This window comes from Schistocerca cancellata, chromosome 6 (assembly GCF_023864275.1).
Source record: "Schistocerca cancellata isolate TAMUIC-IGC-003103 chromosome 6, iqSchCanc2.1, whole genome shotgun sequence".
NCBI lineage: Eukaryota > Metazoa > Arthropoda > Insecta > Orthoptera > Acrididae > Schistocerca > Schistocerca cancellata.
The window spans coordinates 648,521,710-648,593,798 of record NC_064631.1 but is presented as its reverse complement, the minus strand read 5'-3'; positions in this window follow the sequence as shown (position 1 = coordinate 648,593,798).

Genomic DNA, 72,089 nt, shown 5'->3' with positions numbered 1-72,089 from the left:
GGTTGCTGGCAATTTATTAAAAATGTGTTCAAAAATGGTTCTGAGCACTATGGAACTTACCTTCTGAGGTCATCAGTCCCCTAGAACTTAGAACTACTTATACCTAACTAACCAAAGGACATCACACACATCCATGCCCGAGGCAGGATTCGAACCTGCGAGCGCGGTTCTAGACTGTAGCGCCTAGAACCACTCGGCCACCCCGGCCGGCATTAAAAATGTGTGTTCCTCAATATTGGACCCCTTTTTGGAACAAGATAAGTGATTTTAGGCCTTTATGTAGACTCTTTTTATTCCTAGTATTGATACTGTGTACTGAGCTGTTGGCTGGAAATAGAGATGTATTACTTGCAACAAATTTCATTACGGAATAAATATACTGAGAAGCAGTGGTTAGAATACAAAGTTCCTTGAACAGGTTTCTAAAAGATTTTGTTGAATTTAGACCACAAATGATTCTTCTCACACGCTTTTGCACCCTAAAAACTTTTGCTCGGTTTGATGAATTGACCCAGAATATGATGTATTTGTCTACATAAAACCTAGGTCAGAATTAACAATTTCCAGGTTTGTTTTATTTCCATCTCCAATTTTTGTAGTCCTGTCTTCCTCAGCTGCGTGTAATTTACCGTATACTGATCATTGTTAGTTTATGGACCGTGTGACTAAAACTGAATGAAACACAATTTTCGTACCATACGCGTGTCGCCTTTTTTAATGCAGGGCACCTTCAGTGGCCTGGAATATGTACACAATTTTCCTATTTAGTTTACATTTTGGTCAGTGTGCCTATAGGTTATAAATAGTTCTGGTGGTTTCAAAAAATGGCTCTGAGCACTATGGGACTTAACTGCTGAGGTCATCAGTCTCCTAGAACTTAGAACTACTTAAACCTAACTAACCTAAGGACATCACACACATCCATGCCCGAGGCAGGATTCGAACCTGCGACCGTAGCGATCGCGCGGTTCCAGACCGAAGCGCCTAGAACTGCTCGGCCACATGGCCGGCTCTGGTGGTTTGTTTTTGCTTTTATGTAGTAATATTTTGAACTGTACTTACAGGTTGCGAGGACGATTTTCTACATATTACGCTCCTGTTGCATTTTGGGTGCTGTCCCTCTTCTTATAAATGCCAATTCGCGTTTTTTCCCCTCATTTCACTGCACTAGGAACTGAACACTTGTTTTGATGCAATGTTTATGTTTGTGTTGCCGACTGTCAGCTGTTACTGCAACAGATCGAATGTTATGGCCAACTTTCGAGTGTAATTATTAAAGTATCTGTGATCTGTTAGTGTATGCATTTTTTTGTGGGGTGTGTGAGTGTGTGTGTATTTTTTTTTTTTCAACAATGACTTTCTGAATGTGGAAGTTTTCCTGCATTTGTGTAAGATATTTGTCATGGTTGCTTATTCTCATTATTTTCATTTCTTGTTCCATGTTTGTAGGATGGTGGTTACGGTGATTTAAATGTTCTGCAAATGTGGAATGGTTTGTTTCGTTCTTCCAACTCCTGGTATGTTCCTTGTATCGTGTTTTAAAATTCCTGCATGTCATGGCTATGTATACTGCATCACAACTTTCACATTCAAGTTTATATATTCCTCATTGTTGGAATTTGTCCCTCTTGGTAGCTGGTTGGCTTAGGTGTGATTGGAGGATTTGCAAAGTCTTGTATGCTATTTGGAATCCCTGTCTATTTAGGATGTTTGCAACTCTGTGTGTTAATTTATGTGTGTAAGTCATGGTGTACCATCTGGTTCTTTTCTGTGTGGTGTTGTCATTGTGTGTATGTTTTTTTGCAAGCTTTATTTCATCTAGTTATCCTGGTTGCAGGGTGCATATTCGTAAAAACTGTTTTATGCCCTATCCCTACAGTCAGAGCGAGCTGTTTGGGTAATGTTTCACCGGTGTCGCGGACTTTTCAGGCAAATACCAGAGGTGGTGCCACTTGAGGGCATCTTTCAGTTTCACTATATGCCTGACAACCAAGGGAAACTTCCTGGAAAGCTTGGTCAGCGCTGGGAAATGATGACTACTCACATTTAATCCTGGAGGAAACGTGAAAGGGTATTTGTTTGGAGTGAAGTCTCTCACTTGATAGACACGTTCGATTTACCTAAGCCAGGCCGGCTGCGCAAGATGTACTCATGGTATAATACTCGAGTAGAAAATGCTCGACTGCGGGCTATTAATTTAGCATCGTTTAGTATCAGTCAAATGGTTCAAATAGCTCTGAGCACTATGGGACTTAACATCTATGGTCATCAGTCCCCTAGAACTTAGAACTACTTAAACCTAACTAACCTAAGGACAACACACAATACCCAGTCATCATGGGGCAGAGAAAATCCCTGACCCCGTAGTATCAGTCGATAAGTACAAGCTGAAAGTGGTTCGTACGTTAACATCCACAGGTGACTGTGACGATAAACGTACCCTGTCTACTTTCGAACAAAATGTGTTTGTGTGTTCTTGCACTGTAGTTGTTATGAACATACAACTGACTATAAGGAAGATAACTGAAGACAAAAAGGGGAATATGTTTAGATTTTTTTTGTTCCTTTATTGAATTTCTATTCCCACCCCCCCCTCCCCCCTTCCCCAAAGGGGAGGGCTGGCTGCAGCCTGCAGAATTTTTTAAAACATAAGAAGATAAGAAACAAAAAAAGCAGGCGATACAACGGTGACTTAAACTGTAAAACGGCGAAAACTGTGGAAAGTTAAAACATAAAACAAAGGGGTTGGCGATGCTAATAAAATACACAGGAAGCAGACAGGTAAAATAGTAGACAGACAGAAAATTACAAAAAAACATGGCGACAGTCTGGTTTCTGTTTGCAAGATATATAAAAATCACACCCAGCGACAGTATGATGTCCGTTCACAACACTTCGGAAAAGACGCACAACACTTAACACTCACTGGAAACACTGCACTAAAAAGTCGGCACAAAGATCACACACCACAGCCAAGGGCAGATGGGGGTGGGGGCTGGATAGATGAGGGCAAAGAAAAGGGGGGGAGGAGAGAAAAAACGAGTGGGGGGGAACCTACTGCGGGAGAGGACTCATAAGGGGGGGGGGCAGGGGGCAGGGCAGACGCGAGAGGGATTGGGGAATGGCAGAAGAGGCGAATACAAAAGGACTTGAGGGATAGAAGAGAGGCAGAGAAAGGGTAGGTGGAAAAAAAACAGGATGGAAGGGGGGGGAGAGGGAGCCCACAAAAAGGACAGAGGAAGGGAGGGGGAGGTAAGGATCAGAGTTGATAAGAGGGATAAATGGGGGGAGATAAGGCATCATCTGGGAGGGGGTATATTTAGCTTTGACTGAGAAAGATACACTCCTGGAAATGGAAAAAAGAACACATTGACACCGGTGTGTCAGACCCACCATACTTGCTCCGGACACTGCGAGAGGGCTGTACAAGCAATGATCACACGCACGGCACAGCGGACACACCAGGAACCGCGGTGTTGGCCGTCGAATGGCGCTAGCTGCGCAGCATTTGTGCACCGCCGCCGTCAGTGTCAGCCAGTTTGCCGTGGCATACGGAGCTCCATCGCAGTCTTTAACACTGATAGCATGCCGCGACAGCGTGGACGTGAACCGTATGTGCAGTTGACGGACTTTGAGCGAGGGCGTATAGTGGGCATGCGGGAGGCCAGGTGGACGTACCGCCGAATTGCTCAACACGTGGGGCGTGAGGTCTCCACAGTACATCGATGTTGTCGCCAGTGGTCGGCGGAAGGTGCACGTGCCCGTCGACCTGGGACCGGACCGCAGCGACGCACGGATGCACGCCAAGACCGTAGGATCCTACGCAGTGCCGTATGGGACCGCACCGCCACTTCCCAGCAAATTAGGGACACTGTTGCTCCTGGGGTATCGGCGAGGACCATTCGCAACCGTCTCCATGAAGCTGGGCTACGGTCCCGCACACCGTTAGGCCGTCTTCCGCTCACGCCCCAACATCGTGCAGCCCGCCTCCAGTGGTGTCGCGACAGGCGTGAATGGAGGGACGAATGGAGACGTGTCGTCTTCAGCGATGAGAGTCGCTTCTGCCTTGGTGCCAATGATGGTCGTATGCGTGTTTGGCGCCGTGCAGGTGCGCGCCACAATCAGGACTGCATACGACCGAGGCACACAGGGCCAACACCCGGCATCATGGTGTGGGGAGCGATCTCCTACACTGGCCGTACACCACTGGTGATCGTCGAGGGGACACTGAATAGTGCACGGTACATCCAAACCGTCATCGAACCCATCGTTCTACCGTTCCTAGACCGGCAAGGGAACTTGCTGTTCCAACAGGGCAATGCACGTCCGCATGTATCCCGTGCCACCCAACGTGCTCTAGAAGGTGTAAGTCAACTACCCTGGCCAGCAAGGTCTCCGGATCTGTCCCCCATTGAGCATGTTTGCGACTGGACGAAGCGTCGTCTCACGCGGTCTGCACGTCCAGCACGAACGCTGGTCCAACTGAGGCGCCAGGTGGAAATGGCATGGCAAGCCGTTCCACAGGACTACATCCAGCATCTCTACGATCGTCTCCATGGGAGAATAGCAGCCTGCATTGCTGCGAAAGGTGGATATACACTGTACTAGTGCCGACATTGTGCATGCTCTGTTGCCTGTGTCTATGTGCCTGTGGTTCTGTCAGTGTGATCATGTGATGTATCTGACCGCAGGAATGTGTCAATAAAGTTTCCCCTTCCTGGGACAATGAATTCACGGTGTTCTTATTTCAATTTCCAGGAGTGTATATATATTTTACAACAAATGGTTCAAATGGCTCTGAGCACTATGGGACTTAACTTCTGAGGTCATCAGTCCCCTAGAACTTAGAACTACTTAAACCTAACTAACCTAACGACATCACACACATCCATGCTCGAGGCAGGATTCGAACTTGCGACCGTAGCGGTCGCTCGGTTCCCGACTGTAGCGCCTAGAACCACTCGGCCACCCTGGCCGGCTATTTCACAACACATTTGAAAATTAATCATTCCGTATTTTAGAGGTCAGTCGCCGGAAGGAACTCTGGCATAATCCTCAAAGCGGACTACTTTGATACAAAAGAAGAAATGTACTAAGTATGCTATGGCCAGAGTGCATTACTAAGCAGAATGCTTCTATCGCCAGCCCCGCAAATAATGGCTATCTGCGAAAATACTCGTTGCTTTTCGGACTGACCGGCTGCGCTGCTTGTCCTTCGAATAACAACAAAAGCTCGACCGGTGCGGCCCCCTTGTTGAAACAGACAATACCAGGCCGTTCGCTGCGACAACAGCGGCCGCACTGGCATAACACGCAGATACCGTCGGTCCACATCGCAGGTCCCCTATTTGTCTTGCTCTGCTTTATCCTCGTAAAATCCACCCAGAATCTCTGTGGATGATGATCTCTCATGCAGTTGGTATCGATGGGAATTTTAAACGTATGTGATTTCTCGTAACAGAAGATACTGTATGCCCATACTGGATCTAGTAAATATTTTTCCCGTATGCACCAATGACTGATAATTTTAAATAAGCAGAACGCCTGTGGTATGACGCAGGAGTACTGCAACTAAGCAGAAAAAACTCCCGACACAAAGTAAGATAGTTAAACATGAAATAAATTAATCAAAATTACTGTAGCTTTCAGTGCTCTGAGCACTATGGGACTTAACTTCTGAGGTCATCAGTCCCCTAGAACTTACAACTACTTAAACCTAACTAACCTAAGGACATCACACACGTCCATGCCCGAGGCAGGATTCGAACCTGCGACCGTAGCGGTCGCGCGGTTCCAGACTGTAGCGCCTAGAACCGCTCGGCCACCCCGGCCGGCCATGACGGAACATTTCACACAAGAGAGATACAGCGCGAACAGAGATCTAGCGCTCCGCTACTAAGGAACCACCGCTGAGAGGGGCGGTTCTGTTTGTTCCAGAAACTAGGTAGTTTACAAACGCCACTTTTCCTTGTGAAAACAGGATTTGGCAATTTCAGAGGCTAGTAACACGATGCCTCGTCACGACGAAATAAATTACTCGTGTCGCGTCGCCGTATAAGGTATAACACTCCCCCCCCCCCCCCCACTCTCTCTCTCTTTCTCTCTCTCTCTCTGTCGTGCTACTATTTTCTAAATTGTGACCGTGATCGTATTATTAGGGGTTTAGTTAGGCCATCGAACTAAAAGCTACTCACGCATTCGTGAAACGCATCACAGTCAATATACAGAGAAATGCGGATGTTAAGCATTTCAGTTATCTCACACAGAGCGGTTGTTACTGGTTGTTTCAAGATAACAGGACAGTCGCAAAACCAAACCAGACATATGTTCCAGTAAACGACTCAGTTTCCATTCTTAAAATTAAAATTTCGTCAAATTAATTAAATTTCTTCACTAGCAGTTGTATGAGAGAACTATTCGAGATATCACCTATGCACTGTAGTGTTAATACGGTTATTTTCGCTGGAATACCAAGTAGCAAGAAAATCACTTCCTCTCACACACTAAGGAATGCGAAAATAATCTGGATGTTTCCAAATAAATCGACATCTAATGGTGTCAGTGTAGTTAACTTAACATGTCCATTACCTAGATATTCTATTAGCAGAAGTATGTATGAATGAATATATTCTTAAAACAACTAAACAGATTTTAAAAATTTATATTAAACAACTCTCTTCAAATACTAAACAGATTTTAAATATTTGTATTAAATAGCTCACATTAAATTGTTTTTGCTTTACTGAATTTTTAAACTATTTCTGAAGCAATGCTATAACTTGACCAACCTCTGGCAGTGTTTTTTAGAATAAATTTTCCTGTTTTTCGTCACTGTTAAAGTAGACTACAGAGTTACGTCCAGCACCCTGTCCCATCCATCAGGTAACGTGACTGAAACAGTGACAGTTAGGATACAAACATACGTTAAATTCTGACAAAATATTAACAGAAAACACGAGCAATTAACGCTGATCTATGTATTTTCACAGCGCTTTACGTGGAGGCGACGAACGCAAACGCCGGGGTCCAGCATCGGCGATTATTACGTGGACATAAATTCGACACTTACGTGGCTCACACATGGCTCTTTTTCTAATTACCAATTGACATGCAACACAATATTAGTTTTTCGCGTCTTTAAATGCAGAACAGCTTCGTATGACACAGTAGATCATAATGAACTCGCAAGGAAGATTTATACAATCACCAAGGACAACCGATTAAAGCAGTTCATCCAAAGCCTAATACAAACGCAGGCGGTTTTTTATCACCATGAACAACAAGAATCCAGCAGAGCGGTCTTCCTCAAGGCAGTGTGTTGGCACCACTGCTGTACAATATTTACACCAGTGACCAACCTATTGGAACAGAATAAGATCCTCCACATACGCCGATGACACAGCAGTTGCAACGCAAGGAAGAACGTTCGAGGAAGTGGAAGCCCTCGAAAATATGGCAGAATACTATGGCAATAATCACCTGAGGACTAATCCATCCAAAATACAGGTCTGTGCGTTTCACTTGAGAATAGACAAGCTAGGAGAAAACTGGAAGTGACTTGAAGGGGAAAGCAGCTGCAACACTGGGACACCCCTATATCTCAGAGTAAAGCTCGACCGCACTCTTATTTTCAAAGACCTTTGCGAGAAAGTGATGCTCAAAGCCTGCAGCAGAAATAATTTATATGCATGATCACTAACAGCACGTGGGGAGGGGGGGGGGCTCAGCCAAATGTCCTACATACGTCTGCTCTACCTCCATGTTTCTCTGCGGCAGAAAATGTTGTTGCAGTCTGACAGAACTCCGCATATAACAAGCACGCTGACATCGCTCTTAACGAGGCATGCCGCTTTATAAATGGTTGCCTACGACCGACTCCAGTTGACAAAATCTGCGCTCTTGTAGGCACATCACACCACCGATATCATATGTATAACAGCGAGAGAGGTTGAGAAAAGAAACAGGGGGATCACTCCAGTGATATCATGTTTGGAGGCGAAACGTCATCTCCTAGGCTGAAGTCGAGAAAGAGCTTTCTCCGAACCGTTGAAGCCATTGCATCGTCACCTTCCGTTCGCCGTTCAGAAGTGTGGCGAAACAAGGCGACTCCAAGTAACAAAAAAACACTACTAAAGGAAGAACCCGCTGCTGGTTTCCAACTAACCTACCAAACGTAGCCGACTTTGAACAGACTGCGAGCTGCAGTGATGTGATACAGGCAAAACTTGAAGGGTTGGGGCTATAGTACTGGACATGCAACATGCGGATGTGGAGAACTTCGAGATAGTGAACACCTCTTGGTCTGCTCGAAGTTTCCTGAAGCCTGCGCGCTGGAGGAAATGGTTTCAGCAAATGTCCCAGCCGTCAGGACTGCTGAATTCTGTGCCACAAAATCAGTCTGACATGTACAAAGTTTAATGTATATACTGTTGTTACTGCATTGCGTTGTATTATTTTGAAATTGAAAATTACTGTATTGTACTGTCTTGGGCACGAAAATAATAATAATAATGCACAGCCAGCAGTAGTGTGAGGCTCTGTGATCCCTCGCAACTGGAGACGCTTCAGCGCCGCACCCACACCGTGCTGGACTCTCCAGCGCACGGTCTGGTCCGGTGGCCGACGGGCCGGCCGGCCCGCTCTTTGATCTATCTGGCTCCAGGCGCCCTCCTCATACCCTCCACCTCCGCCTCTGGGGCGCTTTTGTCTCCGTGACACACAGGGACTTTCCTGCAGCTTCTCCTGTTCCATCGTGCAGTTCTATCGACCCTGCACGTGGACCAGTAAACTATACATCACAATTTACAATTCTCCTATAGAAAATGTCTGTGATCAACACAAAATGACAATTATTTTAAATATTAACATACTCTGCATGGAGTACAAAAAAAACGTGACTTATAAACAAGTGAAAATTACAAATGACATGAAGCGTTTTTGTTACAAGTGAAAAGTAGGGAAAACATCCTCGGTTAAGCCTAATCTGAGACCTGAGACAACATATGACTCGTCGAAGGATTTGACTATAGACTTCTGCAAGGAGCGGTAAGAGATGGTGGAGGGGGGGGGGGAGAGGGCGTACTCTTGCCCCCTCTTGTAATCTAGGTGCAGGATTTTTATTTATTACTCAGTTCTCTAGGATTTCTAGCAGTAATTGCTGCGGCGTTACTATACAGGTTGAGCATGAATAAAACCGGCAAACTGCAGGGAGGGATTCCGGACAGGAAATGGAGAAAAAACGGTCCGATGAACAACCATCCGGAAATTCATCGTTGCCGCGGTAGATAGCGCTGACGAATGAAGGTTGCTCTGACGGCGTACCATGTGTTGTTCGTGTGCTGCAGGCTGTGTGATTAGCGCAGCATACTGTAAGTAGCAGAATGGTCCGGTATTCAGGTCGGAATCAAGCCGATACGGTGTTTGCGTACAGCCAAGCAGATGGAAACGGTCGAGACGCAACTCGCTTGTACCAAAACAGGTACCATCACAGACACCAACCACATCACACGACATTTCAAGCCCTTTTTGGGCATTAGTGTGATCGCGGGTTCTTTCAGACAGACAAACGTTCAGGAAGATTTGTAAGACCGGGTTCTGCAGCATACTGAGACGAACCGTGGTACAGGGCTCCAGGTAAGAGACCGCCAAAATGGAGTAAACCAAAGTACGATGATGTGCGTCCTGCATGTCAACCCATACTATCCATATCACCTGCAATCTCATGGATGACTGGTAACTTGACCCTGTTGGTGGTGGCTATAAAGCATGCCTTGCTATGAAAAATCTTGTGTGTTCCCAAGATACCAGTTTAATCAGTAATAATCCTTAGACAATTCCAATAGCGAGTCTTCTCCCTAGGAGCCGAATCTAGCCATTTTTATATGTTCCTTTTCGAATGGGCGTTGTTTCATATAAAAAATTAGAGAATACGTGCAAGTCCGGCTTGATCAAGAAGTGTTCTGAGTGTCATCGTCTTTGCCGCAGACTTTCACAGCATAATGTTCAACGGTATGGGTACCGGTAGTGTGCTCCTTATTTGGTTGTTTTCGCTATATTTTCCTGCTCCTCTAACATTACAGTAGCAACATGTAACTTTCAACTAACGTTAAATAGGTCGCAGGAGTCGACTTCTTAGTGGCCTTAGGTTTAGGCAGGGAAAGCAATATGCGCAACCATCGAATGTTCAAGGCACGTCTTTAATCTACGGGTGCTGAAAATGAAGGACACAATATTATAGACGTGAAATTGTCGTTGAAGCTCACGAGCCTCGAGTCTGACAGGAAACTGAGGTGACTATTATAGTTAATATTTTTAAAAACAGGATGCTGTAAAGAGATTTATAGCCCTGAAGCACCTTAGCTTTAACACTTAGTCAAATGATTCAAATGGCTCTGAGCACTATGGGACGTAACATCTATGGTCATCAGTCCCCTGGAACTTAGAACTACTTACACCTAACTAACCTAAGGACATCACACAACACCCAGTCATCACGAGGCAGGGAAAATCCCTGACCCCCCCGGGAAATGAACCCGAGAACCCGGGCGCGGGAAGCGAGAACGCTACCGCACGACCACGAGCTGCGGACTAACACATAGTCAATAAACGTAATGTCTTCTATAGTTCTATAAGCACTTCGGTCAGTACCAGTTGTGATATGCATGCCTGCTATATGGGTTGTCATGGATTACACATATGTAAGCGTAGGTAGTATGCACCATGAGGAGATCATGACAATCTACATGACCAACCGTACTTTCAGCTCTTACCTTCAGATGGGCGAAACGTGGTTACTGGATTAGTTAACTTTGTTTATTTTTACTATTGCCATATTAGTTTTCTATTCTTTCTTCTTTCTTTTTGTGTACCATTTCGTGTGATGTAATCAGTTTACTGTGTGCTTTTGTTTGTGCCATCTGATTGTTTCAGGGGATTAGAATGTGTACAAATATGAAGAAGATTAATCTGTAAAAGGAGATGGTATAGTTAGTTTTGTACACAACAGCTTCTGAAATCCAGGGGGTGCCACTGAAGCAAAGTTATAGCTGTATCTAGTTTGGAAGAATCGTAACTGTTGTAAGTTGCTAAAAAAGAAGTAATTTGTAAAGACATGAGGTGAATGTATGAACATTTTGTGTACAATACTTGATAAGTACTCATAGGAATTAAAAATATGAAAAGCCACATGAAATTGGATGTAAATTTTCAGTTAAATATCTCACGACTCTTGAAGATAATATCTGATGATGTACCGATGTTTGCGATTTCTTGAAATAAGTTAGATTACCTGCGAAGGTTCCTTCCACAGTTACTGATCATTAATAATGTTGTCAACAATTCGTTCCTGTTAACATTCAATTCTGAATACGAATTAATTTCTGATTATTAATTTTCTAAATATAGTATGACTTACAGGCAAGATTCGAAAGTTATTCTAATGATCAACATGGCACGAACCAAGGTTGGAAATAGATGACAGAATTTAATACGATCTCTCTGCACGGCAGTTAGCTTCTACAGCCAGCGAGCAGCATAATGCAATGTGGGTTGATGTTGCTGTTAATCAGGCAGTTCCATTTGGTAACAATGTATCACAGAATCACATTCATTTTACATACGATAAATGTTGTAGTTCTATGGTGCTTAACTATGCTTTCACAGTGAGTAGATTTATACAAATATGGGGACACAGCCCCTTGAGCTGCAGATCGCTAAAAGCAAGCAGCTAACGCAAGTGATCAGCACCTGTTGCTTCCATAGAACTGTTCCATTACCCATTCTATTCTATAGTGATGTATGTAAGCTCTTTTTATCAATTGAATTAATTGTATGAAAATTTGTGCTGTGTGACTACGATGGACGAATTGTTATGAGTCATATTTGTGTCAGAAATCTTATCATGGGTACTACATATTTCTTTTTCGTATCACTGTAATATCAGGGCTAGCACATAAGGACCAATCAGTGTGATCGCTGCTTTTCTCAGAATACACAGACTTACCAAGCTTTCTGATTTTCATCTAAAGTATCCTCAATATGCAATTATGAAATGAATTCCCCATTTCCAATACAGAAGAACAAGAACTCTTGGGGACTGCATATATATGTGAATACAAAGAAGTCCTTTACTAATGATGGGACTGCTTGCCAGTAATTGTGAACAGTCATAGTTTATCTTGAGGGTTGTTGTTGTTCTGGTCTTCAGTCCTGAGACTGGTTTGAAGCAGCTCTCCATGCTACTCTATCCTGTGCAAGCTTCTTCATCTCCCAGTACCTACTGCAACCTACATCCTTCTGAATCTGCTTAGTGTAGTCCGCCGCTCGTGGTCTCGCGGTAGCGTTCTCGCTTCCCGAGCACGGGGTCCCGGGTTCGATTCCCGGCGGGGTCAGGGATTTTCCCCTGCCTCGAGATGACTGGGTGTTTGTGTTGTCCTCATCATTTCATCATCATCCAGGAAAGTGGCGAAATTGGACTGAGCAAAGATTGGGTAATTGTACGGGCGCTGATAACCACGCAGTTGAGCGCCCCACAAACCAAACATCATCATCATCATCTGCTTAGTGTATTCATCTCTTGGTCTCCCTCTACGATTTTACCCTCTACGCTGCCCTCCAATACTAAATTGGTGATCCCTTGATGCCTCAGAACATGTCCTACCAACCGATCCCTTCTTCTGGTCAAGTTGTGCCACAAACTTCTCTTCTCCCCAATCCTATTCAATACTTCCTCATTAATTATGTGATCTACGCTTCTAATCTTCAGCATTCTTCTGTAGCACCACATTTCGAAAGCTTCTATTCTCTTCTTGTCCAAACTATTTATCGTCCATGTTTCACTTCCATACAGGGCTACACTCCATACAAATACTGTCAGAAATGACTTCCTGACTCTTAAATCTATACTAGATGTTAACAAATTTCTCTTCTTCAGAAACGCTTTCCTTGTCATTGCCAGTCTACATTTTATATCCTCTCTACTTCGACCATCATCAGATATTTTGTTCCCCAAATAGCAAAACTCTTTTACTAAGTGTCTCATTTCCTAATCTAATTCCCTCAGCATCACCCGACTTAATTCGACTACATTCCATTATCCTCGTTTTGCTTTTGTTGATGGTCAACTTATATCCTCCTTTCAAGACACTATCCATTCCGTTCAACTGCTCTTCCAAGTCCTTTGCTGTCTCTGACAGAATTACAATGTCATCGGTGAACCTTAAAGTTTTTATTTCTTCTCCATGGATTTTAATACCTACTCCGAATTGTTATTTTGTTTCCTTCACTGCTTGCTCAATATACAGATTGAATAACATCGGGGAGAGGCTATAACCCTGTCTCACTCCCTTCCCAATGACTGCTTCCCTTTCATGTCCCTCGACTCTTACAACTGCCATCTGGTTTCTGTACAAATTGTAAATAGCCTTTCGCTCTCTGTATTTCACCCCTGCCACCTTCAGAATTTGAAAGAGAGTATTCCAGTCAACATTGTCAAAAGCTTTCTCTAAGTCTACAAATGCTAGAAACGTAGGTTCGCCTTTCCTTAATCTAGCTTCTAAGATAAGTCGTAGGGTCAGTATTGCCTCACGTGTTCCAATATTTCTACGGAATCCAAACTGATCTTCCCCTAGGTCGGCTTCTACCAGTTGTTCCATTCGTCTGTAAGTAATTCGCGTTAGTATTTTGCAGCCGTGACTTATTAAACTGATAATTCGGTAATTTTCACATCTGTCAACACCTGCTTTACTTGCGATTGGAATTATTATTTTCTTAATAAGACTGAAAACAGCCGACCAGTTGCAATGGATAAAGCAATCTTTACCTAGGTTTCGACAGATTTAAATCTGTCTTCTTCGCTTATGAGCTCTGAAACATCCATGTACTAATTTTTATTTACATGACAAACCCTATTTTCAGGGCTATATTTTAATTTGGACTAATGGATTTATGCAGATATTTGTAAAAACGACGATGATACATCATTCCATATTAATGTAAAATTGCCGCCTTCTGAAGAAGACAGATTTAAATCTGTCGAAACCTAGGTAAAGATTTCTTTATCCATTGCAACTGGTCGGCTGTTTTTAGTCTTATTACGTGGAACCGTTGCAGTTGCGCAGCTATGTTTAAAATACTATTATTTTCTTCTTGAGGTCTGAGGGTATTTCGCTGTCTCATACATCTTGCTCACCAGATGGTAGAATTTTGTCAGGACTGGCTCTCCCAAGGCCGTCAGTAGTTCTAATGGAATGTTGTCTACTCCCGGGGCTTAGTTTCGACTTAGGTCTTTCAGCGCTCTGTCAAAATCTTCACGCAGTATCATATCTCCCATTTCATCTTCATATACATCCTCTTACCTTTCCATAATATTGTCCTCAAGTACATCGCCCTTGTATAGACCCTCTATATACTCCTTCCACCTTTCTGCTTTCCCTTCTTTGCTTAGAACTGGGTTTCCATTTGAGCTCTTGATATTCATACAAGTGGTTCTCTTTTCTGCAAAGGTCTCTTTAATTTTCCCGTAGGCAGTATCTATCTTACCCCTAGTTAGATAAGCCACTACATCCTTACATTTATCCTCTAGCCATCCCTGCTTAGCCATTTTGCACACCCTGTCGATCTCATTTTTGAGACGTTTGTAGTCCTTTTTTCCTGCTTCATTTAGTGCATTTTTATATTTCTCCTTTCATCAATTAAATTCAATATTTCTTCTGATACCCAAGGATTTCTACTAGCCCTCGTCTTTTTACCTACTTGATCCTCTGCTGCCTTCACTACTTCATCCCTCAAAGCTACCCATTCTTCTTCTACTGTATTTCTTTCCCCCATTCCTGCCATTTGTTCCCTTACGCTCTCCCTGAAACTCTGTACAACCTCTCGTTCTTTCAGTTTGTCCAGGTCCCATCTCCTTAAATTTTAATCTACAGGACATAACCAATAGATAGTGGTCAGAGTCCACATCTGCCCCTGGAAATGTCTTACAATTTAAAACCTGGTTCCTAAATCTCTGTCTTACCATTATATAATCTATCTGATACCTTTTAGTATCTCCAGGCTTCTTCCATGTATACAACCTTCTTTTATGAGTCTTGAACCAAGTGTTAGCTATGATTAAGTTGTGCTCTGCGAAAAATTCTACCAGGCGGCATCCTCTTTCATTTCCTAGCCGCAATCCATATTCACCTATTACGTTTCCTTCTCTCCCTTTTCCTACTACTGAATTCCAGCCACCCATGACTATTAAATTTTCGGCTCCCTTCACTATCTGAATAATTTCTTTTATTTCGTGATACATTTCTTCAGTTTCTTCGTCATCTGCTGAGCTAGTTGGCATATAAACTTGTACTACTGTAGTAGGCGTGGGCTTCGTGGTTTGAGGGATGATGTTAATTCATAAAAGGATAGTGCTGTATGTGGATGATACGAAGGGAGGTACATATACAGTCAAGCTTTGTTTCAATTTATGACAGGTCGCTTGACCAGTTGCCTCTAGGTTACAACTGACAAGGGTTTGTACCACTTATTGAAGTACAGATGACATTATTGTTATTAGTCTATAACATGATAATAACTAGCTGCATTGACATTTAGCCGTTACCTAGAATTTGCAGGTCAGATTAATTTGGTATTTGGGGTCAATGGATGAGTGAACATGGACATAAATTAATGCTAGACTTTGAACACCCTCGTCAGACTTCCATATAGTAGGACCGTCCTATCCATCTACGAGCTGAACTGAAACGAACCATACCTGTGTCCAACAATCAGGCACTGTTACATGAAAAAGCATCCTAAGTATACCACTGCATGGCGTTTGGTGCCAAAAATGTTTCGTATTCCAGATTTTATTGTTTATTATGCCTGTGGTATCTGACACCCATAGCTTCCGTTTGAAGTTGCTCGTACGTCCCATCCACCAACAAGCTGAAGTGAAACCAATTGTTTCTGTGTCCGACCAGCTGGCATTACTACATGAAAAAACTAGCTGTACACATCATTTCTAGGAATTTAGTATCAAAAGTGTTCCATATTCTAGTTTTCATTATTTGTCGTACCAGTAGTATCTGCAACTCATAACCACCGTTTGAAGTGCGTCGTAAAAGAAGGCCTTGGGCTGCGACAGACTTGAATCAGATTCCATTTTGTGATCCAGTTTCAATGTGAGCGACGTCGGTGATATTCTGGGAGACCGTAGCCCTCGTGATGATCGCCTCTCACAATGAAACTCGAGGTCATGGCTGCATATCAGCGATACAGTGAGTTCCCAAGTGAATTTTACCAAGCTTTTCCCACCAGGACTCGAGTGATCCTACGCAACCAAGGTGCGTAGGGAAATATTTATTAAACAATTTACATTTACGTAACCTGAAAAAATTTCGATCCTCTCACGAACAGAGTACTACGTCTTCCTCCGTTGCAGAAACTTCGTAGTGCACACGTCTGTAGCCAATATAGGTCGACATCGCTCGTGCTGCTATCATAATGATTTAACCAATACGGTCGCTGGATCACTGTTATGGATTTTGCCTGCTGCTCTTATTAACATATGTGAAAACGGGTTATTTGGGAAGTAGTGTGAGTATATCGAGTTTACGGAGAGAAATTAAGGAGGAAAAAAGAAAGAGCGAAATTGAGAACGAATAAAACGGTGATAGAGAGTAGAGAAACTGTGATTAAGATGTTATGGGCATATGCTGAGGACGTAAGAACAACGTTGGCTAAAGAATATGTTTCAGTGAGGACCACCTGGAAGGAGGAAATATTCAGACCATGCCACTGACAGACAGATAATATCAAGCATGTAACTGACAATCATGTTTCAGGAGAGAAGGATATTCTAAATATAGAGGCTTCGTTGACAGTGACAGGAAAACGACGTGCTTTGAATAGGTAGTTGCTGTATCAATTTTTACAGCTTAATACTAAAGAATACTAACACCATTTACCACAGTAAACAGTCTGTTTACTGTCATATTTCAAGCACTTACGTATGATGTCTACATAGTTACTGTGCCTGGCAGAGGGTTCATCGAACCAACTATTGCCGAACATTGTTTGGATACTGGTCTCTCTATGTTACACAGCAGCACCGATATATAGGAATGCACGTTCATCTATTAGGACAGTGTTATTAAGGAGGCAGTTGAGATTTAATTAGTGAGCATCCTTGTAAACGGGGATGGAGGTTTGTGTTTAAACTCTGTTTGGAACCCTGCTCTCTCTCCCTTGTCAAAAAACAGAGGGACAGGGTCAATGTTACCTCACCTGCTAGTTCGTAGTCTCACTATCGATATCTCTGACTTTGGTCGTCTTTGGTGGCACTAGTGTTCAATGTGTGTGTGTTATCTTTCCTGCATCAGTCCGAGAACCGAGGTCTTAAATTTGCCTGTACATCCCCTGTCCGTTGCAGTTTGCCTAGAAAATGGTGGGGTGTGCTCCCACCGAAATATCGGTGGTCGCTGTTAATACTACCTGGCTGAATTCCCGTAAGTTGTTTGAAAAATGTGCATTTTTCTGTTAATGTGTTCGGGGTCATATTGTCGTGTGTATATATTTAGCTTTAGAGTTTGGAATGGTATTTTTGATATAGAAATGTGCTTGTATTTATTTTGTGGGTGTATCTACTACGTGTTATTAGATTTAGGAATTTCGGATGGTATGGTTAGATTTGTGGCTTAAACTGTGGAACTACAGCAAATATAGAGGTCTTAAGACTGGTGTTCTACCGGCTAAAACACCGTACAGCATCAGAGAATATAATAGAAAAGGATGAAGAAAACTGAGAGTTACATTCTAGTTACTGTTATTTTGAGACATCACAAATACAGTTGTATTCTTGCAAAAAATATTTAGTTTATTGTGAGGACACAGCAAACTTCTTTTGGTGCATGGGGTAGAGCTTATAGTCTGGGGGGTTAACTGATAAGAGAATGTGACTGAAATGATTTACAATAAGTAATATAAATAGACGTAACAGATTGGTTTTTGTGTATGACTGGCTATTTGAGTGTGATGAGTACAGGTTGTCTGGATAGAAAAACTCGCACATGTCGTATCAGCTTTAGGTGCAAAAATGGCTCTGAGCACTGTGGGACTTAACACCTAAGGTCATCAGTCCACTAGAACTTAGAACTTCTTAAACCTAACTAATCTAAGTACATCACACACATCCATGCCTGAGGCAAGATTCGAACCTGCGACCATAGCAGTGGCGCTGTTACGGACTGAAGTGCCTAGAACCGCTCGGCCACCATGGCCGGCGCTAAAGTGCTCTGAGGTGGACGGAGGAACCATGACAGTGAATACAAATTAGTGACACACAAATATACACTTTACTGCACTTAACTAAAGTTGTATAACAACTCTTGGATGTGCTTGCAGACACATACAATGAAGCAGTGTCAACAACACTGTCCATCTTGGGTGCCACGCTGTCAATAACTGTAGTAAACACTTGCTCCTGTGTGAAGGCTGTAGGCGACTCCACTTGTAGACTAAGTCTCACATGCTGGCGTCCACTAAGAACTGCAGTTATGAAGAGCAACCCTGAAACTCCATACTAGGACTGTCATATGCCAACACAAACACGAACATGAACCTGCCTGTGGCCATCGCTTATCAGAGTGCAGAAGTCAATCTCTTTGGCAGCAGCGCGGGGATTGCTGATTGGACCACGCTTGTGGTTGACAGCATGCTTCAAATTGTCGCCCATGGCGTCAGTTGGAGCGCATCAGCTCCAGATGTGTCCATTGGCTAGGACACAACATCCTCCCCCCCCCCCCCCACCGCAAACATCCCCACTGTCATCGTGTAGTGTCGGTTGCTGTACGATCGACTGAGAGGGTGGGGGGGTGGGGGGAGTTAGGGATGCAACAAGCGATGAGGGTACAGGAGCTGAGACTGTAGGTGGTGTTGAGTCCCCGCTCATGCCCTAGCATTTGCCTTGTGACCGCCATGCAGCGCCAGCTGAAAAACGAGGCGGAGGGCGCACTCCTGTATGAGACAATGGCCAGTGAAGTACAATATTCGTGGTGTTGATCAGCAACGGCGTCGTGATGTGGGACAGCGGCATCTTAGCAGGTCGCAGCATGGAGTGAACCATTCCTGGATGATGACTGTTGTCCAGTTGGTGCTGGCTGAGGCGTCGTGTCCAGGTCCATGGATTCAAGGCCTGGTAGTGATGACCCAGGACCCAGGTCGCTGGACGGAGTGATGGCTGCATCATCTGGCAGGCAACAAATCCGTAAACAAAGACGCGGCGGCAGGATCACCCAAATTAGAAGGGCGAAGTTGGTTCTGGTGTCACTGCTGCAAACCTCCTGGACCCTGTACAAGAACCATGGATCTACCTAATGATTTTAAAATGCTGCCATGCTCCCAGGTCTTCCGTCTGCTGTACAGCCTGAAAGTATTTGTTGATTAACTTTATATATTGGCTGGGTGGGTGGAGTAGGTGCTGGCCGCCATGGTGGCTGCAACAGCTGAAGAAGTGTGCGGTGGTGCCGTCCATGGAACAACTCCGCTGGTGAAGAGCGGTTGTGGGGCTGGAAACGGGAAGACGATAGGAAGAGCAGCAAAGCTTGTTGAGATGTGTGGTGGGTGTGTAGCTTGTCCATCTGCTATTTGAAAGTGCCCACAATGCGCTCTACGTCTCCATTTGAAATGGGTGGAAAGGTACATTGGTGATGGATGGATGCTGTTGGTTGCACAGAAGTTCTCAGATACTGTCGACATAAATTGAGGTCTGTTGTCAGTCACTAGCAACTCTGGAAGACCTTCAACACAAAATATGGACAGTAAATACTGGAGTGTGCTATGTGTCGATCGTGAATTTATGTGTGTGACAAAAGGAAAGTTGCTATATGTGTTGACAACAGCCAGCGAATTTTCTTGTGGGGTCCATCAAAGTCCAAATAAACACACTACCAAGGTTTTGGCCAATCAAAGAATCATTGAGAAGGGTCTACCTGGCGTTCCACACAAACATGGCGCTGTGCCATCACCTGTTCTACTGGAGCGTCCATGCCAAACCAAGGGCAGCGTCTGCGAGCTAATTGTTTCATGCAGAAGGCACCCCAGCGATGCTGGGCATGCAAGCTGAGGATGTGTCCCTGGAGAGCCTTTGGGATCATCGCACGCGATTGTTGTGAATCAGTGCATAGCAAAATAACTCTGTGAGCCACTGACATGTCATGACGACGTGCATAGTATCGGCGGATCACTCTGATAATGATTTGCTTCACTGAAGGAAGACAACCTGTGCAGTCGTAGAGCAACAAGATCTGCAAGTCGGGGTCCACTGCCGTTGCCTGGGCAACCTTCCGGTGATCTAATGGGAATTGGTCCAGAGCATCTAACTCATGTGCATGGATGTGATAACATTATGCTTCCAATGTGTCAGTATCAGCATATCGTTCCACGGGAAGATGCGTGAGCATGTCTGCATTGGAGTGCTTGGATGTGGGCCTGTAAATTATATCCTACTGATAATGGGAGAGAATAAGAGCCCATCCTTGCAATTTTTGTGCAGTGCTGTTTGGAATAGGCTTGGATGGATTGAAAAGTGACTGCAGCGATATATGGTCAGTTTTTACCATACAAGTACTGTAAGATGTCGTGGTCTCCTGAACTTCATTGCTTACATATTCCGCCCTCGCAATCATGTTCCGCACATCAAGACGCTTCATTCGATAAGATAAAGTCAATGTTGTATGAATTCATGTAAATGATAAGCAAATAACTAGTAAATCGCCAATGCACACTGAGATTGAAATACTCGAGGCTGGCGTACACACATACATTCCAGACACGACGGTCACAGGAGATTTTAGTTTGGGAGACGCAAACTGCACGCCAGGGGGCCGGTCCCTTCAGAGGACGCCTCAGTCTATCTACGTTGGCGCGTGACCACCCATAGAGCAGACAGCATTCGCCGGAGTGAAAGGGGGAATGGCCGCGTGTTTGGCTTAAAAGCAAATTTCGCTACATTGTGTGGGAGCGCCCAGCCTAGGCATTCTTTACAAAAATAGCAGGAAGTTTCAGAGATTTTCACAGGGAGACAGCAAACGCCAAACGTCGATGCTACAGATTTCCGGATTGGTCGCCTTAAACGAAACGTCATTCTCCCGTTTTAGAAGAGCAATGCTGATTTGCAGACGATATTTCTGATGCCTTGAGCTGAAGGAGTAATGGAAGAGACCAAAAGATATACCCCTTCACCTCTGGCGTGGAGAGGGGCCGTTCTGTTGTCGCTCTTGGAGCGAGAACACGTGACGAGAGCGTGCGCGTTCGTACGTGTACTCAAAGAGTGAGGAACAAGTCTATCCTCAGTACTTCGCTGAGAGAGCACCTCTGTCGAGAGTGAATCGGAGTGCGACTCTATACTGAGTCCTTGCGATTAAGTGTTGTTCACTGTGTTGGCCGCCACACTTATTGTGCGGTGTGATTGGACAGAGTTATAGTTCAACGCCTGCGAGCGAATTTTTGAGTGGCATCGCGGTGGACTGGTTATCTGGCCGGTGTACCACGCCAATAGTTAGACTAGGGGCGAATAGGAGTCCTTGACTTCATCAGGGCATAGGGAGAGTTTGATTGGCAAAGGTCAATCCAGATAGAACGAGAGTTATCTTATTTGTCAGCAGCGAGCGGCGCAGACAGCAGTCATCGCAGCTTACGGTATTGTGCGCTACAGCTCTTGCGAGCCCCGTATTTCAGTACACTTCACTGCGTTTCACACGCAACAGCCTCGACCGTGCCTAGCAACATTCTAACGGGTAATTATTCAAGTTGAGTAGGCACAGCTCTGAGCCATTCTGCCAAGTCAATAACAATCTTAAACTTTGTATAGAAATTTCATTAGCGAATCCTATCCTTAAGAGGTAACTTCACATTCCGAAAAGAACCTGGAAATGACGTGTTCAGTTCATAACTAAAAGTCCCAAACTGATTTCTCAGAATTCTTGCAAAATAAATAATTATTTTCGTTGGTTTCATGGTTTTTTACACTAACTAGCATTACTCCAGTACCCAAGTATCCCACTAGTTACGTAGGAAATTTTGTGAATTTTTGTGTCATTTCCTTACAGCGGACGACTCCAGAAGATATTTATTACTGAAAGTTTTTCAGGCATTTCTCTTTAGAACGTTAGGAGCGTCTGTCTGACTTCTGTAGTAGTGTGGGGGTGGAATTTGCATCTTGCAGGAGCCACAGGGTAAAGGGTACATCTCAGATTAATCCGTTACGCAGAATGACAGAATAGCACCCACACGCTCACAGTACTGGTCATTCCACAAAAGGTTGGAAAAGTTTTCTTCTCTATATGCGAATAATTGGTCTCTGCCTTGCTGAGAAGTTTGGAGGCGAAAGCTATTGGAGCTGTTGGTCTGCCCACAGAACCAGTTCTGCGTGAAAGTACCGCGCCAATGCCATACAGTGGCCAAGACAACTGCTTTGCCAGAATGGAAATGGACTAGACTATGGTAGCCGAGCAAAGTTTCTTTAAGTGCTACATCACATTCGTGGGATCTCAGGAAAAGTACATCATTGCGTCGAAGACGATGTAAGGGCGCCGAGATTTAAGCTGCATGCGGAATGAAGCAGATGTAGTAGGTCACCTTCCCTAGTAGTGACTGCAGTTCAGAGAGATTTCTTGAAGGCCTGAGGTCACAAAGGCCTGCAAATGCGACTGCGTCGGATGAGCACCTTCCCAGTTGATGATATGACCTAAGTACTCAATTTCAGTGTGGAAGAATACTTGTGTTTGTTACATCTGTGGCCTGCCTCTGACAACACTTTGAACTGGGTGCGCCAATTACTGAAGTGCTCTTCTGCCGCGCGGCCTGATACCACAATGTCATCAAGTAATTCGTACATAAAGGCACAGCTGGAGTTAATAGTTCCAGCTAGCGTTGAATGATCGCTGTTGCAGATGCGCTGCCGAAAGGCAGACGAAGAAATTTATAGAGTTCCATGTATGTAATCATCACAAACACGCTTTTGACTGTTTAAGTAATGGAATCTGTAGGTAGGCATAGCGCAAATCGGTCTTGGAGAAAGTGTGTACGAATTGAGACTTCGTGCGGACGCCGATGACCCAGAAGTTCAGCGCCCCACAAACCAAACATCATCATCATCATCATCGGTCTTGGAGAAGTAGCGATCCGCTCCTAAGTTGTCCATAAGCTAATCAGGTCGCGGCTGTGGGAATGAATCAACTATTTACTAAGGATAAGGATTTAGTGTCGCCTTAAAGTATGCGAGGATTCTCAATTAGCCTGAACGTTTTTTCACGAAAATTAACGGGAGTGCCCACAAACTTGCTGGGATGGGAGCAATGAAGCCTTTTTCCTGCCACTGCGCAAGTTATTTCGCAACAAGTTCACGGAGCGCGTACGGTACTGCGCGAGCTCTGAAAAACTGGGGCTGTGCAATTGTCTTTCATCGTCACATGAGCAACAAAGGTGGTAGCTTTCTATTGTATTGTATGGAACTGGGGACCTAGAAACCACGGAGAGGCTTTGTCCCCGCCGTAGCCCTCAGTGGTTCACAACCCCACAACAGGGTACAGCAGTCCATTCACCCGACCGCCGCCCCACCCCAAACCCAGGGTTATTGTGCGGTTCGGCCATAGTGGAACCCCCCGGGAACGTCTCACACCAGGCGAGCGGAACCCGAATGTTTGCGTGGTAGAGTAATTATGGAGTACGCGTACGTGGAGAAAGTGTTTGCGCAACAATCGCCGACTTAGTGTAACTGCGCATACGCCGAGGCAGATGGAAAACCGCCTTAAAAACCATCCACAGACTGGCCAACACACCGGATCTCGACACTAATCCGCCGGGCGGATTCGTGCCAGAGCCGGCACGCCTTCCCGGCCGGAAAGTAGTGCGTTAGACCGCACTGCTAACAGGGCGGGCTGGTAGCTTTACCTAAGCCCTCAGCGGACAACTCTTTAAATTCGTCGCACAACTGAACCACACTGTCTCTAGAGCCAAACTAACTTCTAGCACGCTGTCTACAATACCCACAGTCCAAACAAATCAATGAAATCAAGGCCAACAGTATTAGCAATGTCCTGTGGGCGCAAAACCTGGAATGAGGCAACCTTTGCAAATTTTGAAAGTCGGAAGGCTACAATAGCCTAATATTGGAATATCCTGTGCATTAAAGGCTGTCAGCGTAGTTGTTGACTTTCGTAACTTGAGTTTGCCAAGCAGATCACAAGTATTGCGATTTGGCAAAAATTTTTGGAAATTTGGTGGTAAGTTCCTATGGGACCAAATTACTGAGGTCATCAGTCCGTAGGCTTAGAAACTACTTAATCTAACTTAAGCTAATTTACGCTAAGGACAACACACACATGCCCGCGGGAGGACTGGAACCTCCGACGGGCGGAGCCGCGCGAAACGCAGCAAAGCGCCTCAGACAGCGAGGCTACGATTTGGCGACGACACTGAAGCAACCGTGTCTAACTGAAACTGAACACTTTGGCCAGCAATAACATGGTCCTCAAAACGTTTGTTGGAGAGCGTTGGACTGAAGAAACTACCGTTTCTGTGTATTAGAGAGTTTCACCGTTATGTTGTACCTTAGCGAAACAGCTCGGCTCAGAATGAAGAGCATGGACCTGAAAGTTCGAGCTATGTCGGAGTTTGTTCTGTGCGGAAGTCTTTGTCATCTGCAGACAAAGAGCTTGAATGTGCCCGTTCTTACCACACGCAAAATAACACCACGAAGGGCGCAGAACATGTTTGTGGGATTTGAAACAACGGGGGCAAGATTTCACGCCGGTAGATTTCCGGCCGGGTTGTTTACGTGGCGAGCTGTGGCACACTCGACTGAGCCGTTCCGTGTTTGTCTTAGAAGCAGGCTGCTTATGTTGCCACGCAATGGTATCTCTCGGGCTGTTACACCAATATTGAAAGTCAATAACCTGCAAAACCTGTTGCAAGGTGGGGTGAGGGTATTTTAAGATTTCCCCACGGATTCTATTGTATATACAGGGTGGTCCATTGATCGTGACCTTTTTTTTTTTTCTTTATTGAATTTCAATTCCCCCCGAAGGGGGCGGGCTGGCAGCAGCTTAGTATGCTGCTCTTCAGCCTACAGACTTTGTTAGAAAGATGAAGAGAATAAATAATAAAAACAGGCGAGAAAATCGGAGACTGAAAGAGTAACATGGCGAAAGGAAATCGTGGAACTTAAAACAAAGAACAGAGGGATGATGATGCTAATAAAATACATACGAAGCAGACAGGTAAAACAATAGACAGACAATTAAAAAAACACGGCAACAGTCTGGTTTCTGTTCGCAAAAGACATAAAATTCACACCTAGCGACAGCATGGTTTCTGTTCGCAACACGAGAGAGACGAACAACACTGAATAGTCACTGGAACACTGCACTAAAAAGTTGGCAAATGTGACATACCACAGCCGAGAGCAGGTGGGGGGAAACTGGACAGATGACGGGAAAATAAAAAAGGGGGAAAGGAGAGTAAAAGCGAAGGGGGGGAGCCGGGAAAGGAGCTGATGGAGGATGAGGACCCATAAGAGGGATGGGGAGCGCTGGGCAGACGCGACAGGGAGTGGGGTAGGCAGAGGAGGGGAATACAAAAGGACTTGGGGGGGGGGAGAAGGGAGGTAGGGAGAGGTTTAGTGGGGAGAAAACAGGACGGAAGGGGGGGAAGAGGGAACCCAGGGAAAGGACAGAGGAAAGGAGGGAGAGTGAGGATCAGAGTTGATAGGAGGGATAAATGGAGGGAGAGAGGGCATCATCCGGGAGGGGGAGTTGATGGAAGCCACCTTGCGAAAGGAGATGTAGGGTGTAGAGATGGAGGGTAGGGGGGACACAACGGTGAAGACGTGGCAGGGGGCAGGGATGGGAGAGGAGAGGAGCAACCAGGGGGTGAGGGGGTTCAAGATGGCGGGAGGTGTAGAGGATGCGGATATGTTCGAGGAATAGGAGCAGATGGGGGAAAGGAATGAGATCATAGAGGATCCGCATGAGGGACGGGAGGCGTATACGGAAGGCGAAGCGGAGTGCATGATGCTCGAGGATCAGGAGGAACTTATAGAATTTTGGGATCATGACCGGGCCAAATATCTCCCTTAAATAAGCGTCAGACGAAAAAACTACAAAGAACGAAACTTGTGTAGCTTGAAGGGGGAAACCAGATAGCGCTATGGTTGGCCCACTAGATGGCACTGCCATAGGTCAAACGATTATCAACTGCGTTTTTTTCAATAGGAATCCCCATTTTTTATTACATATTCATGCAGTACGTAAAGAAATATAAGTGTTTCAGTTGGATCACTATTTTCGCTTTGTGACAGATGGCGCTGCAATAGTCACAAACGTATAAGTACGTGGTATACGTGGTATCATGTAACATTCCGCCAGTGCGGACGGTATTTGCTTCGTGATACATTACCCGTGTTAAAATGGGCCTTTTACCAATTGCGGAAAATTTCGATATCGTGTTGATGTTTGGCTATTGTGATCAAAATGCCCAACGGGCGTGTGCTATGCATGCTGCTCGGTATACTGGACGACATCATCCAAGTGTCCGGACCGTTCGCCGGATGGTTACTTTATTTAAGGAAACAGGAAGTGTTCAGCCACTTGGGAAACGTCAACCACGACCTGCAACAAATGATGATGCCCAAGTATGTGTTTTAGCTGCTATCACGGCTAATACGCACATCAGTAGCAGACAAATTGCGCGAGAATCGGGAATCTCAAAATCGTCGGTGTTGAGAATGCTACATCAACATTAAATAGCACCCGTACCATATTTCTATGCGCCAGGAATTGAATGGCGACGACTTTGAACGTCGTGTACAGTTCTGCCACTGGGCACGAGAGAAATTACGGGACGATGGCAGATTTTTTGCACGCGTCGTATTTAGCAACGAAGCGTCATTCGCCAACATTGGTAACGTAATCCGGCATAGTATGCACCTACGTCCTGTATTTTAATTTAAAAAACCTACCTGTTACCAACTGGTTCGTCTAAAATTGTGAACCATATGTTTGTGACTATTACAGCGCCATCTATCACAAATCGAAAAAGTGGTCCAACTAAAACATTCATATTTCTTTACGTACTACACGAATATGTAATAAAAAATGGGGGTTGCTATTTAAGAAAAAACGCAGTTCATATCTGTTTTACTTATGGCAGTGCCATCTCGCGGGCCAACCGTAGCGCCATCTGGTTTCCCCCCTTTAAGATAGACAAGTTATGTTGTTTGTAGTTTTTTTGTTTGACGCTTATTTCGCGAGATATTTGGCCCGGTCACGATCAATGGACCACCCTGTATATATATATATATATCACGTCTCGAGTAATAGCGTCACGAATCATCAAGTAATTATAGTATTTTTGACGTTCATACTTAAATTTTCACCATCTTGTGAGCCCCTGAAAATCTGTCACCCATTGCCTGTACGTCTGTTTTTATTTTTCTTGAGCCTAAAGAATTTAAATGTGGCAGCTGCCATATTGGTTTCATCGCCATAATATTTCTTCAGTGCTTGAATAGCTCCTTGCAGCTAAATACTTCTGGCATCGTAGTAACCGAGCGAGGTGGCGCAGTGGTTCGACACTGGACTCGCATTCGGGAGGACGACGGTTGAATCCCGCGTCCCGCCATCCTGATTTAGGTTTTCCGTGATTTCCCTAAATCGCTCCAGGCACAAGCCGGGATGGTTCCTTTCAAAGGGCACAGCCGACATCCTTCCCCGTCCTTCCCTAATCCGATGAGACCGATGACCTCGCTGTCTGGTCTCTTTCCCCAAACCAACCAACCAACCAACCAACCATCGTAGTAGGGAACAACTTCGCAGAAATGCGGTAAACGGGACACCAACGGCGGCGAGGAAAAAAAACTGGTGAGCGGCAAGGTGTGCTTCAAATTGTGGCAAATAGTCAGACTAGTCTTCTTCTTTTTCAAATCGTGGAGACGGAGGCAGCAGCGAAGATGGTGCTGTCTGTGGCGGTGCAGTGGGTGACGGAGTCTGATTCCGTATCTCAGCTGCCGCCATCTACCTTTGGATGAACCGCTTCAGCAGTTCCGTAAGATAGTTCATTGATTGCATCTGTAACTGAAGAAGCTGGTTTATACGGAACGGTGGTGCCGCAGGCGTTTGCGTTTGATGGGTCACTAATTGTGAGGCAGGCAAATAAAAGTTAATACAAACAAATAAGAAATCCTAAGCTGCCTTGTGAACTATGGCAGCACAGCAATTAAATAGCGAAAACGAAGAGTACCGATGTGTAACGGAAAGTTTCCACAAGCACGAAAAGTTAACGAACAAGCAAGCAAGGAATAGCAAAGCGACGCAGTGAATCATGCAACGCAGTGAGTTCGGCATTCTTGCTGCCAGACAGGTCGTCTGGGTAGAACGGACGCACACTTTGTATAATGTTTAAGTGCTCCGAGGTGGAGAAAAAAACTGTGACAGTGCAAACAAATTAGTGACACACGGCTATAGACTTTACTGCGCTGCGATACGTAACGAAAGCTGTACAGCAACTCGTGAATATGCTTGCGGGCAGATACAACTATCCGGTATACTGTCAAGGCGTGTGTTACTGCACATGGGCAGGGAAGTGGGAAGAAGGTTATTACATCCGGCTTATTACGAAAATGTACGGGAGGTACAATGCTCAGGACTTCTAAAAGGGCATCTGGGGCTGCTGTTAAATGACAGATCATGAAATGAGGCAAAATACAGAGAGTATGAAACTTCCTGGCAGAGACTCGAACTAGGGACCTTTGCCTTTCGCGGGCAAGTGCTCTATCATCTGAGCTACCCAAGCACGACTCACGCCCCGTCCTCACAGCTTTACTTCTGCCAGTACCTCGTCTCCTACCTTCCAAACTTTCAGAAGCTCTCCTGCGAACCTTGCAGAACTAGCACTCCTGATTGAAAGGATATTGCGGCGACATGGCTTAGCCACAGCCTGGGGGATGGTTCCAGAATGAGATTTTCACTCAGCAACGGAGCTGCGCTGATATGAAACTTCGTGGCAGATTAAAACTGTGTGCTGGACCGAGACTCGAACTTGGGACCTTTGCCTTTCGCAGGCAAGTGCTCTACTGGCAGAAGTGAAGCTGTGAGCACGGGGCGTGAGTCGTGCTTGGGTAGCTCAGATGGTAGAGCACTTTCCCGCGAAAGGCAAAGGTCCCGAGTACGAGTCTCGATCCGGCACACAGTATTAATCTGCCAGGATGTTTCGTATCAGCGCACACTCCGCTGCAGAGTGAAAATCTTATTCTGGATACAGAGAGTATATTTCAGTGTACGGTATACAAGGGACACGCCTAGGGTCGGAAGTTACCAGGCGTAGGTCAGTCTGGGAGGTCGAACAACTAATTAAGTGAGCAACAGATGGAGAGGCGATTCGTGTTAATTGATGTGGTGGCCGTTCATGGAACGCAGAGCCAGAGACTTTGCCTCGCAATAAAGGCGCCTGTTCTGCTCGAAGTCTGGCTCACAAGAGAGAGAGAGAGAGAGAGAGAGAGAGAGAGAGAGAGAGAGAGAGAAAGGCAACTGGGCTCTGTCCTGCAGAATCCTCCATCGTCCCTACACGTGACCTGTATCCCACGCACGCTATTGGCTGAAACCTTTCGAGTGAATTCGCTAGCAATTTCAGCGTACGGTTCAAGGTGTCTCTTGTCAGCTGCCTTAAGGGGCTCCGGAATGGCTCAAAATCATGAAAAGTTCAATTTTTACTTTTTTGCGTTTTCTGAATCTGCAGACTATTACCTTTTAATAGATATATAATTTATTCAATTCCGAAGACTACAACTATTTTTAAATTTTTTTTGAAATGTGTTCTACATGGGCGTGACCCACTGTGGCGCTGTTAAACTGCTGTCAAATGGTGTTATTATTAACGTCCGTGTTCATCAGGTACATTTTAGTGATGTGAGATAAAGTATGTGTTGTGGCTAACCTGCGATGGTTCAATATATATCGCTGGTGTGATTGTCGATTGTTTCATGTTTATTTACTCTGTCGTTATCTCGAAAATATTCGTAATTAATTCTGTTTCTTGAGTCTCTGTTTTGTTGAAGTATAATAATGAGCAAAAGTAAAGTTACTGTTGCGGCTTTCAATGATGGCAACATTGTAAGGTGCAAGGTATTTAGAAATATGGGAATGAAGATAGGTTCTAACATGGTACGAGCGATGTTTGCTTCAGACAAGGAACGCCTTCGGGCTGCAGACAGGGCTGTAAAGAGTCTAGAAATACAAGCAAGAGTAAACAGGAGGAGGAACAAGAGGAAGCTGGAGGAGGAGTTTGCAGAGGATGAAGATAATCCATCCTATGGACCTGGAATGCACTAAAAAGTTAATCCAATCTTTGTTGCTCGATTCCCAAAACTTTTATTTTCTCATACTAATGACATGTTTTCTAAGGATCTTCCAAACATATTTGTTTCAAACTTTCAGTAAATGTTACACAGTACCTTCTGCATAATTTAACACAGCCTTTTTCCAAAAAACTGTATATTTTTGAATATATAAATAAAAAATTGCAAAAAAATGTTGTGAATTTTCATTACAATTGAAAAAAAATCATCTTTAATAACTGAACCAAAATTTTGTAAAATCCCTGTGTTAAGTTGTAGCCCATATTCCAATAAATAATCTGTAAAAAGTTCAACTTCCTACCTCAAATACTTTGTGAGGGAAGATGTAATTTGTAAGCGTTATTTTAACATTGCAAGTATAGGGCGTTCCGGAGCCCCTTAACTGGACAGAATGACCTCGGTTTTGAAAGGCAGGCAACTTGTGTCACGCACACACAGTGAAAGTTGCTATGGGAGAAAACTTGTTTTCATTGGGCCGTTGAAATAAAATTTTTAAATCAATTCCCTAAAATACGAGGGTGGTTGAAAAGTTCTCGGAACCACCACGAGAGGTCAGCGTTAGCGCAACGAATGCTTCACGAGATATTCTTTGGACTGTTGCCTGTAAACATGTGCCACGACAGTGCTCTTGGAAGAGAGCAGTGGTGGTGACGTGGCTCTGTTGTTGTCCCCGTGTAGTGATTTGCGAAGACGGAAAAAATCGAGATTCGAGCAGTGATTAAATACTTCGTAAAGAAAGGTATAAAAGAAAAGTACATTCATGACGATTACCAGAATACACTTGGGGGACTCTGCTCCTTCATATTCAAACTTTGCCAAGTGGACAAAAAATTTAAATTTGGTCGGGAGAGCTTAGATGATGATCCGCGCAGTGGTCGGCCAAGATGTGTCACCACTCCAGAAATAACTGCAAAAGTGCACTAAATGGTCATGGGGGACCGCCGTTTGAAAGTGTGTGAAATACACTCCTGGAAATTGAAATAAGAACACCGTGAATTCATTGTCCCAGGAAGGGGAAACTTTATTGACACATTCCTGGGGTCAGATACATCACATGATCACACTGACAGAACCACAGGCACATAGACACAGGCAACAGAGCATGCACAATCTCGGCACTAGTACAGAGTATATCCACCTTTCGCAGCAATGCAGGCTGCTATTCTCCCATGGAGACGATCGTAGAGATGCTGGATGTAGTCCTGTGGAACGGCTTGCCATGCCATTTCCACCTGGCGCCTCAGTTGGACCAGCGTTCGTGCTGGACGTGCAGACCGCGTGAGACGACGCTTCATCCAGTCCCAAACATGCTCAATGGGGGACAGATCCGGAGATCTTGCTGGCCAGGGTAGTTGACTTACACCTTCTAGAGCACGTTGGGTGGCACGGGATACATGCGGACGTGCATTGTCCTGTTGGAACAGCAAGTTCCCTTGCCGGTCTAGGAATGGTAGAACGATGGGTTCGATGACGGTTTGGATGTACCGTGCACTATTCAGTGTCCCCTCGACGATCACCAGTGGTGTACGGCCAGTGTAGGAGATCGCTCCCCACACCATGATGCCGGGTGTTGGCCCTGTGTGCCTCGGTCGTATGCAGTCCTGATTGTGGCGCTCACCTGCACGGCGCCAAACACGCATACGACCATCATTGGCACCAAGGCAGAAGCGACTCTCATCGCTGAAAACGACACGTCTGTCGCCTGTCGCGACACCACTGGAGGCGGGCTGCACGATGTTGGGGCGTGAGCGGAAGACGGCCTAACGGTGTGCGGGACCGTAGCCCAGCTTCATGGAGACGGTTGCGAATGGTCCTCGCCGATACCCCAGGAGCAACAGTGTCCCTAATTTGCTGGGAAGTGGCGGTGCGGTCCCCTACGGCACTGCGTAGGATCCTACGGTCTTGGCGTGCATCCGTGCGTCGCTGCGGTCCGGTCCCAGGTCGACGGGCACGTGCACCTTCCGCCGACCACTGGCGACAACATCGATGTACCGTGGAGACCTCACGCCCCACGTGTTGAGCAATTCGGCGGTACGTCCACCCGGCCTCCCGCATGCCCACTATACGCCCTCGCTCAAAGTCCGTCAACTGCACATACGCTTCACGTCCACGCTGTCGCGGCATGCTACCAGTGTTAAAGACTGCGATGGAGCTCCGTATGCCACGGCAAACTGGCTGACACTGACGGCGGCGGTGCACAAATGCTGCGCAGCTAGCGCCATTCGACGGCCAACACCGCGGTTCCTGGTGTGTCCGCTGTGCCGTGCGTGTGATCATTGCTTGTACAGCCCTCTCGCAGTGTCCGGAGCAAGTATGGTGGGTCTGACACACCGGTGTCAACGTGTTCTTTTTTCCTCTTCCAGGAGTGTAGTTCACGCTTGCCAGACGTCATCTCAAAAGGTATATCACATTTTCACTGAAGAATTAGAAATGAAAAAATTACCTGCAAGATGGGTGCCGCGACTCTTGACACGGGATCAAAAACGCATGAGAATGGGCATATCGGAAGAATGTTTGGCCCGTTTTAGGAGAAACGATCAAGACCTTTTGCGCCGGTTTGTGACCACAGAGGAAACTTGGGTTCGCTACTATACCCCAGAGACAAAACAACAGACAAAGTAGTGGAAACATGCTATTCTCCGGCACCATAGAAAGCGAAGTCAATTCCTTCGGCGGCAAAACATGGCATCAGTGATCTGGGATGCGAAGCGGATTCGGTTTGTAGGTTATCTCCCCACTGGGCAAACAGTTACTGGAGAATACTATGCTAACCTCCTGGACAAACTGCAACAAAAGATACGCGAAAAAAGGCCAGGTTTAGCAAGGAAGAAAGTCATCTTCCATCAAGACAATGCGCATCCACACACATACGCCGTCGCCATGGCAAAATTACACGAACTAAGGTATGAATTGTTGCCACATCCGCCTTATTCACCTGATATGGCTCCGTCAGGTCGCCATCTCTACCCATAACTGAAAATGTTTCTTGGTGGACGAAGATTCACTTCAAACGACGAATTGATAGCCGGAGATGACAACTATTTTGCAGGCCTGGAGGAAACTCATTTTCGAGATGGTATCAAGGCACTGAAAGAGCATTAATCTACAAGGAGACTACACTGAAATTTAAAAAAATTTTCAGTGATGTAAGTATTTTTTTTCTATTCCGTTCCGAGAACTTTTCAAACCACCCTTGTATTCCTGGAGTGGCTGCCACCTTGTACATTAGCGAATACAACGTATAACACTACCCCTCCTACTACTGCTACACCATAACCTTAAAGTTGGAGGCATATCGTATAATAAAACTATCTTGTTAAAGTAATTATGGTATAAAGCAACAGTGCAATGTTACCCTCTGAAAGGAATTTGGTTGTGTTGACCGTGGTGTACCTAACGGAGGTGGCTTCTCGTAAGTGAAAGTCAGAATTACGTAAATACTTAAACAGTAACAAACAGTATTTTACATATCTACACTGTTCAAAAAATAAAGAAAACGGTCGCCAGCCTAACTAGGCATGGGAATGATTAACATTCTTCTTCAAGAAAATAGATATGGGTAACTTTAATGGACAGACACAGCCTATACTTTATCACACGAGAGTGCAATGAACTCTGTCACTAGCAGATGTCGACGTTAAAGAAAGTGCTAACAGTTATAGAAGAACAAAGCTATTTGCTTAAGTACAACAGATAATGACATGTCGACGTTAAAGAAAGTGCTAACAGATATAGAAGAACAAAGCTATTTGCTTAAGTACAACAGATAATGACATACACTTTTGCCTTCAAGGCCTGCTCAGACTGAATGGTTTCAATAATATTACTATTAAAGTGCACTTTAGAATCATAAATTGGACATAGATTTAGTATCACTTTTCAAACACTTTTCTATCTGACATGAGATGTGAATAAAGTTCACTGCAAAATTATAAATTGGTCATAGGTTTAGTCTTTCTTTTACCAGTTACTTTTCTATCTGACATGGGAATAAAAAAAGACTTCACTAGCAAAACTATTTCTCACTGTCCTCTGAATAAAAGAAGTTACTGTTACATAGTGGTCTTTCTGTTAATTGTTATCTGCCATGAGCACAATGGACAAACTGTGGATCCTGTTACACCATTAATATGCACTTTCGATACACAAGAGAAACAAGCACTTAGCAAGCATGAGTATATATAACCTTACAAAACTGCAGTTTCCAACTTTTACTGCAGTGAGACACAATACTGACATATTTGTAAGATACTGACTCACCTTTTGCAATTTACAAAAGTCAGCACTATGATCATTTAACAAAGCAACACTTTATAAGACTCAGTTTTATGAACTTTTAATTTTGAAGTTGACAGCAAACTGTTTTTATACCTGTTTGTACTACTTCATTACTTTAAATTCTATTTTTCACTTTAATTTGTTAGTAAGCCCACAAACTTTTAATAAGCAGTTTTAATTGCAAAATTACTTTTAGCAAACATTATTTACTTTAGCACAATCTTTTGTCACATTAACTTTAATTTTCTTTTTACTATGTTCAAGAGCCGGCCGGGGTGGCCGAGCGGTAATAGGCGCTACAGTCTGGAACCGCGTGACCGCTACGGTCGCAGGTTCGAATCCTGCCTCGGGCAGTTCTAGGGGACTGATGACCTCAGAAATAGAGTCCCATAGTGCTCAGAGCCATTTGAATTATTTGAACTATGTTCAAGAGGCATTAATTAGTAAAATAAGGCCTTTAATATTCTTTCAGTAAGAACACTCGGTAAGCACTTTAGCATGGGAAGGAGCCTAAGTCGATATGTGACTGAGGATAAATCAAGGTGAGTTTTCATAGATGGTCTTTTTGTTTACCTTATTATTGAAAACAAAAAATCATCCAGATGAGCTGATCCTTCACTGTATACTTCTACAATAGTCTTTTCGTTTACCTTATTATTGAAAACAAAAAATCAACCACATGTACTGCTCCTTCGCTGTACACTTCTACATTTCCTTGGTTATGTTAGAGTGTATGCGCAGCGTGGTGGCGAGTGCATGTTGATGGGTGGATTTGCAGGCGGAAATGCTGGACTCTGTCATTTCTTGGTGGCAATGATAGATACCAATTCCAGAATAGTTCCAGCTATTTATCCATCCATACGAGGCTTTGGGACATTCGAAAACGGCACGATAAGTATCTCTCGTCACCAGCACAAAATACAACTTTTACATGAGCTGTTGGCCGGTAGGTAGGTCGTCCCAGACTAACTCGTTGTCCCACCTCTTCCTTCATGCCAACCACATTTTGCCCGCGCTGCGTGATTCCGTTCCCAAGGGGAAGCACAACACCTTTTATACACTCCTGGAAATTGAAATAAGAACACCGTGAATTCATTGTCCCAGGAAGGGGAAACTTTATTGACACATTCCTGGGGTCAGATACATCACATGATCACACTGACAGAACCACAGGCACATAGACACAGGCACAATGTCGGCACTAGTACAGTGTATATCCACCTTTCGCAGCAATGCAGGCTGCTATTCTCCCATGGAGACGATCGTAGAGATGCATACGACCATCATTGGCACCAAGGCAGAAGCGACTCTCATCGCTGAAGACGACACGTCTCCATTCGTCCCTCCATTCACGCCTGTCGCGACACCACTGGAGGCGGGCTGCACGATGTTGGGGCGTGAGCGGAAGACGGCCTAACGGTGTGCGGGACCGTAGCCCAGCTTCATGGAGACGGTTGCGAATGGTCCTCGCCGATACCCCAGGAGCAACAGTGTCCCTAATTTGCTGGTAAGTGGCGGTGCGGTCCCCTACGGCACTGCGTAGGATCCTACGGTCTTGGCGTGCATCCGTGCGTCGCTGCGGTCCGGTTCCAGGTCGACGGGCACGTGCACCTTCCGCCGACCACTGGCGACAACATCGATGTACTGTGGAGACCTCACGCCCCACGTGTTGAGCAATTCGGCGGTACGTCCACCCGGCCTCCCGCATGCCCACTATACGCCCTCGCTCAAAGTCCGTCAACTGCACATACGGTTCACGTCCACGCTGTCGCGGCATGCTACCAGTGTTAAAGACTGCGATGGAGCTCCGTATGCCACGGCAAACTGGCTGACACTGACGGCGGCGGTGCACAAATGCTGCGCAGCTAGCGCCATTCGACGGCCAACACCGCGGTTCCTGGTGTGTCCGCTGTGCCGTGCGTGTGATCATTGCTTGTACAGCCCTCTCGCAGTGTCCGGAGCAAGTATGGTGGGTCTGACACACCGGTGTCAATGTGTTCTTTTTTCCATTTCCAGGAGTGTACATATAAAGAACAAATAACCCTAAGTGAGGATCAGCAAATACAAAGAAGCAAATAAACGTTTTTAACAAAACATATCATTTGGACATATTGACAGTTCAACATAAAATTATTTGAACAAATTTTCAGTTATATATAATAATTTTTGTTTCCCTCCGAGTGAGGCAAAGTGTTTAATTAATAAAGACAATACACTGCATATGTTTTTACCAGGACATCAAAGTTTTTACAAAGAAAAAAGTAAACACACTTATAGTATTGATACAGTAAAATAATATTTCCAACAGTTTAACTACAGAATGTTAAATAAACAAAAGGCACAATAAATCAGTAGAGCCTTAGAGCTACGGCGTTACAAACGTCAGAAGGATTATGTCCGTGCTGGGCGCCACACTGTCAATCAGTGCAGTAAACACTTGTCCCCAAGCGAAGGCTACAGGTGACTCCACTTGTGGAGTAAGTCTCGCAGGCTGATCTCAACTACGAACTGTAGCCACGAACAGCAACCCCGGAACTCCGTGTTGGAACTGTCCGAACAGGAACCCCGTTGCTGCCTGCGACCACGGCTTATCAAACGAGGAAGTTCATCTCATGGGCAGCGGCGCGGAGATTTCTGATTGGGCCGCGTTTGTAGTTGGCAGCGAACTTCAAAGTGCCGCCCGGGGCGCCGGTCGGGAACTATCTAAGCGCGCCAGCTCTGGTTGCGTCCATTGGCGAGGACGCAACCATATATTGTGAGGTTATTTATTCAGTTTGGTGTGTGTAAGATGGTGCGCTGTCTTGTGTACCCTCTTGTTAACTTTACTCATTACTCATTTGCATTAAATTTGGGAATGGAGCAGTAACGAACAGCAGTTAAATTAATTGTGTTAAAAATGCAGATTTAGATTCTTGCTGATGTTTTTCATGACACAGATCGTGTATCTGAATATTCTGAGCACTATCTTTGCCACATTATAAATTAATTTTAAATGGAGAATCTTGTCCACGTGTAGTACAGTGACAGTAGCTTAGCCGCGCGTAGTGGCCGCGGGGTTAGAGGCGCCATGTCACGAACTGCGTGGTCCCTCCCGCCGGAGGTTCGAGTCCTCCCTCGGGCATGTGTGTGTGTGTGTGTGTGTTTTCCTCAGAATAACTTAGTTTAAGTAGTGTGTAAGTCTAGGGACCGATGACCTCATCTTTTTGGTCCCTTTGAACGTTTGAACATTTGACAACAGCTTGGGCTATTCTGACCTTGAATGGACCAAGTTGTTCCTACCAAAATGAAACCTCTACGCTTACAACGCATAACTTGCGAACAATACTATCTGCTTCTTTGCGTCGACTTTCACTCTAAGGTTTAATTCTTAATTATGTCAAGTCTGGCTGGCAGAAGGGGGAGGGGTCGTTTGGGTTGGTAGGATGGGTTTCGATCCGACCAGTTCTTGGTATATAGACATGTTTGTTGATGGGAGACAGATTACACGGTGTTTTGTTTCTTGCTGGTGTCGTATCAGCTAGCTAGCATGAAGGCTCGAAGAGACCGCGCCAAATGCACCGCTGTCACGATTTCGGAGGCACATCGGAAGACAAAAAAGATGTCATGTAAAATATAAAGTGTTTACGTGCGTAACAGAATACACACACAGCCACAGACAGACACACACACACACACACACACACACACACACACACACACACACACACATATATATATATATATATATATATATATATATATATATACACTCCTGGAAATTGAAATAAGAACACCGTGAATTCATTGTCCCAGGAAGGGGAAACTTTATTGACACATTCCTGGGGTCAGATACATCACATGATCACACTGACAGAACCACAGGCACATAGCCACAGGCAACAGAGCATGCACAATGTCGGCACTAGTACAGTGTGTATCCACCTTTCGCAGCAATGCAGGCTGCTATTCTCCCATGGAGACGATCGTAGAGATGCTGGATGTAGTCCTGTGGAACGGCTTGCCATGCCATTTCCATTCGACCAGCGTTCGTGCTGGACGTGCAGACCGCGTGAGACGACGCTTCATCCAGTCCCAAACATGCTCAATGGGGGACAGATCCGGAGATCCTGCTGGCCAGGGTAGTTGACTTACACCTTCTAGAGCACGTTGGGTGGCACGGGATACATGCGGACGTGCATTGTCGTGTTGGAACAGCAAGTTTCCTTGCCGGTCTAGGAATGGTAGAACGATGGGTTCGATGACGGTTTGGATGTACCGTGCACTATTCAGTGTCCCCTCGACGATCACCAGTGGTGTACGGCCAGTGTAGGAGATCGCTCCCCACACCATGATGCCGGGTGTTGGCCCTGTGTGCCTCGGTCGTATGCAGTCCTGATTGTGGCGCTCACCTGCACGGCGCCAAACACGCATACGACCATCATTGGCACCAAGGCAGAAGCGACTCTCATCGCTGAAGACGACACGTCTCCATTCGTCCCTCCATTCACGCCTGTCGCGACACCACTGGAGGCGGGCTGCACGATGTTGGGGCGTGAGCGGAAGACGGCCTAACGGTGTGCGGGACCGTAGCCCAGCTTCATGGAGACGGTTGCGAATGGTCCTCGCCGATACCCCAGGAGCAACAGTGTCCCTAATTTGCTGGGAAGTGGCGGTGCGGTCCCTACGGCACTGCGTCGGATCCTACGGTCTTGGCGTGCATCCGTGCGTCGCTGCGGTCCGGTCCCAGGTCGACGGGCACGTGCACCTTCCGCCGACCACTGTCGACAACATCGATGTACTGTGGAGACCTCACGCCCCACGTGTTGAGCAATTCGGCGGTACGTATACCCGGCCTCCCGCATGCCCACTATACGCCCTCGCTCAAAGTCCGTCAACTGCACATACGGTTCACGTCCACGCTGTCGCGGCATGCTACCAGTGTTAAAGAGTGCGATGGAGCTCCGTATGCCACGGCAAACTGGCTGACACTGACGGCGGCGGTGCACAAATGCTGCGCAGCTAGCGCCATTCGACGGCCAACACCGCGGTTCCTGGTGTGTCCGCTGTGCCGTGCGTGTGATCATTGCTTGTACAGCCCTCTCGCAGTGTCCGGAGCAAGTATGGTGGGTCTGACACAGCGGTGTCAATGTGTTCTTTTTTCCATTTCCAGGAGTGTATATTGCGTTGATACTCTGTAGGATCACGCAAAGAATTCTGCATCATTTGAGGGTTCTTTCTAATCTTCCACGATTCTCTCATTTTTTTCTCCATGGAGTATCTTTCTATCCTCTTTGTTCGTAGTTTCTTTGGGACATCATTCTCTGACCTCACAGTCCACTCGTGTATCTTGTCCCTGTATGCATTTCTGTCTTCAATTTCTATTGGGTCGATTTTTGCTGCTTCTTGGTCCAGTTCGGATTGTGTGATTCGTGATTTTGTTGATTTGACCCCTTGAATGTATGTTATAATTATCTGCGTGGGTCGTTTTGGTGATAGCCTGATGATGTTCTCATAGAACTTCAACCTTCTTTCTCTGACATCTGTTGTTATGTTTGACATCTTCTCTGGAGTTTTCCTAGAGTGTAAACCTCTTCCGTCAGCTTTTGGCCGAGAATTTTCCTCATGATTTTCCTTTCTTCCTTCAGTATGCTTTCCATGCCACTTTTTGTATGGAGTGTTTGCGTCTCACTTGTATACAGTATTTCGGACTTGATTACTGTGTTGTAGTGTCTGACTTGGTGTGAATGGACATGCATCCTTTATTATATACGTGCTGTGTCTCGCCGAACGCTCTCTCCATATTTGTAGTCGAGTCTTCTACGCCATCTTTTATCGTCCTGTAGGTTCAAGTATTTCACCTAGATACTTGAAGAGTGCAACTCAGTTTATTTTACCGTATTTTTTGTCTAATTTTGTTATGTTTAATTCTGAGCAGAAAAATTCAGACTTCTCGGAAGAGATCTGCAGCCCAACTACTTCCGCGCACTCCTTTAGTACCTCTATTTGTTTGGTTGCTGTTGCTTCGTTGTCTGATAGTATGGCCAGGTCGTATGTGAAAGCTAGGTTTGATGCTTCTGTTTTGTCCCTTTATCTTCCTAGTCGTGTTTGTTTCCAGTGTCCTTGAGTTTTTAGCTCTTTTTACCATTCCCTCATTACTTTGTCTAGGACAAGGTTGAACAATAGTGGGGATAATCCGTCGTCTTGGCGCACTCCAGTTTTGATCATGAAAGGATCAGAGATTTCACCCATGAGTTTAACTTCCGATGTTATGTCAGGTAATGTCTGTCTGAACTAATCGTAGTGTTTTTGGGTCGAGTCCCTGTTCTTCTAAGACGCTGAACGAGGATTATCAGTCAATAGAATCATAAGCTGTCTTGAAATCTATGAAGGAGCAAATGATTGGCGCATTCCGAATGGCCTTGTATTTTAAAAATGTTTTCAGGCTGAGGATCTGTTCTGTGCATGAACGACTGGGGCGAAAACCTGCCTGGTATTCACCAATTTTGTGCTCTAACTGTTCTTGCACCCTCTGGAGCCAGCATGCTGAGAAAATTCTGAGGTGACTTGTAGCAGGGAGATTCCTCTGTAGTTGAACACATTCATCCTATCTCCTTTCTTGTGCAATGGATGGATAAGGGCACATTTTCAGTCGTCAGGAAGTTTTTCTGTTTGCCAGATGGTAGAGATTGTTTGCGTAAGCTCCTGTAGTGACTTTGGTCCAAGGTTCTTTAGTAATTCTGCAATGATGCCGTCTTCACCAGATGTCCTGTTGTTTTTTAGTTTAAGTATGTGTTTGTTGATCTCTTCACATGTTGGTGGGAGTGATTTTGGTTGGGTGGAGGTACAGTTCTGAAAATCGTGTTACAGGTCCAGGGCAGTTAAGGAGATCGGAGAAATAACGTGCCAGTTCTTGACAATTCTCTTGGTTAGTTAGTGCTAGTTTTACATCTCGTTTCTTGAAGCACAAATTCTAAGGTGTGTACCCGCAGATCTTCCTTGAGAAGGTCCTGTAGAACTCTCTCGTGTTGAGGTTGCGGAAGTTTACCTCTGTAGCATCCGGTTGCTCCTTCATGTACTTTCGCTTCGTTTGCTTAGTAAGTTTTGCACTCTGTTTTCTTCACTTTTGGAAACAACAAAGGCTTTCTGAGGATTTTTTGCCAGGTTTCGAGAGGGTGCGTTTCTGGATGAGGTATCGAATATATTGCTTCCCCCTACTTATACCTCCCGAGGAGATCACGAATGTAAAATTAGAGAGATTAGAGCGTGCACAGAGGCTTTCAGACAGTCGTTCTTCCCGCGAACCATACGCGACTGGAACAGGAAAGGGAGGTAATGACAGTGGCACGTGAAGTGCCTTTCGCCACACACCGTTGGGTGACTTGCGGAGTATAAATGTAGATGTAGATGTAGAGGTCCGAACTGCTGATACAGCTAAGCCTTCACCACTAGCTCCCCAGTGAAGATCAGTGCCAGTGCAAAGTCATGCTCAGAACGAGCGTCCCAAGTGCAACCCACTCATAACAAGAGTCAAGACCAGAAATTCCTCTCCAGATTGGAGTCCGAATCCGAAGACCATTTCTCCCGTCGTCATCTTTCCATCAAAATTCGGTTAACTCGAATGCAACCGCGTCCACTCAGGTTTCGTGTCGGTCACTAGACTCCACGGGCACCACGCCTCTACATAGCTCTTCTGCTCAACGTCCTTATCAAGCCTAACCAAAGTTAATAATATTCTTTTCCAGCTGGAGAAGCAGCCAATCCCAGATTCGTAAATGTTCAAGGCTTGAGATCTTGTCACGTGAGCCCATCACTGTGTTGGTGCTACTCGCTGCACGGTCGATAGTGTGTATGGTGTAGCGAGTGAGTGCATTGTGAGCGTACAGCCCCACTAGAGTGGCGAACGACTCTGATTTCAGGTGATCGTCCGGCCCACGTGTGTTGACAGCCACGCAAGAGGTCGTGTCCAGTGGTGTGGCATGAGAGGCAGCCGGAGGGACGAGTTCTGCACACCGAACGTGATGTGTGACTGCCAAGCTCTCAGGTATGAGAAATCCTGGTGGTGAAGCAGACAGACATGGCTGGGCCATTTCCCGAGGTGTAAAAACTCAAACGTTGAACTGGACGGTAGAGAGGGCCAGAAGACTGCTCCATACAACGACTGCAGTGTGCAGAACTAAAACTAAAATTAATAAATATTAAACCAAATGAGGTACTGAGGAGCTAATTGGCTATTTTAACGAGATTTCTCGCGTGATGTGCCAGTAAAGACGCGCCATTGATATCTGGAAAGCTTTATATGTTGGTATTTTGTTCTACCTACGAAAATTTATATGTCAGCGATACGATATGCATTTACAACAAATGAGATCTCAATAGATGGATCTCGTAGAGCCCTTTCAGGAAGCTGTAATAGACATGTTAATATGGTAGACAGGTTTGAACTTTGGGCCGGAACGTGCCTTCTGTGCCACAATTTTTTTAACTAAACAATAATTGAAATCTCAAACGTAGCGGCAGTGCCCAAGAATTGATGCAAGTACACTATTGGCCATTAAAATTGCTACACCACGAAGATGACGTGCTACAGTCCCGAAATTTAACCGACAGGAAGAAGATGCTGTGATATGCAAATGGTTAGCTTTTCAAAGCATTCACATAAGGTTGCCGCTGGTGGCGACACCTACAAAATGCTGACATGAGGAAAGTTTCCAACCGATTTCTCATACACAAACAGCAGTTGACCGGCGTTGCCTGGTGAAACATTGTTGTGATGCCTCGTGTAAGGAGGAGAAATGCTTCGTTGTCTGATAGTATGGCCAGGTCGTATGTGAAAGCTAGGTTTGATGCTTCTGTTTTGTCCCGGTATCTTCCTAGTCGTGTTGGTTTCCAGTGCCCTTGAGTTTTTAGTTCTTTTTACCATCCCCTCATTACTTTGTCTAGGACTAGGTTGAACAATAGACACTTTGATAGAAGTCGGATTGTACCCTATCGCGACTGCGGTTTATCGTATCGCGACATAGCTGCTCGTGTTGGTCGAGATCCACTGAATGTTAGCAGAATATGGAATCGGTGGGTTCACGAGCGTAATACGGAACGCCGTGCTGGATCGCAACGGCCTCGTATCACTAGCAGTCAAGATGACAGGCATCTTATCCGCATGGCTGTAACGGATCGTGCAGCCACGTCTCGATCCCTGAATCAGCAGATGGGGACGTTTGCAAGACAACAACCATCTGCACGGACAGTTAGACGACGTTTGCAGCAGCATTTACTATCAACTCGGAGACCATGGCTGCGGTTACCCCTGACGCTGCATCACAGACACGAGCGCCTGCGATGGTGTAGTCAACGACGAACCTGGGTGAACGAATGGCAAAACGTCATTTTTTTTTCGGATGAATCCAGGTTCTGTTTACAGCATCATGACGGTCACATCCGTGTTTGGCGACATCGCGGTGAACGCACATTGTAAGCGTGTATTCGTCATCGCCATACTGGCGTATCACCCGGCGTGATGGTATGGGGTGCCATTGGTTACACGTCTCGGTCACCTCTTGTTAGTATTGACGTCACTTTGAACAGTGGACGTTACATTTCAGATGTGTTGCGACCCATGGCTCTACCCTTCATTCGATCCCTGCGAAACCCTACATTTCAGCAGGATAATGCACGACCGCAAGTTGCAGGTCCTGTACGGGCCTTTCTGGATACAGAAAATGTTCGACTGCTGCCCTGGCCAGCACATTCTCCAGATCTCTCACCAACTGGAAAAGTCTGGTCAATGGTGGCCGAGCAACTGGCTCGTCACAATACGCCAGTCACTACTCTTGTTGAACTGTGGTATCGTGTTGAAGCTTCATGGGCAGCTGTACCTGTACACGCCATCCAAGCTCTGTTTGACTCAATGCCCAGGCGTATTAAGGCCGTTATTACGGCCAGAGGTGGTTGTTCTGGGTAATGATTTCTCAGGATCTATGCACCCAAATTGCGTGAAAATGTAATCACATGTCAGTTCTGGTACAATACATTTGTCCAATGAATACCCATTTATCATCTGCATTTCTTCTTGGTGTAGCAATTTTAATGGCCAGTAGTGTAGTTAACATCAGCATGCTGAAATGTATTTATTTATGTTTATTTTCTGTATAAAACATGGAAAAAAGCGGTCGTCCACACAAAACAATATTTGCAAATAAACTATTGTTGATAGGAAAAAATCAGAAGTCATGTAGAAGGAGCTGAGTATAATTACTCTTATTTGATGTATAGTATGATATATCCCTATATAAAATGTTAAAATTAAGGTTTCTAGTGTTTTAAGGTAATATAAGTATTTGTTTTGACTGTCATCAGTACGAGGGTCGTAAGTGCAGCGAACATTTTGAATGTCATCAGTCGTGGTTAGGACCTCGGTGAGGAAAAATTTGTAGTGGTTTGATCCATATGGGCCTCAAGACATTCAAACTTCACGGGTGACGGAATTGTCCTAAATTTTTCACTTCGCTGGCGAGAATTTAGAATATTTTTCTCCATGAGTTAACTTGGAAATTTCCGCATGCGACAGCTCGTGTGAACATAAATCCTGTTGTAGTTGCATTCCGCTCGTGAGTTATGCACAGAATATTTTTGCACACAAGCGAACCTAGAATATATCGTGACTGACAGACTCAAGCGGACTTTAATTTCTTTCTGCAGTTGCGCCTAGCTAACAAGTTGAACTGAGTGTATTTCTGGCGGTTAGACAGTGTACGACTTGCATTATGAAGTTGGGCTGGCTAAACGTTAACATTTCTGGGGAAAATTTTAGAAGTTTACCACGATTTGATAATAGCCTCCACTGAATATAAACCCTCGGTTGGACTTTGATTTAGTTTGTGAACTTGGAAGTTTAATTTCATTTGCCATGGCAATAGCAAGGAAAGCGTTTCTGAAGAAGAGAAATTTTTTAACATCGAGCATAGATTTAAGTGTCGGGAAGTCGTTTCTGAAGGTATTTGTATGGAGTGTAGCCATGTATGGAAGTGAAACATGGACGATAACTATTTTGGACAAGAAGAGAATAGAAGCTTTCGAAATGTGGTGCTACAGAAGAATGCTGAAGATTAGATGGGTAGATCACATAACTAATGAGGAGGTACTGAATATGATTGGGGAGAAGAGAAGTTTGTGGCACAACTTGACTAGAAGAAGGGATCGGTTGGTAGGACACGTAGTGAGGCACCAAGGGATCACAAATTTAGTATTTGAGGGCAGCGCGGAGGGTAAAAATCGTAGAGGGAGACCAAGAGATGAGTACACTAAGCAGATTCAGAAGGACGTAGGCTGCAGTACGTACTGGGAGATGAAGAAGCTTGCACAGGATAGAGTAGCGTGGAGAGCTACATCAAACCAGTCTCAGGACTGAAGACCACAACAACAATTTCATTTGTGGCGTCAAAATCTAATGAACCAAGTTTTCCGTAAAATCTGGACTATTGTGCGTGGCTACATGATTTTAGACCAGCAATCCCTTCCTGCATTTATCTGAACTGCAATCAAAGTAAAGTGATGGAAACATGTGGCAGATGTGTTTGCCGCCTCAGACGAGGTGTCCAAGCGCATCTAAATCCAACCACACACTGCGGTGGTTCATAGATCTGTCTTTCTCTGATGACTGTTCTTTTTGAATATTATTTCATGTATTGGCATGTGGGCACTCTGAACTCTGCTGTGAGCAGCGGACATCCAGGCTTTATTCCTACGATTTAGTTTATTACATACTTTATCCTCAACTGCGCCAAAGATCAAACTAGCCACAGTGGACAAAATTTAAACCCCAGTGTCGTCGTTTATTTTTGGTCTTGTCCGAGGCCACGCAAGTGAGTACAGTCGCATATGTGATCTCTGTCGGTGACGAGACTCAGAGGGCCATAGACACGGGTTCCCAGGTAGATGGGTGTTTCTTGACTTCCGCAAGGCGTTCGATACAGTTCCCCACAGTCGTTTAATGAACAAAGTAAGAGCATATGGACTATCAGACCAATTGTGTGATTGGATTGAAGAGTTCCTAGATAACAGAACCCAGCATGTAATTCTCAATGGAGAGGATCTGCAGCGAATTGACGCATGCTGGAGCGAATGGCAATTGAATCTCAATGTAGACAAGCGTAATGTGCTGCGAATACATAAAGATCCTTCATCATTTAGCTACAATATAGCAGATCAGCAACTGGAAGCAGTTAATTCCATAAATTATCTGGGCGTATGCATTAGTACTGATTTAAAATGGAATGACCATATAAAATTGATCGACGGTAAAGCAGATGCCATACTGAGACCCATTGGAAGAATCCTAAGGAAATGCAGTCCGAAAACAAAGGAAGTTGGTTACAGTACACTTGTTCGCCCATTGCTTGAATGCTGTTCACCGGTGTGGGATCCGTACCAGATAGGGTTGATAGAGGAGAGGAGAGAAGATCCAACGGAGAGCAGCGCGCTTCGTTACAGCATCATTTAGTAATCGCGAAAGCGTTACGGAGATGACAGATAAACTCAAGTGGAAGACTCTGCAAGAGAGACGCTCAGTAGCTCGGTACGGGCTTTTGTTGAAGTTTCGAGAACATGCCTCCACCGAGGAGTCAAGCAGTAAATTGCTCCCTCCTACGTATATCTCGCGAAGAGACCATGAGGATAAAATCAGAGAGATTAGAGCCCACACAGAGGCATACCGACAATCCTTCTTTCCACGAATAATACGAGACTGGAATAGAAGGGAGAACCGATAGAGGTACTCAATGTACCCTCCACCACACACCGTCAGGTGGCTTGCGGAGTATGGATGTAGATGTAGATGTAGATGTAGACTGTTCAGACTGGACAGATCCAGTAGGCACTGAGGATCGCGTGTGCCACCAGTGACACGACTCGTAAGTTACGTGGCGCCAAACACGATCAGTGGCAGTGCGTCACAGTGCCGAGCCAATACCGGCCGTTGCGTCACTGATCGCCTGCGTGCCAAACCGTGCAGCACGCACCATTTCGCCGACGGCATAAGCTGAGCAGCCGACAGAACGCAGTCCACAGCAGAACTACACACCGCATCTCACTACAGTGGAACGGCACAACAGTACGAGGTGCATTCAAGTTCTAAGGCCTCCGATTTTTATTTCTGATGAACTACTCACCCGTAATCGATGAAACTGGCGTTATTTCTCGACGTAAACGCCCTGCAGACGTACACATTTTTCACAACGCTGACGCCATGATTCCATGGCAGCGGCGAAGGCTTCTTTAGGAGTCTGTTTTGGCCACTGGAAAATCGCTGAGGCAATAGCAGCACGGCTGGTGAATGTGCGTCCACGGAGAGTGTCTTTCATTGTTGGAAAAAGCCAAAAGTCACTAGGAGTCAGGTCAGGTGAGTAGGGAGCATGAGGAATTACTTCAAAGTTGTTATCACGAAGAAACTGTTGCGTAACGTTAGCTCGATGTGCGGGTGCGTTGTCTTGGTGAAACAGCAAACGCGCAGCCCTTCCCGGACGTTTTTGTTGCAGTGCAGGAAGGAATTTGTTCTTCAAAACATTTTCGTAGGATGCACCTGTTACCGTAGTGCCCTTTGGAACGCAATGGGTAAGGATTACGCCCTCACTGACCCAGAACATGGACACCATCATTTTTTCAGCACTGGCGGTTACCTGAAATTTTTTTGGTGGCGGTGAATCTGTGTGCTTCCATTGAGCTGATTGGCGCTTTGTTTCTGGATTGAAAAATGGCATCCAGGTCTCATCCATTGTCACAACCGACGAAAAGAAAGTCCCATTCATGCTGTCATTGCGCGTCAACATTGCTTGGCAACATGCCACACGGGCAGTCATGTGGTCGTCCGTCAGCATTCGTGGCATCCACCTGGATGACACTTTTCGCATATTCAGGTAGTCATGCAGGATTGTGTGCACAGAACCCACAGAAATGCCAACTCTGGAGGCGATCTGTTCAACAGTCATTCGGCGATCCCCCAAAACAATTCTCTCCACTTTCTCGATCATGTCGTCAGACCGGCTTGTGCGAGCCCGAGGTTGTTTCAGTTTGTTGTCACACGATGTTCTGCCTTCATTAAACTGTCGCACCCACGAACGCACTTTCGACACATCCATAACTCCATCACCACACGTCTCCTTCAACTGTCGATGAATTTCAATTGGTTTCATACCACGCAAATTCAGAAAACGAATGATTGCACGCTGTTCAAGTAAGGAAAACGTCGCCATTTTAAGTATTTAAAACAGTTCTCATTCTCGCCGCTGGCGGTAAAATTCCATCTGCCTTACGGTACTGCCATCTCTGGGACGTATTGACAATGTACGCGGCCTCATTTTAAAACAATGCGCACGTTTCTATCTCTTTCCAGTCCCGAGAAAAAAAAATCGGAGGCCATAGAACTTGAATCCACCTCGCAGCATCAGGAAAGCCGCAGTCATGACGTAAGTCAACTGTTTGTAGCAAGCGTATTACTTTCTTCTTGTAATTTCAGGTTTTATGTCAGCCAAAGGAACGGAGCACGAAATTAGACAAATAAAGAAGTCACCTATTTGCTGTGGATTTGTGAGAATGAGCCTCACAGATTACAAAGAAAGGGAGAAGTAGTGGAATTGACCACACTGGTAATGCTTAGGTCGTTACTGAGCAAAATGGAGCATGGAAAACTTCAAAAGATGATACACTGAATGATTTGAAAATAGAAAGAGATAATTCAGTGATTGATCTGGACAGTAAGATAGATAGTACCAAGGAGGATTTAAAGAATGGGGGGGGGGGGATTTAAATGTAAAGTCTGGGGTTGTAGAATGGAATCTGGTGACCAACAGCCGGCCCCTGTGGCCGAGCGGTTCTAGGCACTACAGTCCGGGACCATGCTGCTGCTACTGTTGCTGGTTCGACTCCTGCCTCGTGCGTGGATGTGTGTGATGCCATTAGGTTAGTTAGGTTTACGTATTTCTAAGTCTAGGGGACTGATGACCTCAGATGTTAAGTCCCATAGTTCTTGGAGCCATTTGATTTTTTGCTGACCAAAAGTGGGGTGCTTGAGATTGCACTAAGGGATGAAATAGACTCAGGGTTGCAGTTGTATAGCTCAAGCGATGCAGAGGCAAGGCAGGCTCTAATTAACGTGGATAAAAAAATACTATCTGGCTGTGATGTAACCAAAACGTTGCTAATGGGTGAATTGTCAGGCACAGAAGGCAGTCTAAGGAACGATATAAATAGTGTCACTGCTGTAAATAATAATAAGATTAAAAAGGTGAATAATAGAGTAAGTAACTTATAATTGTGCAGTAATTACGAATGTGTGGTGACCTGTGATATAGGCAGCCAGTTGTAAAACTTTTTCAGGCGAACATAAAAGCACCTTATGGAACATCAGCTCCGCGCTAGATTCACACGAAAGCAGACCTACGCATCTCTTGGTACATATGTATCTATAACTAGGTATGCATGTCACATCGCTGAACAGCCCCTACACATTTCAGTATGAGCAAACATCTAGAGCGAAGGATTACCGCGATGTAAGACTCGAATTTGCTCGGACTACAGTCATATGTGCACACACGCTTATAGTCAACCGCATAGTCACGTGCTTTTCTACGAAGGTGATACGGGAGACAGAGGAGTAACCTTCGAAATGGGACACAAGAGTTAAGAGGTACTTGTTATTAATTTTACGCGTTATCTTTTTTTATGTAATGGTTATACTGATGTAGCGGTAGAATTTGATCTGTGTTTCACTATAGGAAAAATTCCTCTTTGCAGAAACTCGATGCTATTGGGAGCGTGGCAAATCAGCAGTAGAAAGAGCTCACGAACCTAATTGCTCCACCAATTAACCAGCAATATGCAATTCTTAGCGCCAGAAGAGCCAACACGCCGTATAGGGTAGCGAAACTTCTGGAGAGGAAAGAAGTCTTTCTACAGTGTCACTTCACAAGCACAGCACATATGCTTTTAGAATAATGGCTGTCTCCAGTTGTGTTACATTGAGCACGCTTGCAAGACTACACTGGTCTTGCCGTTTGATGTGAAAGACTACAGGTGACGGCAGGTTTACACCCAGAGAGCAATCCCTTTAACCTGTAAGACTTCCACTTGTCTACCTGGCCATGGGTCTGCCAAATTAAATTTGCACTCTCACTGTTGGCACTATTGCTAGCCTGCATTGGATGTTATCACGTTTATCAGAACCTTAAATAAAAATTGAATGCAGAGAAAAATTTAATGAAATGGTGGTTCTGTCATTGTTGTACTAAATTAGTGTGAGTGATTAATATGCTAACGTGAGTTTAATCTCTTATAAAAATGGCAAGGATTTATTCATATATTAGGACAATCAATGCAAAATTATCGAGATGACAAATAAATCATGAACTGTTGGCAACACAAATAGAAGCAACAAATAATTAGCAGTCTACTGGGTGGCCTTTGGGTGGCAAAGAATAAGGTTTATCTCTGTAACCTTTTTACGTGGCTCAAAACATCGATTACGCAATGTGAAGTAATCTTACACTGAATAGACTTTGATGGGTTTCATCTACACAGAAGTTGATGCAGATGAGGACAAGTGACGAAACTGCGATTCTGTTTCCCGTAACAAGCCAGATTAGCAATACCATGCCCCTTTCTTGACGCGTAGCGCTGTCTCAGGTGACGGACGTGGTGCAACCGTCGGCAGGATAGCGACGTGCGGCGCCTCTAATTCGCTATCGCGGGCACGAAATATACGAGGGTTGGAACCTAAATAGTGGCAATTATTTATTCACAACCGTTGCAAAAGAGTTACATGTTGGCACCTCTTACTGTCCTTCAAAGAAGTCACCAGCGAACCCGTTGCCAGCGATGTGGAAGGCGTAGTACACCGTTAGCAGAGCCTGTTCTGTTGATGGTACGAATAGAGCGGTCTGTTGCCTGTCGAATCTCTGAAACATTTCTGAAGTGAATGCCACGAAGTGATTCATTCACCTTCGGAATCAAATCAAAGTCACAAGGACTTATGTCCGGGGAGTACGGTGGGTGGTACAGTACTTCCAAGTCCCATCCACAGAACAGAGCAGCCACAGCTTGCGCTGTAAGCGCCCGCGCATTGTCGTGCAAAATGATGGGTGGGTTGCCGCTCCCTTCGCAAAGCTGGTCGCAGGTGATACCATTACAGTAGTACATTAGACTGCTCGCTCATAAGTGACGGTGTTTACCTCGATTGTGCGCACGTCGGGGACTTGGGACGGGCGATTTCATTTGCTCGCAGGTGAGGTAGGTATGTCAACAACGTGTGCTATCAGCGACAAAAGTAGATTCCTTTGCATAGTGTCTCCACAGCAGTGTTGCCACTGACAAACTGCCTATTGGCTTCTGTCTCGGGTTCTTCGGCCGACGTTCATCTAATGATTTTTCTGACGTTTCGCCAGCACGAGTGGCTGGCATTGTCAAAGCTTCATCCTCCATTGGAAGCAATGGAGGGTGAAACTTTGACAATGCCAGCCACTGGTGCTGGCGAAACGTCAGAAAAATCATTAGATGAACGTCGGCCGAAGAACCCGAGACAGAAGCCAATAGGCAGTTTGTCAACAAGTGGCCACGAAAGTCTTAACAATTTAGTGTTGCCACTATTTAAGTTCCAACCTATGTACAAAGTCGCGGGCAGGCGATCTGTCAGCTAGATCGCAATAACTTTCTAACAGAGCACTGAAATCTCGGCAGGTTCCAGCATGTAACACTCCCGTTCGCCGGTCATACCACTGATCAATTTAACTACTTCGACGGCAGTGCACACAAGGAAATAAAGTGTCAAGGTAGCAGACCTTACAAGAATTAGATTATCCACGGCACAGCGAGTTGTCCGAGAAGATTGAGGTCCAAACTGTTGGTACAGCTAAGCCTTCACCACGAGCTCCCCAGTCAAGACCAGCGCCAGTGCGGAGTCTTGCTCAGGACGAGCGTCCCAAGTGCAACTCGCTCGTAATAAGGGTCGAGACCAGGAATTCTTCTCCAGACCGGAGTCCGAGTCCGAAGACCATTTCTCCCTTCGTCATCTTCCCATCAAAATTCGGTTAACTCGAATGTAACCGTCCCCACTCTGGTTTCGTGTCGGTCACTAGACTCCAGAAGCACCACGCCTCTACCTAGCTCTTCTGCTGAACGTCCTGATCAAGCCTAACCAAAGTTAGCAGCTGGAGAAGCAGCAAATCCCTGATTCGTAAATTTCCGTGCAGGGAGGAAAAGACGTCATGCTCTCGAATTGTGTTTTCCACGGCCTCTTTAAGCAGCATCTTTTGAAAGTTTTCTTTTAGGCCTAAAATATACAGCGCATTTACCACAGAAATCTAGCAAAACGTTACAGCATATCCGACTAGGGGCCTCATCTAAACTGATGGAAGTGCTTCTGTATACCAACATACTCCATTTAAGAGCCACCAAAAATTTGCGTTCCATCCTAAAATTCTTCTGAAGGCGCGAGGCTTCCCAAAAAACTCGCTAGGCAGAGGGACGACTCCACTTGATGGCTGTGTCTATAGCGTCCAGTCCAAGGCGAACGTGGATACAGCTCTGAACACTATGGGCGTTTAAGACACTGTGGAAAAGGGTTGGCCAGGCGACCTACTTTCTCTCGTGTGCCCCTGTCCCTGCCTTGGCCGAAACCTCCTAACATGTGGATCCAGCAAGGCTGAAAGTATTGTCTGCACACGGGTGAGAGAAATCCTTGGGACGAGCATTGTTTCCCCAGTAAGTGCCGTAAGACCTTCCTCTCCCTAGCTGCTGCACTTGGCTTCCAAGGCCCGAAGATCAACTGCTAGATCTACCGTTAAATAACCAAACTGCCTGCATATTCTCAACTTCAGAACATACTATCCAGAGGTGAGTTACCATATAGATCGCACATGTATTAACAATGTACATGCTCCTATCAGTGATTGCTCATGTTGATAACTTCCTGTCATCTCAGACAGAATGATGTCTGGGGTGTAATAACAACAGTGAACAATAGCCTTGAACATGAAACTTAGTGAGAAAGATATTTGTCCCCTCTCATGTTCGTGGAATCGATACAACTGCATTCTCAACTGACGAGTGAAGTTCACAACTAATAAGCGTTTTTTTTAGGGATCATTGCTTTTTTAAAAATTTTTACACTATCTGTGGGTAAATGTGTTGAAAACTTTTTTATGTTTATTACACCAGCTTAGTAAGTAGCCATCAGTTTAGCTGATGTTTTGTGTGTACTCAGGTGCCAAACAAACTGGTACACCTTCCTAATACCGTGTAGGGCCCCAGAGAGCAAGCAGAAGTGCCGCAACACGACGTGGCACGGATTTGACTAACGTCTGAAGTACAGCTGGAGGGAACTGAGACCATGAATGTTGCAGGACTGTCCATAAATCTGTAAGAGTACGAGGGGCTGTAGATCTCTTCTGAACAGTACGTTGCAAGGCATCCCAGATGCGCTAAATAATGTTCATGTCTAGGAAATTTGTGGCCAGCGGAAGTGCTTAAACTCAGAAGAGTGTTCCTGGAGCCACTCCGTAACAATTCTGGACGTGTGGGGTGTCACATTGTCCTGATGGAATTCCCGAAATCCGTCGAAATGCGCAATGGACATGAATGGATGCAGGTGATCAGACACGATGCTTACGTACGTGTCACCTGTCAGAGTCGTATCTAGACGTATCAGGGGTCCGTATCACTCCAACTGCACACGCCCCACGCCATTACAGAGCCTCCACCAGCTTGAAACGTCCCCTGGTTGTAACGCCGGAAATGCATATCCTCCTATTTCCATCTATTGTACTATAAATTTGTTTTCCTTATTTTTGTTACCTGAATATATGACATTTCTGTGTCTTTGCATATTGTAATTGTTTTACTATTTGTATATATATATATTTATGCATTTATGTCGATGTATAATTGGTTTGTTTAGTAAATATTATTTGTATTTTTACGCTGGGTCTTGCCTAGGGAAAACTGCTATCGAACGATTACATCGATAGGTCGTGTGAAGAATCAAAGTGTGTAGGATCTTTGGTAGTGTTAACTCTGTCGCGTGGAGCGCGGGCAGAGAGGGAGTCTGGCTGGAGTAGCGAGTGGAGCAGGTGTGTTGTGTGACGCTCCCGCGAGTTGCCGCGCTTTCGGGGTTTGGCAGCATGTAATTGCGCTCGACTTGCGATGATAGTTTCTGACATTGGGTCGCGGACGGGAAGCATTATCTGGCGAACATCAAGAGCCCGTTTCGTCTGGTGACCGTGTCGAGAAGAAGGCGCGCCAACATCCAGCTTCTGCAACAGCGACGGCCGACAATGAGTGACTGTCGCCACATCCTCGATCGACGGCTTCAAATCTTCAATCAACCAACAAGGAAGACTGGAAGCACGTAAAGTTTTAGAACTGTATGGCAGACCTCAGCTTTTCAAACTTTTAAATTGTTGCATCACAAAATTACAGCTACTTAGCATGAACCTTTGTTGCTCATTGTCCCAATTTCATTACCAAGCAGGGTCCCTTCCTTTTCCGGAATGAACCCGAGTGTCGTTCAAATTCAAACGCCAGCATTAAAATACAATCATTCCATTTCACTACCTTAATTTCAAAGTTCAGTTAAAGTATTCATAGCTGGCTACAATACTTAGATTACACAAGCACAAATTAAGAGTGCTAGTTTTGTTACCATATTTTAGCTTACCTGTGACTACAGCTCAGCTTGGAATGTACTAAATTTTACTATTGTTAATTGTTCAGAATCATTTAATTCAAGTTCAAAGTTAAATCTCTTATTTCTAAATTGCGTAGATTCAAGTAGCTTTTGAAATGATTGTTGAGGTAGTCCAAGACTAACCGTATTTTACTGAATTTCGATGTGCTTCAGAAAGAAAGCTCACTCTTAACTTCAGTCACTAAATTAACTTTCGATTTTCCGGTTTTATTAATTCTTTTGCTAAATTAAGTCAGAGTGTAGCGAAATTTATTACTTCTGACAAACTTTCAGTTTTCACACTACACTTGTCAACCTTCAGTTGCCACGCTTCTAGTGCTAATTATATGTGTAATAATCTTTCTTTTTCAGTTTCTATAGTAATTGTCCTTAGGACTGGCGACCGTAATTTCCCCCAAATCTCAAATACCTAATTACCGCTAACTAATTGTTAACGTAACGTCCGCACATTTACTTTCTTTATTAACTTTACCCCTATTTCAAAATTAATTTCCACCAGTTTCATTAGCATTTTTCCTTTCATTTAGATGTAACCCTTTCCTCCCTCTTTACCGACAAATTAACCTCGGTGACGATTGCTTTTCCCAAATTTCCATTAGGTACACGCGGTTTAATTTTTCACTGTCACTAAGGTTGATAAGTGAGGGGCAGGTTACATGGTGACACGCAGGATCCATGGATTCATGAGGTTACCTCCATACCCTTACACGTCCATCCGCTCGATACAATGTGAAACGAGACTCGTCCGACCAGGAAACATCTTTCCAGTTATCAACAGTCCAATGTCAATGTTGACGGGCCCAGGCGAGGCATAAAGCTTTGTGTCGTGCAGTCATCAAGGGTACACGTGTGGGCCTTCGGCCCCGAAAGCTCATATTGAAGAATTTTTCGTTGAATGGTTCGCACGCTCACACTTATTGATGGCCCAGCATTGAAATTTGCAGCAATTTGCGGAAAGGTTGCACTTCTGTCACATTGAGCGACTCTCGTCAGTCGTCGTTGCTCCGTTCTTTCAGGATCTTCTTCCGGCCGCATCGATGAAGGAGATTTGATGTTTCATCGAATTCGTGATATTTACAGTCGTACGGGAAAATCCCCACTTCATAGCTACCTCGGAGATGCTGTGTCCCATCGCTCGTACGCCGACTATAACACCACTTTCAGTCTCTGTTAAGTCTTGGCAACCTGCCATTGTAGCAGCATTAACCGAGCTACAACTGCGCCTGACACTTGTTGTCTTATATAGGCGTTGCCGATCGGAGCGCCGTATTCTGCCTGTTCACATATCTCTGTATTTAAATATGTACGCCTGTACCAGCTGCTTTGGCGCTTCAGTGTATGTATGTACACACACACACTCATAACACCAACACCATTCACCACGTCAGTACGATGTTTCATGTTTTCAAGTTTTCTTGATATTTTCCTTTGCATACAGGAGACAATTATCGTTTAGCAAACAGAGTAATGCTAAATGGTACTAGATGCTTCTACTTGTCGTATGAGGGTAGCCTTTGTTACTGCCATTGTAAATTGTTCATTGGCTGCAGAAGGCTGTTACACGAATTACTGCCTCAAACTGTTGCATTTACAAATACCGTAAAAAGATAGCAATAGGTAATGGTCCTGGCTTCCGTCTTCTGTATTGATGATCTTACTATGTTGTTCAATGCATAAATTCATTTCTAGTATTAATTTATGCGCACGTAACTAAAAAATTCACACCAATAACTTCACTTGCTTGTCGTGGTTTTCGAAAGAAAGTAATTTCTAACAGTGAACTTTTACTATAAAGTTCGTACTAATTGTGGGAGATACTGCTTGCAGGATTTACTATATGTCGGTGTAAGAGATATCTTTTCATTCATGTGTTCATTTCTCTTTGTGGGTAATAACTGTCCACCTAACGACATTTGAAATATGCAACGTAAAAAGTCTCTTAGCGAGCACGCAATAACACTGTCCATGTAATTTGTAGCACTACCGTATTATAGTTGAATATCTATGGTATCAGCAGCACAGCCACATATCCACTCGATAATTCCTGTCATCAAGTAACATGCGAATGATTTTGTATTACCGGTCCAGTTACTGCATAAATATTCGCTTTAAACTGGTAAAATCAGGAGCCGAGTCACTGCTCTTGTCACTTTGGTAAGTCTTACAGATATAGCATAACTTAAAATACAGCATAAATGCAACTCATTGAAACTGCTTATCCTGTAACATTATTCTCACCGGAAATCTATACTCCTTTATGATACAACATTAAACAAAATCAGTAACTACGGGCAACTTATCAACAGTTAAACGGACTGTTCATTTAGAGGCAGCGCGCCATTCATTTTAAGCTGAAAATAAAACATTTTTTCGTACGATATATTAACACAATATTCTTCGGGGACGAAATTGTATAAATACACTCCTGGAAATTGAAATAAGAACACCGTGAATTCATTGTCCCAGGAAGGGGAAACTTTATTGACACATTCCTGGGGTCAGATACATCACATGATCACACTGACAGAACCACAGGCTCATAGACACAAGCAACAGAGCATGCACAATGTCGGCACTAGTACAGTGTATATCCACGTTTCGCAGCAATGCAGGCTGCTATTCTCCCATGGAGACGATCGTAGAGATGCTGGATGTAGTCCTGTGGAACGGCTTGCCATGCCATTTCCACCTGGCGCCTCAGTTGGACCAGCGTTCGTGCTGGACGTGCAGACCGCGTGAGACGACGCTTCATCCAGTCCCAAACATGCTCAATGGGGGACAGATCCGGAGATCTTGCTGGCCAGGGTAGTTGACTTACACCTTCTAGAGCACGTTGTGTGGCACGGGATACATGCGGACGTGCATTGTCCTGTTGGAACAGCAAGTTCCCTTGCCGGTCTAGGAATGGTAGAACGATGGGTTCGATGACGGTTTGGATGTACCGTGCACTATTCAGTGTCCCCTCGACGATCACCAGTGGTGTACGGCCAGTGTAGGAGATCGCTCCCCACACCATGATGCCGTGTGTTGGCCCTGTGTGCCTCGGTCGTATGCAGTCCTGATTGTGGCGCTCACCTGCACGGCGCCAAACACGCATACGACCATCATTGGCACCAAGGCAGAAGCGACTCTCATCGCTGAAGACGACACGTCTCCATTCGTCCCTCCATTCACGCCTGTCGCGACACCACTGGAGGCGGGCTGCACGATGTTGGGGCGTGAGCGGAAGACGGCCTAACGGTGTGCGGGACCGTAGCCCAGCTTCATGGAGACGGTTGCGAATGGTCCTCGCCGATACCCCAGGAGCAACAGTGTCCCTAATTTGCTGGGAAGTGGCGGTGCGGTCCCCTACGGCACTGCGTAGGATTCTACGGTCTTGGCGTGCATCCGTGCGTCGCTGCGGTCCGGTCCCAGGTCGACGGGCACGTGCACCTTCCGCCGACCACTGGCGACAACATCGATGTACTGTGGAGACCTCACGCCCCACGTGTTGAGCAATTCGGCGGTACGTCCACCAGGCCTCCCGTATGCCCACTATACGCCCTCGCTCAAAGTCCGTCAACTGCACATACGGTTCACTTCCACACTGTCGCGGCATGCTACCAGTGTTAAAGACTGCGATGGAGCTCCGTATGCCACGGCAAACTGGCTGACACTGACGGCGGCGGTGCACAAATGCTGCGCAGCTAGCGCCATTCGACGGCCAACACCGCGGTTCCTGGTGTGTCCGCTGTGCCGTGCGTGTGATCATTGCTTGTACAGCCCTCTCGCAGTGTCCGGAGCAAGTATGGTGGGTCTGACACACCGGTGTCAATGTGTTCTTTTTTCCATTTCCAGGAGTGTATAATTTTCACGTAAAAAACAAGCATAGCATTTCACCGTTCAGCGACAGGATTTTATTTTAACAGACTGAAACATTACTTCTCTACCATACGCGAACGACCATTATGCTAGCAGTATTCCAAAAATTTCATATTTACCTCGGCTATCACTACACCATTTGTGTCAGCACACATTTTCCATCAGGGTGCAGAGAGTAAGGGACACGCCTTGTCCTGTGTATTATAGACATTAAATTCTGGTAAAATGTCCGAAAGCCAGTTTACTTTCTCGAACCCTTCATGAGGGCACGCCACTCAGCTGGAATAACTGATCGTATACAACTCAACACCATCTCCAATGGATGCCAGCTGACTGCATATTCTGCAGGACTTGTTAACCATTTTGCAGAATTTACATCCAGCTCATGTTATAGCATTGTCAGGTCTCATATAAGGCATCGGTTGCAATCAAACTGCTTCAATCATTATCCACCATCCGAAAAGCTATTTCTATTTCAACAAATCTATTATCTGCAGTGCGAAATCCCTGAAGACCAACGAACAAGTAATACACGATTCTACTTTCAGCTGATACCGTTGATGTTACAGCTGCTATCAGCACTCTGATGCACTTTCATAGCTGGAAAACTGATTAGATCTACAGTGGCGTGCCATACACAGCTTAGACTCATGTTGGCTTATAAACCCATTTGGGGGGGGGGGGGGGCAGGTCCCTTCTACCACAAAGATTCAGCTTGTATGCAAGTAATTTTATGTAGTTGATACAAAAAAGGTCGTCTAATTTCATTAGTACTATACCAACAACATTAATTTTTGCAATATGCTCACGGCACTCTGTAACAATTACGTGCATATGGCGGTGTAATTTATGATGCAGATAGTAGTAGTGTATGTGTGTCTTGCTAGGAACAACTCAGAAGTTAATTTGTTTGACTCCTGGCTCACATGTTAGTTGGTATCAAAGGAGCTTACGAGAAAATAACAACAAAAGTTTCCTTACAGTCATAGCATTTTACTACGCTCCCTCTACATATGGACGCCAGTTTTTTAGCCTATCTACTACAAATACTAGTGCACAGTATAACTCACACATATTCAGAACACACGAATGTTTTAGATAAATGTGCATGTCAACTGACGATAATTCACGCATTGCTTCACCCTGCATATCTACTATCGAGACTTTAGGGCGTGTCCTACGAGAGCGACAGAAGCGGGCGACAGCGCGCATCAGTTTCAGGAGACAAAACTCAACCACAGGTGTAGTTATGGAAGTCTCCTATGTGAGCAACATCTGTGCCACTGCCTGTCTCCCACTGCAACTGGCCACGTTTGAATATTGTCGCTGCAGCAGGCGCTACACAGAGCGACAGCCATGTGTCGTCTTGGCAAAGCAGTGGAGCGGATGCGACGGCAGCTATGAATTACTTAACATCCGATTTTAAGAAATTATTCGGGGAAAAAGTTTGATTCTTCCGCAACCTGTAGTTTGATATCCTTAAACGGTAAAGGTCAGAATTCATTTTCGTAATTCGTCTTAGTTACTGTGCTGCACGAAACTGAGTACATGGTGGCACGAAATACACTCCTGGAAATGGAAAAGAGAACACATTGACACCGGTGTGTCAGACCCACCATACTTGCTCCGGACACTGCGAGAGGGCTGTACAAGCAATGATCACACGCACGGCACAGCGGACACACCAGGAACCGCGGTGTTGGCCGTCGAATGGCGCTAGCTGCGCAGCATTTGTGCACCGCTGCCGTCAGTGTCAGCCAGTTTGCCGTGGCATACGGAGCTCCATCGCAGTCTTTAACACTGGTAGCATGCCGCGACAGCGTGGACGTGAACCGTATGTGCAGTTGACGGACTTTGAGCGAGGGCGTATAGTGGGCATGCGGGAGGCCGGGTGGACGTACCGCCGAATTGCTCAACACGTGGGGCGTGAGGTCTCCACAGTACATCGATGTTATCGCCAGTGGTCGGCGGAAGGTGCACGTGCCCGTCGACCTGGGACCGGACAGCAGCGACGCACGGATGCACGCCAAGACCGTAGGATCCTACGCAGTGCCGTAGGGGACCGCACCGCCACTTCCCAGCAAATTAGGGACACTGTTGCTCCTGGGGTATCGGCGAGGACCATTCGCAACCGTCTCCATGAAGCTGGGCTACGGTCCCGCACACCGTTAGGCCGTCTTCCGCTCACGCCCCAACATCGTGCAGCCTGCCTCCAGTGGTGTCGCGACAGGCGTGAATGGAGGGACGAATGGAGACGTGTCGTCTTCAGCGATGAGAGTCGCTTCTGCCTTGGTGCCAATGATGGTCGTATGCGTGTTTGGCGCCGTGCAGGTGAGCGCCACAATCAGGACTGCATACGACCGAGGCACACAGGGCCAACACCCGGCATCATGGTGTGGGGAGCGATCTCCTACACTGGCCGTACACCACTGGTGATCGTCGAGGGGACACTGAATAGTGCATGGTACATCCAAACCGTCATCGAACCCATCGTTCTACCATTCCTAGACCGGCAAGGGAACTTGCTGTTCCAACAGGACAATGCACGTCCGCATGTATCCCGTGCCACCCAACGTGCTCTAGAAGGTGTAAGTCAACTACCCTGGCCAGCAAGATCTCCGGATCTGTCCCCCATTGAGCATGTTTGGGACTGGATGAAGCGTCGTCTCACGCGGTCTGCACGTCCAGCACGAACGCTGGTCCAACTGAGGCGCCAGGTGGAAATGGCATGGCAAGCCGTTCCACAGGACTACATCCAGCATCTCTACGATCGTCTCCATGGGAGAATAGCAGCCTGCATTGCTGCGAAAGGTGGATATACGCTGTACTAGTGCCGACATTGTGCATGCTCTGTTGCCTGTGTCTATGTGCCTGTGGTTCTGTCAGTGTGATCATGTGATGTATCTGACCCCAGGAATGTGTCAATAAAGTTTCCCCTTCCTGGGACAATGAATTCACGGTGTTCTTAATTCAATTTCCAGGAGTGTATTTAAGAATTTTCAGAGGTAAAATCACATTGTGTAGACTTTCCGTATAGTTCACTTAAGGCCATACATTATTGTGCATGAAATGTAACCAGTATATCTAAATTGTATTTAAAGTTGAGACCGGAATGACATCTTGAGATATTTGTTGTTACATCCGCGGACGGGTCGCTCGCGTCGCGTCCGAACCTTTCCTGCACATCGGGAATCAAGTGGTCGTGAAAATCGTCGTCTCATAAAAGGGTCTAGATACCGAAACGACGATTTTTGGAAATGACTGCACGCACAAAATACTATTTTATCATACGATTAACACTCGATACGTTTTGTAAACGCGTGAGCAGAGTGAAAACAAAACTCCCTATAACTTAGACATGAGGTTTTGTCCAAATTTTCATAGGCAAACAAAGGGAGAGAAACATGTAAACGGAGTATCAAAGTGACTAGCATGAGGTCTGGTTTGGCATGAAAATATTTAACTGCTTGAAAGTAATCAGGGTAATGAACGAAAACTTAATTAATAAGCTGAGGAAAAAACTGAAGTATTTCACGAAAAGCTGGTTTAAATGGAATGTCAAAAATGTCATCTGTTCAAGACCTAGCTATTTTGCACATAAAAAGAGACATTGGTGCGATATTTAAATGTCAAAAAGGCTTACTTCGAATTAAGTACGTCAGGAAGGCAAACGAGGAGTCAGTAAGATCATGTTTTCTGAATGAAACTTAAAATTAAAAAAGTGGAAGAAATCACACAATATTTCATGAAATTATTTGTATAAAAGAAATAAGTAGATCAGAGAAACGTTCTACGTGCCTTTGAATGATTCTCGAAATCATGGACAGAAAATGAGGTGCACCAAAAGTTTCAGTAATATTTTTTATTTCATTCTTTTAGACAAATCATTACACAATATATTTGACTTTCTTTTCAAAAATTTTGTAAGCTTTACTTTTACAGACTGTTTACAGTAATTGAAACGGTTGGCCTTAACACTGACTGCTGATGAATTACATTCGAAACATGAAATATCTGTAAAATTTCATGGTTCATTTTAATTTATTAGGAATTAAATGTGTGTGATATACTATGAGAGGTGTGAAGATCAAGTTCTTTGGCAAGACCTCAAAAATATACTTAGCGATGCAGTGTAAACATTATACATAAAACTTAGTATATAGAATCGAAATTGTGTCAGTAAAAATATAAGAATTGCCGAGATTTTTTTTTTAACACTCAGGACCCCTACACCACAGTGACCTATTGCCCATGCATATCATTATTTGTGCTTATGTTAGTTAGTCATGTAATAGTCATTACTCTGCATTTATTGGCTGTTCTTCATCATCTAAAAAAAAGTTCGTATTTAATTTATTGATGAGGTAGTCGAATGCTCCTCTGCTCATTCATGTGTACTCGAAGAACTTGTGATCTTTGTAGTTGACGATACTTATGAAATTCTCCATGGAGATTCCTCCATTTGTAAATTTCATGCAAAGCATTCCTTTTCGCTTTGTTTTCTTAAGTAAACATAATTCTGTAGCCTTACTCTCCAGCTACAGTATTTTACAGGTTAAGGACGCCGTTTTATAGAAACAGCTGGTTGGTTCAAAGCAGCCATCCTGTAGCGCTACATGGTCGCTCGTATGCAGGACATCCAAGATAGTCGCCCGATGTTGCTGCTTGTCACTGGAGTGTCGCATATCCAGTAGTCGCTCGCTGTCGCTCGCTTCTGTCGCTCACGTAGGACACGGCCTAAGTACAATCACAGGAACATCAACAGCGGTATAGGATATATCATACTCGACTGTCGTTTTCGTACCTATATAATCCCTTATGCCACATGGAGAGTCCCACTTATCCCATGAATACTGCACCTTTAGCCCTGACACATTGTGCATTTTCTACCCCTATAATTACTTCAAAGTCATTGTCAGGTGCTAGGCCGACATTAACACATTTAGGACCACTGGCAGTAAAGTTATATGTATTGATGAACAGCAGCATTCTGCAAGACTCAAGTTCAGTCTCTGCTAGAGCATATTCAGACGACATAAGGTCCGGAAGGTCGAGAAGACATCCTGTGGGCTGCCTTTGAGTGTCCTCGTGAGCACTGTGTCACGCGCTCATTCCAGTTGCTCTGCTTGTGCTAAGGCATATTGTAACCACGCTGGACAATTTTTGACCATGCCTACTGCTGTGCATCTGTAACAGTGTTTAAAATAAACAAACGAGATAATAACAAAAACTAACGACATGTAAACTTAATAATAATAATAATAATAGTCACGAACTGAAAAAAGAAAAATCTTTTGGATAGTCTTCTTCTCAGGTGATCGCTGTTGCTGCTGAGGGCGGAAGCTTCATGTTGAACAGCAAATGATTATACACAAGCAGTCACATTATTACAAAAGAAATTCTCGAAGGGTGGAGAGCTGATATTGTATGCCACTGGCTACAGAACGTTTACTATTTTTTTCAGGATTTGACGTCCTACCAGTTTTCAGATTTTGGTGTGCCTAGACTAAAATTTTATTTGCAGACTATGTTTTGACATCATTTGTTCACTGTGCTAAAGCATCTAGTTCGCTACAAAGGGAAGGCGACGAGTGGTTATAAATACTACAGGAACTTTTGATCACTGTATTGCTTATGGACTTAACACTATTGTCTCATTTCGTCCAAACATTTGAGGCAACAATACTTTGTTATAACAAATACCCGAGCACTGAGCAGTTATGGACATTATACTGGAGGTAGTGTGGGACAACTGTTACACAGATGTGATGCGTGTGTGATGTCATCAGATCGTTGGAATACTTTAAATTAATTTGTTGTGATAACAGATATCCGAGCACTGAACAATTGCTCAAAAGCAGTTGTGAGCCCTGCCATTGGTAAAAACATTGATGGGCCGGTGACACGAGGTATGGGACACTTCGAAAAAGCAGGCACGGATTTCAGCAAAATAAGAAATGCATGTATACTGCAGTACACTCTCGCCTTACCAAAGGGTGAAAGGAGTGCTGCATTTCAGGTTGAGAAGACACACAGGATTGACCGCAGAGTGGCGCACTTGGGGTGGGTGGGTGTGTGGGTGTGGGGGCGCTTTATGCGGATTGTAGGAATGCTGGGGAGGTGAGTGGGTCCTCCTCTCCCCTACTTGGCCTTGGAACACGGCAAGATGTCATGATTTCTGGTGTGACCTTGGAGATAAGGAAATGCTGATACCGATGTCAGCAGAATATGCCATGTCCAGTTGTATCAGGCGTAATACAACAGTGGAGAAAAAGTGCTACCAGCAGGTGAGTCAGCATTTTCGCCAGACCCTGCAGTGCTCTGGTATATATAGACGATGGTGTTCCCACTAAGAAATGACATGATACAACAACATAGTTGGGTATGATCAGCAATGTTTACAGTTAGACTATACTATCCTATGGTGAAGAATCAGTATATATCTAGAACCTATTTAGGACATCACTCTAAAACCCTATGTAATACAGTAATTTTGAAATTTTAAATTTGTTCCTATGAGACCAAACCGCTGAGGTCATTAGTACCTAGGCTTACACATTACTTAACCTAACTGAAACTAACGTACACTAAGGACAACATACACATGCATACGCAAAGGAGGACTTGAACCTCTGATCAGGGAGCCATATGAACCGTGGCAAGGCGCCGCAGAACCCGTGGCTACCCTATTAAACAACATATGGTAATGGTGGACTATCAAAGAAGTAAATAGAGCAACATGTAACCAGTTTACTGAATGTCCCTAACAGAGTATATGTCTGTGGTGCTGAGTCAAATACTGCTGTGTGTGTTTGTGTGTGTGTGTGTGTGTGTCTGTGTGTGTGTGTGTGTGTGTGTGTGTGTGTGTGTGTGTGTGTACTTGCACTTATTTCCTGGACTTACCATTTTGTAGTATTCTGTCGAAGTTAGGAGCACTGAGGTATTGGCAGAGGTCTACACATTGCAACATCACATTGACTATTCCTGACAGGCAGAGACTTTTAGTTGCAGCTTTTGCCAGCTAAAAGATATGTTGCACTGAACCAATAGTCTGCAGTGTCATATGCAACTGATAACACATATTCACAGTAACAATAATGAGAACTCAGCACCAAGTATTAATAGTATTTCTAGCCTATAAAGACTTTACAGATGCACTGATGCTGAGCCATGTTGTTATATGGTGATGGAGTGACGTGTTGTAAGTATTGGTAGGAAAAAGCTGTATTTTAAATTATTGCTATCGTCAGAAATTCATGTGTGTTTTTTAGCATGTAAGTGTTGGTTTTTGGTGTTAGTACTGTGTTGATTTAACATTTTGAAGAAGTACAATGTGTTGATACTCTGGTTGGATGATGAAAATGTAACCCCACACCAGCAATAAAACTACTTACTTAGTATGTGTGCAAAGGGTAGTGTGTGTGTGTGTGTGTGTGTGTGTGTGTGTGTGTGTGTATGTGTTTGTGTGTGTGTAAGTGTGTTTGTGGTAAGCGGAAAACATTCCGCTTAAACTTCCTCTTCTACTCACAAATGGAGTCAAGAGAGATACATTCGTCCACGTACTTGGTGGAACATGTCCATGCTGGTGGTAACCAGGTGCTGAGAAGTACAAAATACTGCATCCGATCGACTGCCAAAAATCGACTGCATGATGAATTCGCAATTCCCAGGCATTTGGTGATGCAGGTGTGTGTGTGTGTGTGTGTGTGTGTGTGTGTGATGTGTTTGGCAAGTTCGGGCAGGGAGGGGGACACTGCAGTGCCTTATGAGATGTGCACAGTGTAGTCCTCACTTGTGGGCTGTGTGATGTCTTGGTGCTGTACATGCTCTCTTTGTGTTTATTTACAGATGTGGGTTAAGATGAACTGACTAATACATGGATGGAGGATATGTGTTATACTAGGGAAGAAAATGACGTTTTTCTTACCCATCTGGGTTTGGCAGGTGAGTCATACGCACGTCACGCGAAAGAGGCAATCACATTCTAGATATGTGGAACATGTGATTTGGTTTACTGCATGAGGATGCATAAAACAGGTGATGGTCATGTTTTGTAGTGCTTACAGACATGATGAGTAACAAAATTTGGTCTTTCTTTGTGCGTTAAGGCATGTTCTCGTTATCAGGAGAAAGAAAACTGGCGTTGTACGGATCGGAGCGTGGAATGTCAGATCCCTTAATCAGGCAGGTAGGTTAAAAAATTTAAAAAGCGAAATGGATAGGTTAAAGTTAGATATAGTGGGAATTGTGAAGTTCGGTGGCAGAACTAACAAGACTTTTGGTCAGGTGATTACAGGGTTATAAATACAAAATCAAATAGGGGTAATGCAGGAGTAGGTTTAATAATGAATAAAAAAATAGGAGTACGGGTAAGCTACTACAAACAGCATAGTGAACGCATTATTGTGGCCACGGTATACAGGAAGCCCATGCCTATTACAGTAGTACAAGTTTATATACCAACTAGCTCTGCAGATGACGAAGAAATTGAAGAAATGTATGATGAGATAAAGAAATTATTCAGGTAGTGAAGGGAGACGAAAATTTAATAGTCATGGGTGACTGGGATTCGATTGTAGGAAAAGGGAGAGAAGGAAACATAGTAGGTGAACATGGATCAGGGGTAAGAAATGAAAGAGGAAGCCATCTGGTAGAATTTTTCACAGCTCTGGAAACATCCCCCAGGCTATGGCTAAGCCATGTCTCCACAGTATCCTTTCTTTCAGGAGTGATAGTCCTGCAAGGTTCGCAGGAGAGCTTCTGTAAAGTTTGGAAGGTAGGAGACGAGATACTGGCAGAAGTAAAGCTGTGAGTACCGGGCGTGAGTCGTGCTTCGGTAGGTCAGATGGTAGAGCACTTGCCCGCGAAAGGCAAAGGTCCCGAGTTCGAGTCTCGGTCGGGCACACAGTTTTAATCTGCCAGGAAGTTTCATATCAGCGCACACTCCGCTGCAGAGTGAAAATCTCATTCTGGAAAGTAACTAGTGATGGTCGAAGTAGAGAGGATATAAAATGTAGACTGGCAATGGCAAGGAAAGCGTTTCTGAAGAAGAGAAATTTGTTAAAATCGAGTATAGATTTAAGTATCAGGAAGTCGTTTCTGAAAGTATTTGTATGGAGTGTAGCCAAGTATGGAAGTGAAACATGGACGATAAATAGTTTGGACAAGAAGAGAATAGAAGTTTTCGAAATGTGGCGCTGCAGAAGAATGCTGAAGATTAGATGGGTGGATCACATAACTAATGAGGAGGTATTGAATAGAATAGGAGAGAAGAGGAGTTTGTTGCACAACTTGACAAAAAGAAGGGACCGGTTGGTAGGACATGTTCTGAGGCATCAGGGGATCACAAATTTAGCATTGGAGGGCAGCGTGGAGGATAAAAATTGTAGAGGGAGACCAAGAGATGAATACACTAAGCAGATTCAGAAGGATGTAGGTTGCAGTAGGTACTGGGAGATGAAGAAGCTTGCACAGGATAGAGTAGCATGGAGACCTGCATCAAACCAGTGTAAAGACTGAAGACCACAACGACAACAACAACCCCTAATTGTATAAAGGAAGCAACGCAATCACTCGAAATGAAATGTATTATCTTAAAATCAGACAGCTAATGCTACCCTTTCTCCATTACGCCCGCATTCTGGCAGTGCACATGTGCAATATCTTCGTTATATGTTGCAGGGTAAATACTGTATGCAGCATAAATATTGAAGCTTCATACACAAAATAGATCTTCCATATGTTGCAAGATGTGATACGACAGTGTTTCGATTTCCTAGTTAAACAATTAAAAGCATAGACATTTAGATAACTGTTTGCGCATGATACACTATTTCTGCTTCTTAACACCTACGATGTGATTCTACTTGTAGACGGCATGCGCTGACAAGCTGGGACATAAAAAAGTACTTAGTCAACAGTTGTAACAGTCACCGACGCGATAGAATTCCATGTATGTAGGGGCAGGCTAAGACTTGCAGAAATACGAGTTCAGTCGAAAACGTAACGTAGATGCAGACAGAAGGTGGTGCAAGACGAGTTCTCTCGTAGCAACGGTTTCGATCTCTGGATGCCCATACCCTAATCCTGTCACTACAGATCTAACATGGAAAGTAAGACCTGTGGAGCATTATAGGCATTGGCTGAGAGCAACAGCACGTGATTGTAGAGAGGTAGATGAGAGTTGTATTTGGTAGAATGCTTCCTTTTCCTTAAGACTGCAAGGCGTATACATTGCCAGCGATGGGCGAGGCATGACAGAATCTCTGACCAGAGAGTAGTTTATCGTTAGCTGTTGCTAGTCTGCGCTTGACCGCGCGAGTCGATAGTAGTAGTTGTCTGTCGAGTAGTCCAGTAGTAATCGTCAGTTCGCGCTAGTCTGCAGAGATTCTGTCATGCCTCGCCCATCGCTGGCAATGTATACGTCTTTCAAGACCTACGAAACATCATTGCATGACGGTATTGTTTGGTACTTAGTACTTTTAGCAATGGCGTTATTGCGGCGTATACATTGCTGTGAAATGTTATATGCTGACATTTTTACACCTGTGTAGCATTTTACACCAGCATTACCACCACGACTACGCCAAGTGTGCGTGTGCTGTTGTTGGTTGATGGGACAGAAAAAAGTTTCTTTTTATAGGACACATTCTGTCTGCATACATATTTCGCCTATTTGCAACACATGAACATTGGAAACAGACTTTGTAGTCACATCCATACCCATTCATGGCAGTTGCTCGCCAGGTAGCCTCGCTTTCCACATATTGCTCAAACTGCACCCCCTCCACACCTTGGCCCCCCATATATCTTGATGGTCTTCCAGATTACATAATGTGCATCTTTTGGGATACGGTACTGGTCCCCATCCATCTCTCTCATATTGCCCCTAAATTCCAGTACTGGATCCAGGGTTGTAATAATAATAACAAAGCAGAGAGTGACACAAATTTGTTCATATATTGCAACACGTCAGTGCATCTGCAAAAACACACATTTGGTAGCACACTATGGAAGCAGTACAATGTGAGCTACTGCTCTGATGCAAAAATGACTTTGCTTATACCAAAAAGTAATGCAAAATATTTACCGTCAGAGTTGTTCCGTCCAACTGATTCCTGCTGCAGCTGGCGCTTTATTCTGGATGGACATACAGATGGTAAATAGCGGCACACATGCAATATAACTTCTTGTTGTTGTTGTGGTCTTTAGTCCAGAGACTGGTTTGATACAGCTCTCCATGCTACCCTATCCTGTGTAAGCGTATTCATCTCCCAGTGCCTACTGCAACCTACATCCTTCTCAATCTGCTTGTAAGTAGGCTGTTTAGGTTCTTATATTGGTAACGCCGCCGCCACGTAGCGCTCTCTGTATGAAAATCACTGGCTGTGCTGTGTGCAGTCTGTGGCTAGTTTGCATTGTTGTCTGCCATTGTAGTGTTGGGCAGCTGGACGTGAACAGCGCGTAGCGTTGGGCAGTTGGAGGTGAGCCGCCAGCAGTGGTGGATGTGGGGAGAGAAATGGCGGAGTTTTGAAATTTGTAAGACTGGATGGCATATATATTATGACTATTAAGGTAAATACATTGTTTGTTCTCTATTAAAATCTTTCATTTGCTAACTATCCCTATCATTAGTTAGTGACTTCCGTAGTTTGAATCTTTTATTTAGCTGGCAGTAGTGGCGCTCGCTGTATTGCAGTAGTTCGAGTAACGAAGATTTTTGGTGAGGTAAGTGATTTGTGAAAGGTACAGGTTAATGTTAGTCAGGGCCATTCCTTTGTAGGGATTTCTGAAAGTCAGATTGCGTTGCGCTAAAAATATTGTGTGTCAGTTTAAGCACAGTCTTGTATAAATTGTTCAAAGGGGGCGTTTCATGCTTACTGTATTCATCTCTTGGTCTCCCTCCACGCTGCCCTCCAATACTAAATTGGTGATCCCTTGATGCCTCAGAACATGTCCTACCAACCGATCCCTTCTTCTAGTCAAGGTGTGCCACAAATTTCTCTTCTCCCTAATTCTATTCAATACCTCCTCATTAGTTATGTGATCTACCCATCTAATCTTCAACATTCTTCTACAGCACCACATTTCTAAAGCTTCTATTATCTTCTTGTCCAAACTATTTATAGTCCATGTTTCACTTCCATACATGGGTGCACTCCATACAAATACTTTGAGAAATGACTTCCTGACACTTAAATCTATACTCGATGTTAACAAATTTCTTTTCTTCAGAAACGCTTTCCTTGTCATTGCCAGTCAACATTTTATATCCTCTCTACTTCGACCATCATCAGTTATTTTGCTCCCCAAACAGCAAAACTCATTTACTACTTTAAGCGTCACATTTCCTAATCTAATACCTCAGCATCACCCGATTTAATTCGACTACATTCCATCATCCTCGTTTTGCTTTTGTTGATGTTCATCTTATATTCTCCTTTCAAGACACTGTTCATTCCGTTCAGTTGCTCTTCCAGGTCCTTTACTGTCCCTGACAGAATTACAACGTCATCGGCAAACCTCAAAGTTTTATTTTATTAATGGATTTTAATTCCTACTCCGAATTTTTCTTTTATTTCCTTTACTGTTTGCTCAGTATACAGATTGAATAACATCGGGAATAGGCTACAACCCTGTCTCACTCCCTTCCCAGCCACTGGCAATGGAACTATATAAATAATAATTGCTTGAAGGATGCATAATGCCGTTGGTCACAGAGGGAAGGGGTGGAGAGAGAAATCCTGAGAAGAACTTCAGTGCCTGAGCTCCAAATACTGGCATCAGCGGTTCCGGGAAAAGGTGTTGTTGCTGTTATCAGTTTCAGGAATCAGCGAGTTTCTTCCCAGAAAGCCCAGT